The sequence below is a fragment of the Mesoplodon mirus genome (genome assembly GCF_964341445.2).
Source record: "Mesoplodon mirus genome assembly, contig: SUPER_3_unloc_15, whole genome shotgun sequence".
Classification (NCBI taxonomy): Eukaryota; Metazoa; Chordata; class Mammalia; order Artiodactyla; family Ziphiidae; genus Mesoplodon; species Mesoplodon mirus.
The window spans coordinates 502531-574619 of NW_028295592.1; the positions used below are offsets into that span (position 1 = coordinate 502531).

The window sequence follows — 72089 nt, forward strand, 5'->3', positions numbered from 1 at the left end:
CGTGCAGTCAGCCTGCTGGCTAGTTTAAGTGCACACCACATTGCAACACCCTCTTCTCAAGCCCAGCTTTGATTCACTTGGCTCCCCTAAGAGGCTGGTGAACAAAGAGAACAGACGTGTGACCTGGGAATGAATTGACACCTCCTCATGGTCTTCTCCCAGCAACATATCAATAGTTCTCTCAATTTTTCTTGTGTTTTCCAGGATCATGACTTGGGTACCAAGAAGAAAAGGAAGATTATAAAGGAATCAAACACAGGATGCACAAGAATACCTTCTGCGATCAAGATAATCTGTTGGCCATCCGCAGCGGTGGTTCAGACACATCAGAATCAGCATCTGGCCAAACAACAGGGTACAGACACAAATAGCACCCCCACTAACCACTCCACCGAAGGTACTGTGGAAATAATACCAGTAAGTAGATTCAGGAGTAATGGCTGTAGTTTGTACAGCAGAGCCTGGATCTGGCTGAGGGAGGATTGGGCAGGGAAGGTGCCCACTCAGAGCCCATGCAGCCACTGCCCGCTCTTAGCCAGGGCTTAGTCCAAGCTGCTCAGATGACTGGGCAGTTTCTAGTCAGTGAGACCCTGGGGGGCTGTAAACTTCATCTGTTAAGCCACCAAAACACCAGCCCAGTAGACCCTGTTCCCAGATAATGAATATTAACTGCTCATCATCCAGGTTTGGTCAGTTGAAGATGATGCTAGTTCTCTGTGCAACTGTCATGTGGGCAGTTGGTTTGGAATGTCCTGGGTTCTGAGTCGTTAGGGAGTCAAGTAGACTACTGGTTATTCAGGGTGGTCACCTGACCACCAGGAAGTCTCACTGCAAATCAGCTGCTAGAATCCAGTGCTGAGGGGGAAGGGAGGGGAGATGCACACATATTTGGATATCCCGCTCCATCAGGGGGTCTTCATTTGGGGGAAAGGCATTGTATTTGGGGTCAGGGATTGAAACGTAGAGCCAGGAGGTGGGTCCCGATTTGAGCCATTCTCTTGGGCCTGGTACCTCCTCCGAGTATCAGCTGTCTCCCTGCAGCATCCTTGGGGCAGGAGGATGTGGGAAAGGGAGTGAGGAGAGCTCTTGGTTTGTGTATCCAGGGCATGATCTCATGTCCACGTGTTCAGGAATCTCTATCCCCAGGGAATCAACTCCCTCCCCTGCCTCAGACCCATCACTCCTCAGTGTTGTGACTCTGGGCAAGTTACTCAATCTCTCTAAATTTCAGTGCCCTGAACCGTAAAATATGGGCCACAGCCCCTACTCTGTCCACCCCACAGTGCTGATGTGAGAATCCCAAGAAATAACAGATTCTCTCCACTACTGAAAGTTGAGTATTGACGTTTCTCACTATTATTGTTGAGGAGTCTGTTTCTCTTTTCAATTCTGTCACTTTGCTTCACGTATTTTGGAACTATCTTGTTAAGTGCAAAATGTTTATAATGTTTCCTCCTTGAGAAATGGACCCTTTTGTCACTCTAAAATGTCCTTACTTGTCTCTAGAAAAAAATTGCCATAATGTTTTTTTTGCCTTATATGATAAAGCCAGTCTAATTCTCTTTTGGTTAATATTTGCTTGATATACGTTTTCCCATCTTTTTTCTTTAGATCTCTTTGTATCTTGAATTTAAAGTGCAACTCTGTAGATGGCATATAGCTAGATCATAGCTTTTTATCCATTCTGCCAATGTCTGCCTATTGGAGTCTGTAAACTATGTATGAATACATTTAGTTTAATCACTAATCAGGTAGCATTGAAATCTGTCATTTTGCCATCTGTTTTCTGTATGAGTTATATCTTTTTGTTCTAATATTCCTCCATTGTTGCTTTCTTTTGTGCTGGTTATTTTCTAGTGTACCAATTTAATTCCCATGTTGTTTCTTTTACTATAGATTCTGGGTTATAGACTTAGTGGTTTCCCTGGGGACAATTAACATCTTAATTTATAGCATTCTAATTTGGATTAATACCAAATTAATTTCAGTGACTTAAAGAGACTTTACTCATCTGTGGATCTGTTCCATGTACCCTTCTGTATACTGTTATTGTCATATAAATTACATATTTTATACATTGTGTGTTCAGCAATGTAGATTATTATATTCTTGTAAGTGTCCTTTTTAAGCAGATAGAAGAAAATAGTACATTGTTTATATGTTTGTACTATATACATCTTATGTACTTATATTTACACTTTCTTTTATATTTACATATGTAACAATTTCTTCATGTAGATTTGCGTTACTCTGTTGTCTTTTCATTTCAGCCTAAAGGACTCCATATTCCTTATAGGCCTGATGATAGCAATGGATTCTCTCAGGTTTTATTTATCTGGGAATGTCTTAATGTCTTCTTCATTACTGAAGGGCATCTCTACTAGAGAATTCTTGGTTGACAGTCAATGTCTTTCAGCACTTCATTTTTTTTTTTTTTGGCCACGCTGCAGACAGCTTGTGGGATCTTAGTTCCCCAACCAGGGATTGAACCCGGCCCCTCTGCAATGAAAGCGTGGAGTCCTAACCACTGGACTGCCAGGAAATTCCCTGTTTTAGTACTTTTACTACGTCATCCCACTGCCTTCTGTTCTCCATGATTTTTAATGAAAGTCGACCCTTAAACTTAGTGGGGAGCCTTTGCCCGTGATTAGTCACTTCTTTCTTGTTGCTTTCATGATTCTCTCTTTGTCTTTGACCTTGAACCATTTTATTGTGATGTGGGCTTATTCAACTTGATGTCCATCGAACTTCTTGAATATTGATTGTGTTTTCCATCAAATTTGGTGAGATTTTGGCTAATACTTCACATGGCCTCCCTTTCTCTCTCTCATGTCTTTTTGGGACTCTTCTTTATGCATGTGTTGGTATGCTTGATAGTATTACCCAGGTCTCATAAGGCTCTGTTCATTTTTCTTCCCTATCCCCCCCTTTTTTTAACTTACTGTTCATCAGACTGGAACTCAGTTAACCTGTCTTCAAATTCACTGATTCTGTCTTCCTCCTGCTCTCATCTGTTCAGCCCTATTGTGGGTTTGTGTCCCCCCAGTTATATATTAAATCTCTAATACCCAGTACCTGTGACAGTGTCCTTATTTGGAAATAGGGTCTCAAGTTAAGATATGGTTATATGGGATTAATGTGGGCCCTAACCCAATGGCTGTTGTCTTTATAAGAGCAGGGAAGTTTGGATACACAGACACAGAGGAAAGAAGGCCCCGTGATAATGAAAGCAGAGATTGGAATGATACAGCTGCAAGACAAGGAAAACCAATGAGTTCCAGAAAATACCAAAAGCTAGAAAGAAGCAAGGAAGAATAATTTTCTAGATCTTTCATAGGGAGCATAGCCGGGCCTACAGCTTGACTCCAGACTTCCACCGTCCAGAAGTGTGAAACAGTAAATTTCTGTTGTTTTTAAGACATGTGGTTGGTAGTAATTTGTTACAGCAGCCCTGGGAAACTAATCTAAGCCCCTCCAGTGAAATTTTTAGTTATTACTGTCCTTTTCAACTACAGATATTCCACTTGGTTCTCTTTTATAATTTTATCTTCTTTATTGCCATTCTCTACTTCGAGGAATATAATTTTCATACTATTGTTTAGTTTTTAAAATATGATTTCTTTTAATTCTTTGAACATACTCAAAAAATGTTCCAGGGTTCATAGCAGCACTATTTACAATAGCCAAGACATGGAAGCAACCTATATCTTCATCAACAGATGACTGGATAAAGAAGATGTGGTGTATATGTGTGTATATATATATATATATATATATATATATATAATGGAATAATACTCAGCCATAGAAAAGAATGAAATAATGCCATTTGCAGCAACATGGATGGACCTAGAGATTATCATATTAAGTGAAGTCAGACAGAGAAAGACAAATATCATATGATATCACTTATATGTGGAATCTAAAAAAAATGATAGAAGTTAACTTATTTACAAAAATAGACTCACAGACATAGAAAACAAACTTATGGTTACCAAAGGGGATAGCAGGGGGAGGGAGTAGAGATAAATTAGGAGTTTGGGATTAACATATACACACTACTATGTATAAAGTAGATAAATAGGAAGGACCTACTGTATAGCACAGGGAATTATATTCAATATCTTATAATAACCTATAATGGAAAAGATTCTGAAAAAGAACACACATATATATATATATATAAACTGAATCTTGTTGCTGTATACCTGAAACTAACACAACATTGTAAATTAACTACACTTCAGTTTTAAAAAATGGTTTAAAAAATAGCTGATATAAAGTATTTGTCCATTGTCAGGAGTTTCATGAAGATACTGTCTACTAGGGCTTTTTTCCCCTTGTGTGTCAGCCTGTTTTGGGGGGTGGCGAGAACACCCCCAGGCTATGTGATTCTCTCGCCGCCCTCAGTATATTATCATACTAGCTGCTATGATTTATTACCATGACAGCACACGAAGCAAAATAAGCTAAGGGTAAAAGTGCATGAAGGAGGTCCAGAGGAAACCAGGCACAGGCTTTTAGGAATCCTGCTCCAGTGGAGTCACACAGGCACACTGAACTCCTCCAGCAAAACTTGTGACAGCACATGTGAAATGTTGTCTTCCAGGAAACCTCATTAGAGACTGTGTGCCCAGAGGTTGTTACTGGGGGCTGGTCATTTAGTCATCCTCTGCCTAGCACATACCTAAACTCAAGAATTTCAGCAGGAAAGAGATGTTCAACATAAAGCACAGTGTTTGCAACAACAGCTTGGGCACAGTGAGCCACTTTGACTGGAGAATGGTGGGGACTGTCTTGATTCCAAGTTCCCAGTCTCGAGCCAAGGGCCAACCTAGCAAGCAGGCCTTTCTAAGGAAAGCAGTCTCAGCCCTACTATGTCAACTCTTTTCTGGACCACGTAGGACACTTTTTTTACTTTCTTCTTTTTTTTGGTGGGGGGGCATAAACTGGACATTTAAATTAATATCACATGGAAACTCTGAGAATCAGATTCTCACCCTTCCCCAGGATTTGTTGTTATGCTGTTTTTTTGTACTTGTTTTTTTTTTTTTTTTTTTTTTTGCAGTACGTGGGCCTCTCACTGTTGTGGCCTCTCCCGTTGTGGAGCACAGGCTCCGGATGCGCAGGCTCAGCAGCCATGGCTCAAGGGCTCAGCCACTCCGCGGCATGTGGGATTTTCCTAGACCGGGGCACGAACCCGTGTCCCCTGCATCGGCAGGCGGACTCTCAAGCACTGCGCCACCAGGGAAGCCCTTGGTTTGTTTTTTGTTTTGGGTTTTTTTTTCTTTTGTTGTTTTTTTGCTATTGACTTTTCTGGGGGAATTCACTAAAGTGTATTCTGTGTCGTGTGTGACCACTGTCGTCCCTGTTTGGTTACTTGGTGGTCATTTGTTGACTGGATAGAGATTTCATTAACAGCCTGGAACCAAGAAGTCACCCAATCTTTACTGAGGGGCTCTGTGAGCATGGGGATTTTTGTCTTAACACTCAGCCAGGCAGTGGAAATCCCCACCTAAGCCTTCACTTCCTGCTTGTGCAGAATGGCAAGGTCAGCCAGAGGTGAGAGCTTAGAACCTTCCCAGGTCTTTCCTGAGCATGTGCACAGCCCTGAGTATGTGAGCCAATTCCTCATAATAAATCTCCTTCTATCTCTTTTTGTTTCTCTAGAGAACTCTGACTAGCTCAGGCTCCACATGACCTCTACAGCCAAATGCATACTTAGAATGTGTCAACTTTACAACATGGCTGCACCCTTCCTTCATCTCATCCAGACACATCTAGAGTCACTTCTCCTGACCCTGTCCCTACCGCCATCTGCCACACTTAGGCCCAGTGCAAATTCTATTATTTACTTGGATGAACAACCAAAAAATTTTTTTTCTGTTGTTGACATATGCTGTTACCAACACCTAGAGCATTTCCCCCCTCATTTCTCCTTCTAGCTCATTTCCATAAATCCTAAAGATATCACCCTCTGGGGTCAGGTTTCTGTGTCCTAAATGCTTCCCCCAAGCCCAAACCCTCACTGGGGATTTAACTCAATTTGTGCTCCCAAGGCACCCTTCTAATTCTCACACCGTTGTGTTCAGGGACTGGTAGAAAAAGGTGAAGGTGGGGCTTTGGAGGCACAGTTGAAGAGACTGACATCCAAAAACATAAGCTGTGTGAGAGCATTACTGTTCTAGCGTTAGGGACCCCAGGAAGTGGCCAATATATGCTGTAATGGTGGATAATCCACAGGACTGAAAAAGTAGATCATTGTATGGAATTGAAAGATTGTTAGGAAGAAGTTGGGTAAGTAAATGTCCCTTTAGCTATTCTTGGCATTAATTGTTTACAGTTCCTTTATGGAAAAAAAATCGGAGGTTAAATAAACATTTAACCTAGCTCCTCTTCATTAATAAATACATGTAATACACATCATCAAGTAGATCCCAGTAGGTTTAGAACTGTGCTGCATATAAATATTTTTGAATGAGTAATTCTAAACATCCTTAACTGGATTTATTGAGTTTTGTTGGCAGTCCCAACTTAAAAAAGCCCCTTCAAGTACCCAATATTGTCTACTCCATATCTCCTCAGGGATCCATTGCTCCCCGATGCTCTGGGCAGCGAGTAGGTAGCCTGAAGCCCAAAGGTCTTTCTCTCACTTCCCTGTGGACCTTGAGCACAATGCAAGCACCAAGCTGCTGTCCCATGCTGAGCACTAATAATTAGCCTCATCTCCAGGCTGGAGACCAGAGAGAGAGAAGCCAGTCTGCCTTGACCCAGAGCCCACGAATCTGTGATTCCTGAGAGTGGGTTAACATACTTGTGGGTCAGGAGTGTGAGGACACAGCCTGAGTGTTGCTGCAGCCAAGCTGCTCCCTGGTTGCCCACATTGTTGCTATTTCCAGTACAGGTGATGGTGGCCATCTGTCCTGGGCCCTTGGATGCTGAGGGTGGCTAAGTCAGCCCTGCCTGGGCCAAAGACCCTAGAGGGAGAGAGGGAAGAGTGAGCCAAGTGAATGAGGGTACAGGGCAGAACTGAGGGGTCCCCCACAAATATTCCACCCAGAACAGGTCAGCCCTCACCTATGCAGAGAGGGAGGAGAATGATGAGGAGAGGGGTGCAGGTCATGGGGCAGGTGCTCAAGAGCTGTGCTGCCTGAGACTCCAGTGGGTGCTCCCCTAAGTCTCTCTTATTCTGAGGCACCCATTGGAGGAAGGAGTTCCTACATTCACATGTGTCCCTGTTCCCCGACACGCTCAGCCCTGGACAATGTCTCTGTGGCAGGTTAATGGCCCCTCCAAAGATGTCTATGTTCTAATCCTTGGATTCTACCCAAATGTTGCCTTATATGGGGAAAGGGAATTAAGGTTGCAGATGGAGCTAGGCTGCCTATCAGCTAACATTAAAATAGGGAGAATATCCTGGATTATCCAAGCGGTCCCAACATCTTCACAAGGGCCATTAAAAGTGGAAGTGGGAGGCAGAAGAGTCAGTGTCAGTGGGATATGAGAATGACTCCGTTGGCCATTGCAGGCTTTGAAGATGGAAGGGGGGCCAGGAGGCAAGGAATGCAGACAACTTCTGGAAGCTAGAATGAAGGAAACAGACTCCTACAGCCTCCAGAAAGGAATGCAGCCCTGCTGATATTTATTTTAGCCCAGTAATGCCCACATCAGACCTCTAACTCAGAGTCAGGAAATTCATTATTCTTAGATTATATATTATATTGCTGCTTAGGCCAAATTCATTCCTAAGCTACTCAGTAACGTGAAACTTAGGTACTATGATACACTGGAGAAAGTTTATCTATAAGCCTTTGGAACAATAAAGCTTTCTCCTAGGAATATTTTTTGTTTGTTTTGTTTTTTTGCGGTATGCGGGCCTCTCACTGCTGTGGCCTCTCCCAATGTGGAACACAGGCTCCAGATGCACAGGCTCGTGGCCATGGCTCACGGGCCCAGCTGCTCTATGGCATGTGGGATCTTCCTGGACTGGGGCACGAACCCGTGTCCCCTGTATCGGCAGGTGGACTCTCAACCACTGCACCACCAGGGAAGCCCACTTTCCCCTAGAAATATTTGATACCCAGTTTCCTTCATCTAATTTATAAAGGACTAGTAGGCTAATAAAGTCAGATGGTGTCCTGGTCACAATATTTCTATTCATCTTACAAAAGCAACAATTTTTTCTAATCAGTAGATTAAGAAGCCCAAGACCATATTTTTAATAACAAGACTGAATTCAGTGATTTTAACATGAATACCTTTATTGAATCACATTTTAAATTTATAATTCTAGACATTATAGTTTTGTGAATAAATAATATTTGTATTGCATTTATAAGAAATGTTCAGAAAGTTCTCATTACTTTGAATTTGTTCCAAGTGATTTTTGTAGCTCTCTAGAAATGTACTACCATAAATGTATTATCATAAATCAAATTCTAGCTTTAGAAAAGAATGTGTTATCTTTAATCATGGAAACCATATCCTATATTATATTTATCATTATTAGCAATACAGCTAGGTAGGACGTTACCTGGATTACAGTATATATATTTTTTTTTTCTTTTTTTTTTTTTGCTGTATGCGGGCCTCTCACTGTTGTGGCCTCTCCCGTTGCGGAGCACAGGCTCCGGACGCGCAGGCCCAGCGGCCATGGCTCACGGGCCCAGCCGCTCCGCGGCATATGGGATCCTCCCAGACCGGGGCACGAACCCATATCCCCTGCATCGGCAGGCGGACTCTCAACCACTGCGCCACCAGGGAGGCCCGATTACAGTATATTTAAAAGACTTGTTTTAATTTTGTTTCTTATAAGATGGGTTCAAATTGCAAACCTAAATTGATTAACCTATAATCAAAGCAATTATATTGTTTTTAAACATATCCTTTTTGATGTATTTGAAGCCCCCTAACTACCCCACCTCAAAAAAAAAACACTCTAGGAGTATAAGAGAACAAAAGTTTCACATATTGTTTTTTAAATAAATAAATAAATAAATAAATTAATTAATTATTTTTGGCTCTGTTGGGTCTTTGTTGCTGTGTGCGGGCTTTCTCTAGTTGCGGTGAGCGGGGGTTACTCTTCATTGTGGTGCACAGGCTTCTCATTGCGGTGGCTTCTCGTTGTGGAGCATGGGCTCTAGGCGTGTGGGCTTCAGTAGTTGTGGTGTGTGGGCTTAGTAGCTGTGGCTCGCGGGCTCCAGAGTGCAGGCTCAGTAGTTGTCACGCCCAGGCTTAGCTGCTCCACGGCATGTGGGGTCTTCCCAGACCACGGCTTGAACCCGTCTCCCCTGCATTGGCAGGTGGATTCTTAACCACTGAGCCACCGGGAAGTCCCTCATATTGTTTCTTAAGTCTATTTAAAGATAGTTTTAAGTGGAGAGAGAAAAAAAATGTGTCTGCTTTCAGGAAAAACATGATAGCTTCATTTAAACAACTTATTCAAGACTTTCTTCTGATGATGATACAGCTAACACAATAATGTCACTCTTAGACATGCACAAGAGAATGAATTAAACAGAAATGCTAACAAAGCCCTTAATTTACCTTCTTTGTGGAAAAAGTGACAAAATATTACATTCCTGAGCCACCAACTTTTAAATCGCAAAGCTCTCCTTACTGCAGCTCCACCAGAAAAAATTCAGATTCCCATGCAGGTACAAAGAACAAACTATTTCATACATAGGTTGTTTCTTTCATACAAAGTATTACACACAAATAAATTCCCATTTAATTTTGCCACTTTTATGTCTTCGTTGTCCTTGAGAAAAAGGATGTTACAAAAATAAAGTAGGTATGATTTTCCAAGTAGAATTTACTTGTTCATAGATATATATATATTCTCCATGTGACTAATGACCAACCTTTTAAAAAAATTTATTTATTTATTTATTTATTTATTTTTGGCTGCGTTTGGTCTTCATTGGTGTGTGCAGTCTTTTCTCTAGTTGTGGTGAGTGGGGGCTACTCTTCATTGTGGTGCACGGGCTTCTCATTGCGGTGGCTTCTCTTGTTGCAGGGCATGGGCCCTAGAGTACGTGGGCTTCAGTAGTTGTGGCATGTGGGCTCAGTAGTTGTGGCACATGGGCTTAGTTGTGCCACGGCACGTGGGATCTTCCTGGACCAGGGCTCGAACCCGTGTCCCCTGCATTGGCAGGCAGATTCTTAACCACTGCACCACCAGGGAAGTCCCCCAACCTTTACAATTAGAGCAGCATTGCTTGGAGTACAGAATATTCAGGCATGTAACACATTCAGTCCTTGTAACACATTTGAGAGGTAAATTGTAAAACAAAACTCTCACTGTCAGTTCTCCCGCCTGGAGAAGAGAAGCCTCATGTTAAGTTAGTGGTAGTATTGAAAATAGCATAACACACTTGGAGTCTCATCCATGTCCAGTCAAGAATGGTTTTAAACTCTGATCGTGCATCTAGGAAAAAAATTTCAGATGTACAGATGCAGAATGAGAAAATAAATTTACAAATTGTGGTTTTCAACATCCCATCATGCTTTCTTCTCTATGTTAAAGGTAAAAGAGACTTTTGACAGAGATCCATGTGGTTCTTGGTGAAGACTCTGGCCCACCAGGTAAGCCAGCTTATGGGCATAATGGCAAGGAGCAGGAACTCGGATGATACCCTTTAGGAGAAAGATCAACTAAAAAATTTTTTTTTACCTTTATATCTACTTTCCCTAAGTTTAAATTTTTATGGATATCCAAGGTTCAAAAAGTAGATTCAATTTTGAACAGTTTCACAGATCTGAAGGAAAATCAGTATCAAAAAATACCATAGCCATTATGGAGAACAGTACGGAGCCTCCTTAAAACTAAAAACAGAGCTACCATATGACCCAGCAGTCCCACTCCTGGGCGTATATCCAGAAAAGATGAAAGCTCTAATTCAAAAATATGCATGTACCCCAATGTTCATAGCAGCACTATTTACAATAGCCAAGACACAAAAGCAACCTAAATGTCCATCAGCAGATGAATGGACAAAGATATGGTAGGTGTATACAATAGAATAATACTCATTCATAAAGAATGAAATAATGCCATTTGCAGTAACATGGATGGACCTAGATATTATCGTACTAAGTGAAGTAAATCAGAGACAAATATTATTTGATATCACTTACATGTAGAACCCAAAAAATAGCATACAAATGAACTTATTTTTATTTACAAAGCAGAAACAGACTCACAGCGACAGAAAACAAACCTATGGTTACCAAAGAAGAAAGTGCAGGGGGGAGCAATAAATTAGGAGTATAGGATTAACAGATGCACATTACCAAATTAAAGAAAAAGAATACTTACTAAAAAAGTGTAATACATGTGGCATAGTATGTAAGTTAGACTCTGTACTGCATCTGGGCTCAAGTAAAGCATGTCATGGATGACATTATAATGAGTGGGAGTGCCAGTGCCAGTGCCTTCTTTCACAGACTGACTCACAATAAAAAAGTCATACCTAGAATTATAGAACATAATTGGTATCAAGCTTATTTTAGAAGAAAAACAATGTAGCAAACCTAGTCTTTGAAGTAACAATTTACAGAAATCTATGATACAGAGTTTCCTTTATATTTAGAAGCCTGGCTAAATTTTGAGCAATGATTTGCTAAAGCAAATCCACAAAGGACAGTGAAATCATTGACAATAACACTCATGGGATTTAAACTCACAAGCATATGCACTGATGCCTAGAGGCAGCAAACATCAAATTATCATGTTAGACATGGTCATAGGTAATGTGATTCAGAGATTTAGGGAAAGATCGGAATATCCATCTCTGCAAATCACCAGAATATATTCAAACTAAGTTATATAAGTGGTAAGGTTAACCAATTTATTGTAAATATTGAATGTTTATGTCATTTTATGTTATACTTTATGTTAATTGTACTTTTCATTTGCTTTGTTTTCTTCAATCCTTTCATGCCTTCTACTAGAAAAATCAATGTTTCTGCCTTCAAATTTAATTCATTTCTCCCTATCAGTTGGTATGAATGTCCTGTTTTATTTCTTGCTGTGGTTTTGCATAACTTTCTTATTTGCATAATTCACTTAGAAGTCTAAAGTTAACCAGAAGTTCTAGCCTTCTTCCTAACAACTGAATCATAGAACGATCAATAAATATTTGTCTGTTTTTAAAATTCTCTGAAAAACAAAATGATTGAAGACAGAAAAAATTATCATCTAATATACCTATCATTTTTAACCTTCTTTAGGTCAATTCTTCCTTTCTCGTCCAAATCATGCAAACCTTAAAAAACTCTGTTACTATTTAAATAAAAAGGAATCTTTAAAATAAAGAAAGATGGCTTACCATTCCATCCTAGTCACCTCTAAATCAATAACTGTTCCTGGAGATGGATTGTCAAGTCTTCATCCTTTTCAATAAAAAATCTGATGTTTGTTTCTTCACCACGATGAAAGTTAGTCTGACACTTAAAAGATTAAGATCAATGTCACTCTGTTTGCTTTGCATTATCTCAGAAGCATTCAGAGTGTCGAAAACAGCCCACACATAGGAGCCATTAAAAGGAGTCTGCAGATGGTATCTCTCCACACACCCCAATTTTACTGTCTTAGCTCCAAGAGCCTGATTCAGGAAGTAAAGGAGGAGGTTTCTATTCATAGCCATTCAGATCCTAGGGGAAGGGTCCCTTCCTCCCAAAGTCAGGATTACTAGTACTGTCTGTGCTGGGCGCCAGGCTTCACTGACAAACAGGTGAAGCCAGAGAAGGGAACTGAGAGGAATCCCCAGTCCTGGGACGTACAGAACTCCAGGATAAAGGAGCTGCATAGTACAAACCATTGACAGGCTATGTTCATGGATTTTTAGGAATATCTGAGGTTAGCAAGCCCTCCTCCATCAAGGTTTGGAAGGAGATTAGAAAAAGAGAAGAATCATGCGGTTCCATATGGGGAAACAACCTGCTACTGCAAGGCTTCAGTTCTGCTTTCTCCTCTGACATGGGCATGGAACACAAAGTGGGAAGGGTCTGTTTTTTTCTCCCCACCCATCCACTGAAGCCCTCTGTATCCAGCTTTCCAATTCACACATCACAACTGTTGTAGATATTTCCCCCTGCCCCCGGAAACTAAAATGTAAAGCTTACAAAATCTGCACTTAATGAGTAATATACCCACTTGTGTCCTCTGTAAGCATTTTCTAAGTAGGACTCCATCTGTTTTAGTTCTTGGTCAATCAGTGCTTGAAACTGTCCATCTCCCACTCCAACTCGATGCACAATGGTAGAATGTGGCAGAGATGAATTTTGTTCATACCAGAGCTTCAAGGCAGCTGAAAGGAAGTCAGAAACACATATAAATAAACCATAACTTGGAACAAAGTGGCCACTGTTTTTGACAACTTCTATGTTCATTTGTCAACATGGTAGCTTTCAGGACACTGCTTAAATCTTCAGTCTAGTCCATACTTAACAACAGTATGAAAATTTTGAGCCAGATAATTCTTTGTGGTGGTCAGGGACAGGGAGTGTTGCTGTCCCATGCATGGTAAGACATTTAACAGCATCCCTAGCACTCTATCCCCATTGTGACAATGAAAAATGTTTTCACTCATTGCCAGATGTCCCAGGTGGGGGGGCAGTATCTCCACCAGTATAGACTCAAGCCCTCCAGCTTCCACCAGGCACTGACTATGCAAACAGGTCGTCAGCCCATTGACAAGCTCCTGCCCCGATTGCTGGATGATGCATTGAGAGAACCACCTGTATGGAGAAAAATAAGCCATTAGTTTGGAAAACAAGATTAATTCAGAATCAAAATGATGAAATTAATCCATGACCAAAAAAAATTCACTATCAGTGGTTGAGGACCCAATTAAAGATCCATTCTTCATCCTGCTGTAGAGATCCAAGTATTGGTCTCTTCACATATCTTAGGCATTTTGTAACATTTTGCATGCACACAAAGAGTAAGAATGGAAACATTTGTTAACATTAACTACAAATTATACATGCTTTGAATACATATGACTCATATTGTTTCAGCTCCTGGGGAATTCCACAAAGTGCAAACCCAGTGTTTTTCTGGAGACTCCTACTTCTAGTTCAATGTCTTAAACAATGGTTCATCCATATGAATCTGCTTTGGAGGGAGCAGTTTGCTTCAAAACAGTAATAGCTATTGTGACCACTGCTCAATGTATCAAGTAAAATCACCTGTTTGTCTAGAGTTTCTATCCCCTTATTGCGTTTTTGTTTACTTCAGAGTATTAGGATGACCTGATAGGGTATGATGTATGTTTGCCTCTTCATCTGAATCTGTACTCCGATGGATGGGATCAGGTATTTTGGCTTTACATTTTCACTGCTGCATTCTCAGTATTTACACATAGCAAGTGCTCAAAAATATCTATTGCATGAATGTAAGCTTAACTTTTTACCTATTATCACAACATTTTCTACTAAAAAAGGCAGAGTAAATCCATGTTACTGTATTTAGAGTATGACTGGAAAAAAAAGATCCTTAAAGGATACTGTGGAATTATACTTGGTGGGCCACAAACAACATTGAACATAGTGGTGGTTTGTGACTGTCCCACATACCATAATGCACAAGAGAAGAATATGCAAACCCATCTGCACTATGGGTTTTATTTTCTACTCTAAGCACAGAAAAAAGAAGGTCCCTGGAGAAAAGGAGAATCATAGGCTATAGAAGCACATCTCCTTATTCAGGTACATTATATACAAATGTATGAAGACAAGATCTTATGATACCTACAGGCCACTAGGTATGTTCCCATAGGTGTCTTCACCCACGTATATCCTAAGTGCTTCCTCATGTGTCCCTATGCAGAGGCTCACTGATCAAATCCTGCGGTTGGCAGAATTCTACCTGTCCTCATCCTTGGAACTTGTGAACATACTGAGATCTAGCCCCTGTGATGATGTTATATGGCACAGTTGACTTTAGGATAAGGAGAGTCTCCAGATGGATGATATCCGACCTCATGAGCTCCTTTAAAATCAGCAAGTTTTCTTTGGCTGATGACAGAAGAGGAAGATGGAGAGATTCAAAAGAGAACAAGAGCACAGTGTGAATTGGCGGGTTGGAAGTTGGAGGGGAGGCAAGGAGCACATCAGAAGGAATGTGGATGGAACTCTAGAAGCTGAGACTAGCTGTAGGTGACAGCCAGCAAGGAAGTGGGGTCCTCTGTCCCACAATCACAAGAAAATTGGCTCTGCCACATCGGCGTATGCTGGGAAGAGGATCCCAAGCCTCCAGGTGAGAATGTGGCTTCTGTGACACTTTTAACTTAGCCTTGGGACTTCCCTGGTTGTCCAGTGTTTAAGAATCTGCACTTCCTCCTCAGGGGGCATGGGTTCAATCCCTGGTCAGGGAACTAAGATCCCGCATGCTGCGCAGTGCAGCCAAAAAACAAAATCTTGGCCTTGTAAGGCCCTGAGAGCCACGCAGTGCCCAACATCTGACCCACAGGACTGTCCATGGTCATGTGAGTGTCGTCTTAAGCTGCCATATTTTGTCATAGTTGTTAGGCAGCAATAGAGAATGATCAGAGGCTTCCATACAGAATGTTCTGGGAGCCTGACTTTGCCAGAAGATCAGGAGAGCACATCTCTAAGAACAACTTGCCCATGGAGCTTGCCAACAATGTGTGTTAGGTCCGCCTCTCCTATCTGGCCTCCAGATAGCTCCCCACTAAACACTGTCTGCCAAAGCTTACCCACCGCATCAAGTCTGGATCGATGCTTGCCACAAATCCTGCGACTGACTTCCGTCGATGTACAATACCATGGAAACAATCGATAATGATGAACATTGCATTCTGCAACTTAAATTTTAAACCAGGTAGCAGCTTGAGTTAGAACACAAAGCAAATTTCCAATTAAATAGGACCTTAACAAATTCTACCAAAGACAGATGAAAGCAAGAGAAGGCAACAAAATCCCCACGTACTTCTATATCCACCTTCCAGAGGGCACCTCCTAGCTTGCAGTTCATCTGTAGGGCAATCTTTGTAGTGATGGTCTCTCTAAGGTCCGTTTCAACACACACTGGCTTGGAATCGGGTAACTGACACACAGATATCTTTTTATGCCTTCATAAATTTCTTTATTTTCAGTGGGCAGCAAGAAAAGGACCTTGAAAGAAAGCAAACATGACATTCCCCAAAATGCAAGAACACAGTGATGTGAGAAATGGATGCGTGTCGAGGAAGCTATATAGGTGGAGCACTGACAAAGTAGAGACTATTTATTAAATAGATATCTGAATCCATGAGGGTGAAGGGTCTAGAATCACACTGCATTCAACAAGTGTGAGTGTGAGTGTATGGAAGAGACAGGCTGCGAGACAGGCATTTGGCAATATGCATCGATCCTTTAAACTTGCAAAACCCTTTCATCCTAGTCATTCCATTCCCAGGAGTCATTCCATTTCCAGAAGTTTATCATGAAGTCAATATGGGTGGGTTAAAAACACAGACTGATCTATACCGTCCTCAGGACAGTCACCGTCGATGGGATGATGGCTCTGTGTGGGCACTTCCCAAGCATTCTACTTGATTCACTTAATTCTCTCACCAATCGACTGAGATAAATACTATTATCTGCCCCCACCAGCAAACAAGCTTGGGGGCTGTTATGGAAACTGCCTGATTTACAAGCAGCAGAGCAAGTTTCCAAACCCTCGCCAGGACCTTCAGTAGGACACTGAGCAGTTAGGAAGAGAGGCTACTGCTTGCCTTGTTTCTGACTAATGGGAAAAATCATCAGTATATTCTTTTGAACATAATGATGCTTATAGAAGTTTTTGGCAGACGTTCTTTATCAGATTAGGATAATTCTTTTCTCATTGTAGATTAAGTGAGTTTTTCTTTGGACACTGAGCAGTTAGGAAGAGAGGCTACTGCTTGCCTTGTTTCTGACTAATGGGAAAAATCATCAGTATATTCTTTTGAACATAATGATGCTTATAGAAGTTTTTGGCAGACGTTCTTTATCAGATTAGGATAATTCTTTTCTCATTGTAGATTAAGTGAGTTTTTCTTTTCACATGAAGAAGTATGAGATTTTATTAAATGCATTACCTGCATGGACTAAGAAATATTCACCACACTATAATTCACCACACTAACCAGTTTTTTTGAAAAATATAAACAACCTATTTCGAACTTAGTGGCCCACTCTAGCCCATGGTGTTCTCCTAATATTTCCTTAACCACCAGCAAATCTCTAATAATGAACTCTATTTATTCCTAGTGTTGTTGAGACTTACTCTTTTTCTTTATTCTTGACAGTATCTAATTTTAACTTTTCCAAAGCTTTAGATTTATTTGCAGATTGTTTTCTATTTAGTTTCTCTTTTTACTGTTGATTTCATTCATTCTATTTTACTTTGGTTGACTTGGTTCTTGGTGCATTAAAATCCAGACTTCATTCCCAGTGTATTCGTCAAGGGCTGTTGGTCTCATTTCTAGTTTGCTGTGTCACCCACGTTTTGATGCCTAGTACTTATTTATATAGTCCCTCGGTTGTAAGAGTTTAATAAATTTCCATTATTCTCTCTAATATCACTGTTACTTAAAAAAATAATGGTTTCTTCAGGTGTACGTGGTTTAATGATTTCTAATTGTAATGTACTGTGGTCAGTGTATGTGGTCGATAGGATCCTGGTCCTACATTATTTGGCTAGGTTTCTCCAAGCCCAGTGTGATCAGTTGAAGACAAAGACAAAATGAACTTATAGATGCACTTTTAAAGAGCACCTAATCTTTTGAGTCCATATTTTATACACACACACACACACACATGCATGCCCACGTGCACGCACACATCTCCCTGTCTCTCCTTCCTCTCTCTCTCTCTCTCTCTCTCTCTCTCTCTATATATATATATATATATATATATATATATATATATATATATATATATATATATATATATATGTGAGTAGGTTAATAGGTCAAGCTTTTAGGTACAAGTTTAAAATCTTCTAGATTCTGTTTTTTTTTTAAATCTGCTGATCTGAGTTTCCTGAGAGTGGTCAGCTAATATTGTCTCCTAAAATTTCAGCTTCTGGAATAGCATGGACCTGTCTCCTCTTAAGAGCTATTCAAGCTGATGAAGATATAGAAACATGCCTGTTTCAGGCTCAGCCAGTTTAACAAGGCAATAAAGAATGATAGGATTAAGATAGGAGAGAAGTAGGGACCCAGAGAGGTGATCCCAGCAACTGAGGCTGCATTCTCTCCTGAGGTATCTGCCCATCCCAGTAAACATGGCTGAGAGGTTGGGAGGCTCTGAAAAGACTAACAGCCTCTCCTCAAAGAGGGAGAAGGACAGAAATCAAAGACCAGGTCCTGCCAAGGAAAGGGTACTCGTGTTAAATCTTGAGCCTACCACTCTAAACAGATTCGATTTATAATACTATGCTTTAAAGACATGAAGCTATGAGAATGTTCCAGCTGATGGTGGGTGTGTACCACCTTGGTATAACCATTTAGAAATCTGATTAGCAGCATCTAGTGACAAGGAACATTCTTCTCCCAGGTACATCCCAGCAGAAATGCATACATATGAGCACTAAAGACAAGTACAAAAGTAGTCATGATAGTAGTCATGATTATTTGTAGTAATAGCAAAACTACAAATATCCCAAATGTTTGACAATAGGATGCATTAAGTTAAAAACAATGGGTTACTATCTAGAGCAAGAGAACAAAAAACTACAGCTACACCCAACAAAGATAAACCTCAATGCTGAGCCAAAGAAAAACCAACACAAGACTGAAGCCACATGGCTCTTTAGGTAAAGTTCAAGAACAGACAACATTAAGCTATGGTGATAAGAAGTCAGGGAAGTAGTTTCTTTCGTAGGATAGTGAGTGTGAAGGGGACAAAGTGAGCATCCAATGAGATTAAAAGATTATGATCCATTAAATAAGAATCCATGAGTCTGTGTTTACATAAGTAAGAATGAAGAGCTCTTCCTTATAATAAAATATCAACTAATAAATATAGAAGGGATATTGGAAACATAGACATCACTATTTGGTGAGACTATGTTAACTAACAACTGTTTCAGACAAGAATCCTCAATGGATGCTAAAATTAATGAGTGAAACTTCAATGAGAAACAGAACATTTGCATAGTCTCAAAGTGTCGCACCATAATAACTTTAATCAATTACAAAGGGATAAAACAGTAACTTTATAATGGTGAAACCTACCAGACCTCAACTTAATCAAATGAGCAAAATTACAATGACCAGTTAATACAGCAGAAACTAACACAACACTGTACATCAACTAAACTCTAATAATGATAAAAAATTATTACATGGAGAGCTGATGACTTAAACCATGAAAAGAAAAAAAAAAAGACCAGTTAAATCAACATCATGGTCTTCCAAATATGATGGATTTAGTAAACCATAGAATACTTCTGTGATATTCTGCAAGAATGCATTACCTGAATCTAGTCATAAGGAAATGGGCAAACCTATATTGAGGATTGTTCCATAAAATAACTGGCCAGTACACTTCTAAAATGTCAAGGCCATAAAACCCAAAGACAGATTGAAGATACTTCCCAGATTAAAAGAAGACTGAAAAAGCCTGTTGGTTAGATGCCTCAGGTGACCCTTGATGGACCAAAGAATTTATTTTGCTGTAAAAAGGAATGATTGGAAGAATTTGGATTAGGGGTATAGATCAGATAAATGGCTCAGGAAAAAACATATATATACACATGTAACTACTATGAATAATGACACGTGTATATATATATACATATATATGTATATATAGTGAGAAGGAAAGAATGATTATATGTAGGTAGATATAGAGAGGGAGAGAATGATTATAGGAATGTGCTAAAATTTACTGGTTGGGAAATCTGGATGATGGTTATAGAGAGATTTGTACTGTCTTTGCAACTCTTCCTGTAAGTCTGAAAATATAAAGTGAAAAGAAAAAAGTTTTAAAATATTCAGGAAAATAGATAGTGGAGGTTTTAGATTGGATTGGTGTGTACTCATTTTTAAACAGAAAATTTGTAAAAGATTCTCTATTTAAAATAACAGGGACTATGTTCACAGTTGCCATTTTTACTGCCAATATCTGATTTTGAGGAATAGGTTATTAATGTTATGTGTAAGAGGGCTATTTTTATTCTTTTAGCCTTAAATTATTAATACAGTACTAGATTGCTTTTCCTTCCTGGTTTTAAAATTGTCTATAGTTTACCTATGCTTTTATTTCCTCTATTTCTGCCTTACTCCACCAGCTCACACGTTTATAGGAATTAAATTCTTTACTATTCCCAAACTATGTGAGTACTTATGAACTCTTGGTAGTGTTACCACCAATTCATATTAATATTTGGGAAGTTAATGTTTAATTTGGGATATAATATAAATATTTGACTTGATGTCTTCCCATCACATTCAGTGGATTACCTTACACAGCCTGGTTCTGGCCCCCACCCAGCGCCACACAGCGTTTGAAATTTGTGAGCCACATGGCTTCACCCCTGCTTATATACGAGAATTCCCCTCTGTTCCTGGTCTAGGGAGACTTACATTTGTGCCAGAAGATGTTTTACACATAATTTCCAGTTCCTATTTTATTGGTCATTCCCAGTTGTTTGGAATGCATAAGATTGTAGGCATGCTCTCCCCACCATTTGAAAAGATACCTTAAAATATTTAAGGGACTGCCCTGAATAAAAGATATTGTTCCAAAAAGCAAAACTAGGATAAATTAGTAAAAGTGGGGCAAATTCCCATTCAAGTTTCAGATAAACTTTCTTAAGAGAAATTCCCACAATTAGAAAGGCAGTCTTTCACTTTCTAGGCAGATGCTAAATGAACAAAGAAAGTCATGTGATGAGTTGGGATGCAAACCACCACCAAGGCCTCTTGAACTCCATTCTAACACGTGATGCTTTGCTGAGTCCCACCAGAGGCTTCCTTGACCTAGCTGAGCATTTAAGGCTACAGCACCAGAGAAGCATGAAGCATGGCATTCAATCAAAGTAACAGGAAGCAAGACACAGATTTAAGAACAGGATTTCAAAAGTAAGACATTTCATTTGAGTATAATAATGGCTCACAGAAGGTATCCTTCAGAGTAGCCTACAAGGTTGCTTGGTAGAAGCTGAAAGGAGAGAAAAGTCTAGGCTCTATGGAAAAGACAATAGGAAGAATATCCTGGTTTCAGGATCAAGAAACAAAGATCCCTTTTAAGAGCATCCTGGGGACTTCCCTGGTGGTCCAGTGGGTAAGACTCCACGCTCCCAATGCAGGGGGCCCAGGTTCGATCCCTGGTTGGGGAACTGGATCCCGTATGCCACAACTAAGAGTCCACATGCTGCAACTAAAAGGCCCTGCATGCCACAACTAAGAAGCCCACATGCCGCAACTAAGACCTGGCACTGCCAAGATAGATAGATAGGTAGATAGATAGATAGATAGATAGATAGATAGATAAATATAAAGAGCATCCTGGATGATGAGGGAAGAATGGGAGATGAGTTTGGGAAAAGAATCCAAGGAAGAAAGGAAAAAGATGTTGCTTTAGTAATTCAGATACAACGTAGTGACAACAGATGGGAGAAAGGAAAAATCCCAAGAAAAATACCAGACAAAAGAAAGAACACTTACTGGAAGAGAACAGATCATAGACTTTGCAGGTTACAGCTGGAGAGAGAAATGATGAATGTGTGCCTACCATAATCCATATTACTTAATATTTGTATGGTGTTTTTTAATCTGAGACTTAAAAGATAATTCTAAGTCCTCAAGCCTAAAAGAATGAGCATAACATGGTGATATTAAGTAGTAGCTTAAACCCCAAAGTCTGTATTCAGCTACATTATAGGGGTAAATTTATATTTTCTGGCTGGTTTAGGAAACCAATGGCAACATCCAAATTCTAAAATACATACAAATGCAGCTCACTAAGGACGGGGCACACATCAAATAGACACTTACAATCTGTGTTTTTTGTGAAGCATGTTTTTCAAAGGTGCTTATATAAGAATGGACTGTATCATCTGCTTCAAGCCTAGAAAATAAGTATTTCATCTATACTTCAAAAGTAATGAACAGTGAAACATGTCACATTTTATACAGCCAATGAAACATGATATAAAACAAGGCAAGATAAACTGCCAAGGTAAGTATTTCAGTTGAAGGTTTTTAAGACAAAAACAAGTTCAATTTTTGGAAACAAGACTGGGAAGTAGTTTTTGCTATTCCCTCCTCCCCCGTCCACTCATATCAAGTTGCTAATTCTCATGTCTTCAAGATGTAGCCCAATAGCCAGAAATCCATAGATCACAAAAGCCTGATTTAATATGTGTGGGCTGGAGCAGACTTTACTTTTTTGCTTACACACTTTCAGAGTTTGGATAACGTGACAGATTCCTACAATTTAAGAAGTTTTTCCACTTTCAAATTGCCAGCAATCGATTTTGAAATTGTAGATAATTTCTGCTCTACTTACAGTTTTGCATTTCTGACAATTATGCCCATTTTGGGTGTGATTTTCTGTAGATTCTGCTGAAAGGTAAGGGCTGTTCCATAATTTCCCTTAGTGTAGAGTATTAGCCAATGATCCAGTGACATTGCTCTAAGTACAGGTACCCTTGTGTTTCTTGACCAATCTTCATTATGGTTGTCAAACTGGAAGAGAATTCCAAGACATGGTATAAAACTTCATTAAAAAAAAAGAAAACCAACATCATCTAATATGCAAAGGCAATTATCCATTTACAATCCTTTCCACTGTAAATCTGTGCTATCTCCCATTGGAACATTACCATTTTAAACTTCAGCCATGACAAGATTGTTTAAGTACTTTAAAAATAAGTTTATTATAACTAATGAATACAAAAGCTGACATGTTTTCAAACATGTTTGCAAAAAAAGTAAATCCCTCCCTTGTTACCCCTCCCCACAAGATACAGAGTAAGAACTTGGACAGAGTTTTACATGAAATCTAAACATGAAATTCTCATTTGTCAGTTGATCCTGAAAAGCTCCAACACATTATATTCTAGGTAAAGGTCCATTAAAATTAAGAAATCAACAAACCACTTGCTTTCTACTGTCATTATAATGCTCATTCAAAATGCTGAAGGACAAGAACAGGTAACATAAGATTGCACGTGACAGATATTCAAAGTTCACGGATCTATGAAATCACAAACAACTGAGATGAGAATCCTGGGGTTGGAATTAAACGCTGACTTAAAAAGGCAGTCCAGGTCTTCCCTGGTGGTGCAGTGGTTGAGAGTCCGCCTGTTGATGCAGGGGGCACGGGTTCGCACCCCAGTCTGGGAGGATCCCGCGTGCCGTGGAGTGGCTGGGCCCGTGAGCCATGTCTGCTGGCCCTGCGCGTCCAGAGACTGTGCTCCACAGCGGGAGAGGCCGCAGCGGTGAGAGGCCCACGTACCGCAAAAAAAAAAAAAAAAAAAAAGGCAGTCCAAGGAAATCTATGTACATTGTAGTCTTTCACATCTGGTCTAATGTCAGCTATTTTTCCTTAAGATATAGGTTAGTCACACTAGAATACCATGGGTTATTATGATTTTAGGTATTTGACTCTTAAGGATACATTTGGAAGATCATTTTACTATGAGAGAATGTGCACAATACTAATAAAGATATAATACAGAGACTACTATATGCCAAGCATGTTACCTGTATTCTTATTAAATGATGGCTTGTCCTCTCATATGGAAATGACAGGTAGTCTGAAAACAGCAGTCATAGTTATTGACATGACCGAGTTAGTTCCCCTTTGGGTTGTTACTAATTTGACCCAACTTTGACGTGACAATTCTGCAGCTGTCTTACAATTCTTCTTCCTTGATGAATTCTTACATCTTGCAAAATTCTTCCAGAAAAGAATAAAAACTCTGTCTCAAGTTCCAAATTCCAGTCTCGAAGCTCCTTTTGCACAGTATTATTTCTGAAAGAAAAAATATTTCCACATGCTCAAATCCAAGAAAATATGCAGAGGCAATTATCCATTTGCAAAACACAAGTCAGTGTTCCTCTCATCTAAAGTTCCTTATTGCTTGTGTTTTGTGTCAAGATGCTACAGGTAAACTCCCTAAGACTCAATCTTGTCTTTGTTCTCACATTTGTGCAGACACTTAGAATCTATTTCATTCTTAGCCCCTCTTGGCCTCCTCTGACACTGCAATGACAGAAAAAAATAGAGTTGCACCTCCCCACTCCCCAAATATCACTTTCTTCCCAATCGTCACTTTTTTTTTTTTTTTTTTTTTTTGCGGTACGCGGGCCTCACACTGCTGTGGCCTCTCCCGTTGCAGAGCACAGGCTCCGGACGTGCAGGCTCAGTGGCCATGGCTCACGGGCCCAGCCGCTCCCCGGCATGTGGGATCTTTCTGGACCGGGGCACGAACCGTGTCCCCCACATCGGCAGGCGGACTCTCAACCACTGTGCCACCAGGGAAGCCCCAATTGTCACTTTTTAATTGAAGAATCTGAGATGCCAAGTGATCCACACAGGTCTCCACTTCACACACACAGAAAAGTAGCACTTACCCTGTGCAGCTTGCAGGATCTTAGTTTCCTGACCAGGGATTGAGCCCAGGCCCTCAGCAGTGAAAGCATGGAGTCCTAACCACTGGACAGCCAGGGAATTGCCACGCACTTACTCCCTTAAAGCATCCATGAATGTTAGCAATTTATGCTGCCTTCTACCTGGATCCATCCTCATATAGGTGGACAACTCTCTCATCATTCTGTAGTCTTTATGCAGGTCATCCGTTAAGCCTTAAAAAAAAAATCCGAAAGATAACACTCCAAACTAGCAAGAATAGATTTCTATTAGAGAAAACTTAACTGTTGTATCCGGAAGAAGAAGAAAATCAGAGAGAGCAAGTCTGGGTCATGTGGAGTCTTGTGAAAATCCTGTAAAGTAATATTGGTGACTTTAAAGAAGGGCTCTCTTTTATGAAAATGGTATAAATCCACAGTACCTGTCAGGTGGCATAGCTCAGGAACCAGCATTATAGGTTGATGGAGTGTGTCCTGTCGGCTCATTTTCCATTTGCCCTTGGTGATCAAAAGTGGCTGATTTAAGGTAGTGACCACTGTACCACAGTGCTGTTCAACAGAAAAACGAACACTGGCATGCCTATTAGCAAAACCTTAGTAACATCAAATAAATAGGTACAAAAGTGCATTTTCGGATCACAAATGGAGGCCTAGAGGTGTGGTGATATTGTTTCCCCCAGTTTAAGAAAGCCTCCAAAACACTCTTAATATTCTCTTAATTTGATGTCCCAGGGATCACTTATAAACATAGATGGCCAAGGAGAGTAGAACACCCACAAAACATAATGGAATCATTGTGCTACCCTTTTTATTATAGATGTAGATGGGTGAGACTTGTGTAGTATGTTTTTCTCACCACAGTAATGCCTTGAAAGTTTCTAAAACATATTGAGAATTTTCAAGAGGATTCCTCTACTAATGGGGGACAAAAAAACCTGGCAACATTTTAGAGTGGCAATTCCAGATCTATTCCCAACATTCCTCTTACTTTATTTCCCCTAAACCCTTAGTCTCTGCTTCCAGTAGGGAAAGGCATCTTCTAAGACATCACATACAGAAGTTCCTATCCCTAAGGCAGCAAATTCTTGTACAACAGAGTGACTTTACTCCCCAACACAAAGTGGAGATTCTTTGTAGATCTTCCTAAGCTGCTTATTAGCAAGGTCCTCATCAATAAGTTAACCACATGAATTCTGGTATCATCTGTCATTTAAGCATCTGAGAGCTTCAAAAGGAGTTCCAACTTTGGGCAAGAAGACTTCAAATCGAGGTTTCATGGCTCTTTTCTTTTCAAGCTGGGTGGCTACTATTAATTCTCATGCTATTGTTACAGATTATATATTTTTTCCTTCAAGCACTGTAGTTATTTGAAGGCAGCTAAGATTCACCCCCTATTTCCTTGTCCTAGACCCTTCTTTAAGGAGGGCACTTGTGCAGGTATATACATGCATGTAGAATCATGGCATCATTTTAAGCTTCATCCACAGCTCCTATCACCCAGTTTATCAAAGCCTTTGGACATGCTCTTCCTCCTATAGAGAACTATAGAAATCACACTTCCCATTTCTTATAGCTTTTGTAAAAAATAAACAAACCTCTAGGGAGGGTGGGAGGGAGATGCAAAAGGGAGGGGATATGGGAACATATGTATATGTATAACTGATTAAATTTGTAAAAAAAAATAAAAAATAAATAAAAATAAAAATAAAAAAATAAACAAACCTCAATTAAATAGAGTCAGGAGACCAGAGGGGGAGCTCTCTCATACCCTGCCATGATAGCAGAGCCCAACAGGAAGAAGAAAGACTTCTCTTCTTCCCAGGCAAGACCTTGGCCAATGAAAAGCCATGGTCTCTTTGTTTACTAAAGCCCTTCCAACTTTCTTTTCTCTTCTATGAAAGGGTTCTCCTGTCCTCCTCAAGTGGGACTTGCACATGGCTCACCAGGGTTGCAGACCCCAAATTGCAATTCTCCACTGATCCCAAATAAACCCATCTTTGCTGAAGAAGAAACCTGCAGTCTATTGTTTTAGGTCCAAAAAACAAATCAGTCCTGTTGTCCCTATTTCCATTATTTGAAAGGTAGGATTGTGCCTACTTTCTAATGCCTCATCTATGAATTCAGCAGTTTTTCCCAGATCTCATTATGAGACTCTTATGAGACTCAGCTCCTACCAGGGCATCCTGAGACTACCCTAGTCATTCAAATATTTCAGCACATCCATTTCACTCAAGTAAATCTGCTGGAACCATTTTCTTATGTTTACATGTAAGACTCTATATATCAACACATGCTGAGAAGGTAGTTTGCCTTAATGTGACACACTCTCTCAAATTATTACTAATCCCACTACTCTCTGATTCTAACATGCATGAATTATCTATTACAACCTATGTGTATGAACTACTATGTGTCAGTCATGGTGTAAGGTATAAGAGATATGTATTGCAAAGAGCAGAATCATAGCTCTCCTAGTCCTATGAAACTCATAGTCTATTGGGGAGGGGAGAGATTTATAAAAATCACCCAAATATATAATTACAAATTGGGATAAGTGTTATGAAATACAAGTACATAACAGAAAAGGGTGACCTCACAGAGGCCTGATGTTGCAGGTCAGTGTATACATGGGAGGGAGGGGTACTGTTGGGATATCCAGAATGGCTCTTTTTTAAAAAAAATTATGAAGTATTGTTGATTTACAATACTGTGTTAATTTGTGCTATATAGCAAAGTGACTCAGTTATACATATGTATATTCTTTTTCATATTCTTTTCCATTATGGTTTATCACAGGATATTGAATATAGTTCCCTGTGCTATGCAGTAGGACTTTGTTGTTGTTCCATCCTATATATAATAGTTTGCATCTGCTAATCCTAAACTCCCAATCTTTCCCTCCCCGACTCCCTCCCACTTGGAAACCACAAGTCTATTCTCTGTACCTGTGAGTCTGTTTGTTTCATAGATATGTTCATTTGTGTCATATTTTAGATTGCACATATAAGTAAATCATATGTCCATCGACAGATGAATGGATAAAGAAGTTGTGGTGTATACACACACACACACACAAGTGAATATTACTCAGTCAGAAAAAAGAATGAAATAATGCCATTAGCAGCAACATGGATGGACCCAGAACGGCTCTTCTTAATCAAAGATCTTTGAGATAAAATTTGTAGGATGAACAAGCAAACATCAGCCTAGGTGGAGGTATCAGCACACATAAACTGAGAAGGAGAGAGGTCCTTAACTCTCTCACAGCCTCACCTCCCTTACTTCCCCAGCTTGCATTCCATAGCCTGTCACAATCACGTCCTCACAAATGCCATTCATTCCTTCACTATGCCTTGATCATGCTACGTTGGCAAGTCTCAAACCCTGGTAAAACCCAGCTGTCTGTTCTGCCCATGCAACCAACAACCAAACCCTGCTGACTGGTTCTAGAGTTAGTCTGCCACAATCTAAAAGGGGTGTTCTGTTCAGATTCCCTAGTTATGCTTCCTACCCGTTCAAAAAACCAGCATTTCACACTTTCTCATCTCTTCTCAAATCTGCTATACATCTCCCTCATCGCTGCCCATCAACTAACTCAGCCAATGGTCTTGCTTCATACTCACTGAGAAGTGAATGTCTGAGGATTCAGACAGGAATACACTTATATTCTGCCCAGTGTTTGCCTTCTCTCTACACATATGTATGTTCTTCTTGCCCTCTGATTACTATGGAGGATGTGTCCTGCTCCAGAAAAGGGTCTGTAATCTCTACTACAGCTATGGATTCTAACCTCTTCTTTCCTTCAGGGATTTTGTTCCTATCATTACCCCTCATTTATCTTGCCTTCCGTATTAACAATTTCTCCTTCTCTAGTTATACCAGGATAAACACACACTGTAGTATTCTCTGACTTAAAAAAATCCTTCATCTACATAGCATTTCTCTTCCCTTCTATGCAAACATTGCTAAATTTTTCCTTCAGTACCCTCCACCTGGACTTCAATGCCCACCATTACACAATTTGCTCTTGGCAGTGAACTCTATGCTATGAAACTCAATATACTCTTCACTGTGTATTTTTCCCCCAGCTCTATTGAGGTATAATTGGTATACAAAAATCTGCCCATAATGTGTACAGTTTGGTGAATTGGGGCATATGTATACGCTCTCATTTAACCTCATCTTAACATTCTACAGAGACGCATATCTTTCTTTCCTGAAATATTACATTCTCTTGGTCATCTATATATTCTGCCTAGGTGACTGCATATCAAAATCCAAGACTAGGTAAGAGCTAATAATTCCCAAAATGAAAACTCCAGGCTTTACACCGTGGGACTCCAGACTCATCAGCATGCCCAAAGAGCATACTTTTTTTACCCCCTTTGGCAGAGAGATGATACTGAACTCACCACATCTGTACACGAAAGAAAAGAGTGTCCACTTAGGTAGGTTCAGGCTATAGGACTGAATTTTAACAAAGAAATATGAGTGAAAGTAGTGCATTAGCCTATCACTTTCAGTCTAAGGGACCTAAGAGCCAGTATGCTGCTTCTACCTCTTTTCTTCTAACATGACAACCTTGGAGTCCTCTTGTTGAGATGGTAGAGCCACAAAATGGTAACAGATGAGATCACTGAGTCTCCCTGACTCTCATTAGACTTTATTCAAGCCAGAAATAAACCTTTTAAAATTAACTTACTGATATTTCAGGTTGCAATTCCATCTGTGCCTATCTCATCCCAGAACAATCTTATTACACTTATTACAACCAAGCCTTCACTATGTCCTCTCCATTTTCACCCACTTCTCCCATCCTGCTCCAGGCCACCATCATCACTTAAGTCAACTGATTTAATAACCTCCTCACTGGTTTTCCTGCCTCCATTTTTACCCCCGTACAGCCCATTCTCTGTATATTAGACAGAAATCTTACAAATATCTACATAATATGATTTTTTTTTCTGTACGCGGGCCTCTCACTGTTGTGGCCTCTCCCATTGCGGAGCACAGGCTCCGGATGCACAGGCTCAGTGTCCATGGCTCACGGGCCCAGCCGCTCCGTGACATGTGGGATCTTCCCCGGACCGGGGCACAAACCCGTGTCCCCTGCATCGGCAGGCAGACTCTCAACCATTGCACCACCAGGGAAGCCCTACATAATATGATTTGACAATAAAATCCAATTTACTTCTCTAGAGAACACTCCAGCCTAGTTTGGGCTCTGGGTACACCATGCCCACCCCAAAAATAGTGCCTTTGTTCTACCTCTTCTCCCTCATCCGTACCTAGCTCGCTCCTTGCTGCCATTTACATATCAGCTTCGCAGAGAAGATATCCATGACCTTGCAGACTAATAGCCACCAGATGTTCTCCATAGTACCACCCAATTTTAATTATCTCCATATCCCTTATAACTATTAGAATAGTTTTCTTCTCGTTTGTCATCTCTCTGTCTGCCATGAGAATGCAAGTGCCTTAAGAGCTGAGAACTAAATAGTCTTACTAATGTATACCCAAGATATACAATAGGCACTCACTAAATGCTTTTGGGATTGAATGAACAAGTAATAAGTGTGGAACACAAATGAGGATAATGTCATAATAACCCTCCCTTGAAGGGATGTCAGAGGGTTATGTACCTGCAATTGTTCCAAGTAGCTATGTTTTGACTCCCAGTATAATACAAGCTTTCTTAAAAAAAAGCATCCATCTATAAGTTCTTTCCATTTGCCACAAATATCTGCCATTCCTTCAATTACCTTTCTCTCATCTGCTAAAGCTAGAAAACCAACCTCACCAACTGGCCTGAGTTTATTTGTGAGCACTCAAATTAAAAATAGAGGAGGGAGGGCTTCCCTGGTGGTGCAGTGGTTGAGAGTCTGCCTGCCGATGCAGGGGACATGGGTTCATGACCTGGTGTGGGAAGATCCCACATGCTGCGGAGCGGCTAGGCCTGTGAGCCATGGCTGCTGAGCCTGCGTGTCCAGAGCCTGTGCTCTGCAATGGGAGAGGCCACAACAGTGAGAGGCCCGCGTACCGCAAAAAAAAAAAAATTAAAAAATTAAAAATTAAAAAAATAGAGGAGGGACTTCCCTGGTGGCACAGTGGTTAACAATCCGCCTGCCAATGCAGGGGACACGGGTTCGTTCGGTGGTCCGGGAAGACCCCACATGTCGCAGAGCAACTAAGCCACCACAATGAGAAGCCCGCGCACCACAATGAAGAGTAGTCCCTACTCGCCGAAACTAGAGAAAGCCCGCGCACAGCAACGGAGACCCAACACAGGCAAATATAAATAAATAAATAGAGGAATCCATGAATTATGAGATTTAGCACATAACAGACATCATCTCAGATTGTAACTGGTCATTTTTTCTTCTTTTTGAACCAAGTTCTGTAGGGCTGAAACTCCTACATAAAGTTCTCATTTCTGAAGTCTTACCATATTTTATTTCTACCTAACAATCCATCTACATGGTCAAAACATCCATAGCCACTTCTAAGCCTGACAGGGAGGGCCATCTTGGAGCCATTCTAATTATGTGACATTACCCTATACACAAAACACTGAATACATGGATAACAGATATAAGCCACGCTATAATACCCCAAAAGGAGAATATATACAAATACATATATATGTGTCTAACTAAGACTTGAGAAATATACTTAATTGTATAACATGAAAAATTTTAAGACAAATATGTTTGAAGAAATAAAATTTCATAACTCCCTGTAATAGTCTACAAAGGAGGTTTCACTACCATCCGATCTTGTAAATGTAGAGCTGGGAGACTTCTCCCAAGTAATACCATCCACCCTATAGGTTCTGTTGTCATACCTGTGGAATAAATGTAATATGTGGTATTATTCCTGACGTTATTGCATGAAACCATGTAAGAAAGAAGTGGTTTAAAATCCTACAGGTAATTGCAGGATATATATAGCTTTGTTAAGATTAATTCACATAACATGCAATTCACCCATTTAAGTGTGCAGTCCAATGGTTTTTAGTATACTTACCGAGTAATGCAATCATAACGCGATTTTAGAATATTTTCATCACCCAAAGAAGAAACACCTGAACCATGAGCAGTCACTCCTTGTTTCCACCCAATTCCCCCAGTCCTTAAACCACCACTAGTTTACTTAGTGTCCCTATGCATTTGCCTACTCATCACATTTCATATAAATTGAGTCAAATAATATGTGATCTTCCCTGACTGGCTTCTTTCACTTAGCATAATATTTTCAGGGTTCATTCATGCTGTAGCATGTATTGCTACTTCATTCCAGTTTATTGACAAATAATATATCATTGTATAGATATACCACATTTGTGTTTATCCGTTTACCAGTTAATGAACATTTGGGTTGTTTATGCTCAAGCTATTATGAATAGTGATGTTGTGGACATTCATATACCAATTGTGGTGGATATGTTTTCATTTCTCTTGGGTATATAAGCTGGAGTGGAATTGCTGGGTCGTATGGTAATCCTATATTTAGCACATTGAGGAAATGCCAGACTGTTTCCCAAAGAGGCCATACATATACCAGCAGTGTATAATGGTTGGTTTCAATTTTTACACATCCTTGCCAACAGTTGTTAACATCTTCCTTTTTAAATTTTAGCAATCCTAGTAGATAGGAAGTGGCATTTCATTGTGGCTTTAATTTGCATTTCCCTCATGGCTAATGATGTTGAGCATCTTCTCATGTGATTATTGGCCATTTGTATATTTTATTTGGAGAAATGTCTATTCAGATCCTTTGCCCATTTTTTAAAGTTGAGTTTCTTTTATTGAGTTGTAAATATTCCTTATGTATGTAGATACAAATTATTTACTACATGTGATTTGCAAGTATTTCCCCCTGTTCTGCCAGTTGTCTTTTCACTTTCTTGACAGTATACCTTAAAGAACAAACATTTTATTTGGTTAAGTCCAATTTATTTGTTTCTTTGGGCATTACTTGTGCTTTTGGTGTCTTATCTAATAAGGTTTTTGCCTAACTCAAAGTCAAAATTTACTCTTATGTTTTCTTCTAAGAATTTTATATTTTTACCTCTTTTAGTTAGGTCTATTTTGAGTTAATTTTTTAGTGAATTTGAGTTAATTTTGTGTATCCTGTGATGAAGGGGCAGGTGAATATCCAGCTATCCCAGCAATACTTGTTGTAAAGACTGTTCTTTCCCTGATTGAATTATCTCCATACCCTTGTTCAAGTCAACTGACTATAAAAGTGAGGGTTAATTCATGGATTCCCTATTCTGTTTCACTGAGTTTTAGGTCTATACTTACACCAGCGTCACACTGTCTCGGTTACTGTAGCTTCATAATAAGGTTTGAAATTAGGAAGTGCGAGTCTTCCAACTTTGCTCTTCTTAAAGATTGGATTTAAGGTTACTTAGCCAAAACATCCTCTTATCAATTTAAGATTTCTGGTGTAGAGGGAGATTAAAAATAAAAGCTTCCTTCGAATGGAAATTTTCTAGTAGATTGTAATTAAGCACCAATTTTTAAAAATAGCTAGACAGAGAAAGGAAAAGAGAAATTTGGAAGATGCGTACTCTCTTGAGTGCAAGTGAGCGTTCAGAGCCAACAACTGAGTTAACAGTAGGCCTCACAAGAGCCTCAGAGTTTACAACTGACACATGTTCCTCTCCCATGCTGTACAACCAGATGAGAAAAATTATCCAGTGATTCTTGCCATTTTCATGCTATTTCTACTTCTGAATGTCTACATTTAATCATTCAAAAACCCTAGGAACATCTCTAATGAAAAAAAGTCAAAGTGATTGGATAGGTTTCCAAAAAGCAGACATACTTTGTAAGAACAGATGACCCAACTAATTTTTTAAGAATTTCTCTTTTGCATCTTCTCCTCTGGCTTTTTCACGAGTGTGTGATATTAAATCATAAGCAGTTTCCATTCGGAGCAGTTTATGGCTCACATCAGCACAGAGGGTAAGACCAGTTTCATATGGAAGAATGGAAGTAATATAGCCAGGCCAGATTTCCGATCTGCAAATAAGTTAGATGTGGGTGTCAAGATCCCAGCTCTGGACGTAAATCCAGGTATTAGGGAACCTAAACTCACTGTCTAAAATTGAGGCTTTTAGAGTCAGTTTTAATCTCTTATTTTTAATAATCACTGGTCTTTTGAAGGACCTTCAAACAGAGATTTTTACCAGATACACTAGTTATAAGTAATACATCATCTTTGTTAAACCATTTTTATTATCACCTATGGGCTTAAACTATTATCTGTACTCAAATGTGAGGATATATATGGTACATACATATGTAAATTATATACACGTATACCAAGGAGTAATACATACACAGAGACACAAGTGTGATGACTGACAATATTTTCAGAGAAATTACCCAAGTAATCAACCAACATACCTGCTCAATTTGAAGACCCATAAAGGACTTTGGGGCATTAGTGTGAAGAGGGCTTCCTTTTGCGTTTTGTGTATGTGTGTTATTTGCTTTGACACTGTGGTTAGGCTAAAGTAGCACTATTCTGGGTTTTCATCTTTGGCAACTATTTTCTCACCAAGAAGCTTTTTTATTGGGTTGATGCCAAATGAGTATTTGCCTGATTCTTCCTGTCCTGATTCTTTAACTATTTTCCTAGTTTGGACAGCCACAATTTCGTTAGTATGTGTTAATTTCACCCTTCAACGTGGACACACTTTAAGCGAAGTGAACTCCCACCACACTGATGGTAGACTCCATCTGAGCATGCTCAAAAGAGCACAGAAGTTTGTCCATGGGGAGGGTACTATCAGACGCTGATTGACAGTATCTGTGTTGTAGACCAACTTAAGGGAAAACACATACGGTTCTTACCCTTTGCTGCTCCTGATAATAGGCAATGGCAGGCTCTGGATCACAATGTTTGAACCCAGCAGGAATAGTTTTGCACTCTATGTGGCATGACTAGGATAAGGGGTATATGTATCTTATCTAGCTTGTATCTTCTTTTCTATGCTACACAAATACAAGGCTGTCACTTTCTGAGACAATAAACTTTCTCTGGATGTGACAGATTCAAAGCAGATGCCAAATTAGAAACATTTCTGAATTAGGTGATTTGGGTGCCTTGACCAGGTTTAAGAAACAAAACTGTTTTTCTTCTTGGTTTCACATTTAAACAATATGTGTTAGTCTAAACTATATGACCAAAAAATAGAACTACTAAAATAACAGGCCCTGGGCTTCCCTGGTGGCTCAGTGGTTGAGAGTCTGCCTGCCGATGCAGGGGACACGGGTTCGTGTTCCGGTCCGGGAAGATCCCACATGCCACGGAGCAGCTGGGCCCGTGAGCCATGGCCGCTGCCCCTGCCGTCCGGAGCCTTTGCTCCGCAATGGGAGAGGCCACAACAGCTAGAGGCCTGTGTACCGCAAAAAACAAAACTAAATAAATAAATAAATAAAATTACAGGCCCTTATCATTATTATTTTGATATAATAAATAATAGAGGGATATTGTTTTACTACTAATTACCAGCATTTAGTAACGACAAGCTAAACATTAAGCCTTTAGGAAATTTGTGAACTCCTTCATTTCTTCCAATAAGTCTGTCAGATTGGTACCAGTATTTATCACCATTGATGAAGAAACTCAGTTTCAGAGGAAGACACTGAGGCACAGAGAGGTTGAAAGGAACTTGTCCATAATTGCCCTAGCTGCTATGCTAGTCTGCTTCATCAACCACTATCACCACTATCACATTTACTTAATTGGGCTCTAGATTCAGATAAACAACTTTTCCTGGTTGCAAGGAAATCATTTAACAAGCCCAGATTGCAATGCTTGAAATGCAAGTCTGAGCCCAAATCTTAGAACCCAAAACCATGTGATCACTAAAAATACTGAGTATCTATTCTGCGCTGTATAATAGGAGTTTGCTTTTAAAATAACAGGTCCTATTAGGAATAAGTGTACAAATGACATTCTAGGAGGGAATATATCCAACAGGTGTTTTCAATTCCTTTAGTGGCAATGAAAAAGTATGAAGGCATTTCCTGCAATACTAAATGAGCTGATTTGCTTTTGGTGGGTGAACACTGAACTTTGCTTACAAAACTTAACCTGAAAGCATTTTCTAAGTATACTGCTATTACTCTACTAAAAGTTAGCCTTGTTATCTCCTTTAACAAACAAGAATGGTAAGACACAGTCTCAGTTAGTATAGTATGGATAAATCATTTTTGGTGTTGGGTAAACTTGTACCTTAATGAGTGTCTTCAATTTTGGGAAGACATGAATTCAGAATTGCCATTCTCTATGCACATTATTGCCATCTAAACTAATTCCAGCAAGACATAGCTATAGTTAGGTAGATCCTTTCATAAAATGATGCAGTCACTCAGGAATACTTTATAACGTAAAATGACTGGACAGTCAGTAACCAATGAATTATCCTAATGCTGATTCATCTGAGAGGTCCTTTATTCCAATGACTGCTGTTGCTATCCTTCTCTTTTCCTTTTGGAATTAAGAACTATGCACAAAGTCTTACTTACTCTAAGGTTCACCTTGTACCTCTCCTGTCACACAACTCATCATTTTCCCCATCATATGCCACCAAATGCCAAAAAAAATCTGAGCACTCTGCGGTCATGGCACAGGTATTTCTAAAGAGATGAACACTTGTTCAAAAATCATTAATCTGAGAATAAATATATGGGGAAATGATTGGAATCAACTGAAACTATGAGAGGCCAGCAGGGCAGATATGTGTGTGTCTGTATGTGTCTTAAAGAATAATGTTCTCTATGAGAAAAAATGCTTTAGTGCCCCAAAACTTAATCCAATTAATATCCTGGAATATATTTCAAGACCACTTGTATATATGTGCATGTACATAATTTCAGCATTGTATATTGTTTGTGTTATGTTCTCCCTTCTATTCATGGGAATATGTTGCCTTTAAAGCTTAACTTTTCTTGTCGATTTTGTACATGGATGAAGGTTCACACAATAAGATAACTTCAAGGATTTCTTTCTCCAATACCATTGATATGAATTCCTATTACTTAATTTCTTTTTCATTGATTTGCAGATGACAGTCCAAGATAGTTCTGCCAATGGAAATCACAGGACTACCAAGTATGGCAAAGACTTTGGAACAATTAGAGTGTGTTTTCATGGTCTGCATCAGAATTCTACAGATGGCTTTTGGCTGAATTGGCAGTGAAATGAGAATGGAAAGTTAGTGTATCAGTTACTTTTCAGTTTGGTATTTTTTCTTTTCTAGTATTCTACTATGTATTAGAAATTACATAAAAATCAGGAGAAGAAAAATGGTTAAGAAAAATATAACCTGTCATGTTAACGACATTCAGCACTTACCTAGACTCACAGGTACCACGAGAGAACATGAGAGCTGGCTTGTGAGAGCTCACTTTGTTCTAATTCCCTCATTATATTCATGAAAAGCTTTGAGGCTCAAAGAAGGAAGTGACCCTGCCAGAAGCATACCATGAATCAGTGATGAAAGGGAGACTCCTTGGCTTCTGTAGAGCCATGTCTCTGTGCACAAGGTGTTAAAGAAGCATTAGTTAAGTGCCCCTTTACCTAACAACGTGGAGCTTAATCATTGGGTTTGGGCTTCTTGTCTCTTCTTTTCTTTTGCTTTCTCTTTTACATCCTTGGGGGCCTTAGGTTTTAGTTGCTCTCTTGAACTGGATTTAGAAGACATTTATTTTCACTAGCCCTTATTTTTTTGGGATTGTTGGCTGAATTTTTAAGAAGTTGGGGAAGGATACTGAACTGCCAAAAGTTAACAGATTATTGGCAAAGAAATAACAATAATTATAATGCCAATTTCTCTGGGTATTCCCTGTGTACTTTAGGGGTAGAAATAGTATTTGAAAAGTGATTTCAAAACGTGCAAATATTACCTGTGGGACATAACCTACTGGTTAAGACCACTAACTCTGAAATTAATTTGCCTGGATCTTTTTCCCCCAGCTTTACCACTTATTAGTGGTGGGACTTCAGGAGTGTTTCTTTGTTTCACTTCCTTTTTAAAAAACAAGGGGTTAATAACCTCACCCATTCTACAAAGATGTGGCATGGAGTTAATACATGTAGAGTGGTTAGGAATCTATGCCACTCTTAAGTCTTTTAAAATCAACCTTACTATTGTTGTTACTATTATTATTATTTCGTTAGCTGTCCTTGAAACAGTTTGCCAGCAGTACTCACTTGTTTTTCTTTTTGTTGTATATTCTCTAAGCATTCTACCAAACCCTAAGTGGCTGGTTTCAGATATTTTACACCTCTTTACCTGTTTGTCACAGCAAAAGTAAAAGGACTTTGGCTCACCTTGATCAAATGAACCAGAACTTTGGTTTTCTCCCATTCATACACACTGGTAAACAGATGTGAAAAAGCGACTCCATGGGGCTTTCAGTCTGGAGCCAAACATCCAGGCTCTGTGTAACTCAACACTATTATGAACACATGTGGGTCCCTTAGGTCCCAAAAGAATCTCAACTAAGCCCATCATTATTTCAGGAATATGAAGAATGCTTTTTGTGAAGTGGTTGAACATAACAGAAATACAAGAAAAGGCAGAGATGTTTCGTATCACAGCTTTTTGAGAAATGCTCAGAGCTCTAAGATGTAGCTGACAATTTCCGCATCAGGTAAAGCTTTCAAAGTTACCAAAAATTTCACCATAAATATGTTTTTTCATCAATGGCAATAATGTGGTGACTCTATTGCTCAATTCCACACAGCATCAGCATTAAATACATGAAAAGGGTAAGTTAAAATATCTGTATGATTGCTTCTGACATAACACTGAGAGCTCTTTTATTTAGGTACTCCATCAGTTATAATGTGGAACATTAAGACAAATTATTTCTAAACACTAACAAGCAATGTAGCAATAAGTGGCAGACAATCAAGGAGAATTTTGCCATAGCATGGTGTTTATTTTGGTACAAGCAAGAATGCAAATCCAAAGGATGTAATTTAGAGGAAACTCTTCCTGTCTATTCTCTAGGAACTAGAACAGGGAGAATGAGAAGATGATTGTGGGTAAGTCAAACCGTTTTCTCCTAATTACAGCTGAATAACTGGGAGCAAACTCCCATGGAAAGTTGTGATCTGCTTGAAGAGAACTAGGAGGGTGCCCTGGTTAGGGTCTTCCATATACAGTTATTCAAGCTCAGACTTGATCGTCTGTCAGGGATGTTACAGTAGGGAGAGTTTTGCTGTAGCTGTGAGACCAGCAAGATCACTTCCAACTCTAAAACCTACAATTTGAATCACCAACACCAGCCGTCATTAAGCGCGACCTCAAATAACTCCAAATCTGTTCATCTACTCACATCTTCTTTACCCAGTCAACAGACCTCAAGTGATTACTACATGCCAGACACAGTTCTAAGACACAGAATAAGGGATAAGAAAAGTAACAACCTCTGTCACTGCGGGGCTTGAGTTCTTTGGGAAGAAGTTCATCTAAATACAAAGAGACACCAAAGATAATATTTGTTTTTATTATTATTCTGTGAAAGAAGTAAGGTAATCTGATAAATTGGGACTGAGTTAGGCTCGTAGGACAATCAAGGAAAAAAAATATCTTTAAGAGATGAGTGCCAAATAGAAAGGAATCATTTATGGACAATTTTTCTGTAAATATTATTTCCAAGACATGGGAACAGCAAATACAAAGGCCTTGAGGGAAGATGAAGCTTAACTACAATCAAGGAACAAAAGGAAGCTACAAGGTAAGGTCAGGAGATAACCACACAAATTTATACCAGCTGGTCCCTAACTTCAAGTCTACGTGTATATATTCTTGAGGTGAGTTAAGACATATATATCATCCAAAAAACAAAAACAAGTTGACTCCAAAATTACCCTGGAAATTCTGAGTGAGAGTCTTTACAAAGGCACAACCATATTAAAGATCACAGCCATCATTCTCCAAACTCCACTCTGGCCGTCACTTGCAGGCATTTAACAGGGGTGGTTTAATTTCCTCTCTAAAATATTGTGCAGGAAGAACAAACATCCTGGCATGTCTGCACCGTGCACCTAGTGTCTCACAATTGAAAAGTAGCTGGAGCTCACCCTGCTGATGGCTTTGCCGGTTTTTGTTTTGTTTTGTTTTGTTTTTACCTTTTATTAAGAGTCCCATCTCTTTTAAGAACTGGGATATATTTTTTGAGGGAAATAAAGTATAGGAAAATTCAATGGACAGAGATCATACTGTACTTGACTTTTCTGTTCTTTGCTACATTTGTCGAGACAAACGTCTGTTCTTAGCCTTTTTTAATGGCTCTGTTAAATATAACGGACACACGGTACACTGCACATACTTAAAGAACACAATTTAAGTTCTGAACTATGCATATACCCATGGAACTGCCAACACAATCAAGAAAACGAACATATCCATCACTTGCAAGTGTTTTTATGCCTCATTCATAAAGCCCCTTTTCCCCCCTCACATTCCACCCCTCCACATCCCCAAATGGCCACTGATATGCTTTCTATCGTTATAGATGTGTTTGCATTTTTCTAGAAATTTATATAAAGGGATTCACACAGTGAGGACTCTTTTATCTGGCTTCTTTTACTCAATGTAATCATTTTGAGAGTAATTCATATTTTTGTGGCTATCAATAGTTTATCACTTTGTTTTGCTGAGTAGTATTTCACTGTATGAGGATACCACAGTACGTTTATTCATTCGCCTGTTGATGCGTGCTTGAGGTTGTTACAATTCTGTCTATTAAAAATAAAGATGCTATGATGATCCATGTACAAGTCTTTGTATGAACATATACTTTCATTTTTCTTGCATAAATATCTAGGTGCAGAAAGGCTGGATCATACGGTAGGTGTATGTTCAACTTATAAAGAAACAGCCAAACTGTTGACTGAAGTGACTATGACACCTTCCTTCCCACTGGCAGTGTAAAAGACTTCCAGTTCCTACACTGCCTCACCAATAAGTGGTGTGGTTGGACTTTTCTAATTTTAGACATTCAATAGGAATGTAGTGGTATCTCCTGGGGCTTTCACTTTCATTTAGCTAATAATTGATTACAGTGAGCAACTTCCTGTGCTTATTTGCATCCGTACACCTCCTTGGCAGGATCTCTTTTAAAATATTTTTACCCATACTGTTAATTTTTAAAATTTTTTCTAATTACTGAGTTTTGAGAGTTCTATATGTGTTAGAGATACAAGTCTTTTCATGTATATAATTTGTAAATATTTTTTTCCAACCTGTGGCTTTTATTAATAATGGCTTCCAAAGATGAAACCCAATTTATCACTTTTTTTCCTTTATGGATCTTGTTTCTGGTATCATCTGTAGGAAATCTTCACTTAACTCAAGGTCAAAAAGATTCTGTCCATGTTTTAGAGATTCATGTTTTCATCTACATTTAGTTAATTCTTTATATGGTGTGAAGTAGGGATCAGAGGTCATAATTTTGCATATGGCTATCTATGCACAATATCCGTGTACTACATGCTTCCAGCATCATTTGTCAAAAAGACTATCCTTTCTCCTCTAAATTGGCTTTGAACCTCTGTTGAAAATTCAATTGTCCTTATATGTGTGGATATGCTTCTGGGATCTACATTCTATTTGATTGACCTATTATATCTGACTCTTGGTTATAATATATTCTTCCACTGATTTCTTTTCACTTGCTCATGTAAATAGTCTCCCAGTAATATAGCCTTTCCATTTGACTGGACATATCTAGGTATACCTGAAATGCATTTGATAAATCGATGGAATTTGCACTCAAACTAGGGTTACTTTCCAAAAACACTTAAAATGTTGAGGTGTATAAACGATGTATTCTACAGCCTTCCTGCCTCAACCAAGTGTATGTTAACACATCCCCACAAGCTATTTTGCATGTGTATGGGGCTGTAGAGTCTGGGGAGTATGAGAGCGGTATGTGCTGTCTATCCCAAAAGATCATCATAGGAGGCAAAGGAAACATTAAGGAAATAGATAGGAATAGTCAAATGCCAAATGTCAAAATATTTCTCATGTGTTTTTAATGTTTACATTGAGATAAATAAGCAAATTATAAAATACAAAACTTCACAGAATATTTCAAAATGCTCTTTTTTGCCAGATGCAACAAGATACTAGGAATAAATAGAGGAATTTTCTGGAAACAGCTTGTCTTTCCTTTTTTTATCACCATCGAGTGATGGGGTTGTATTTTATTCAGTGTCTTGTACATGTGGGTGCGAATAAAAAGGAACTTCTCTCAAAAAGAGAAATGAGCAAAGAATATGTGTTGTCAACTTGTCTAAAGCATTTTTTCATGTTCTGACTCATTTTTCTTTGTATTGGCATTTCAAGGGATTTTGGTTTTTAATTTGACTATTCAAAAACCTTGATAACTTCAGTGAAACTCCATGAAGATAATATAAACAACTGTAATGGAAAATGAAAAGATGATAATAGCAACCAGCACTGTGATATTTCTTGTCAGTGTTCTTTACTATTTAAATAGTAACAAATCCCATATTAATTTGTCTTTTCGAACTTTGGCCTTTACTTTGGTGGAATAAGTTCCTTTTGCTTTATTATCTGTTTGCAATTAAAAACAATTAATGACCATACTTTGATATGATCATCTTAGAGTTGTATAGAGGGAGGATAGTTATGCAACTACTTATATATCTATGGGTTCAAAGAAGTTTAAAGGCTTGATATTTGAATCCTGTGGAATGCAGCCTCCTTTCCCAGAGGGAAATGAACATATACATGTACTTAATGTAGTTTAAAATAAAGCAACACCTGTTCGTAGAGGCACCTCCTATTTCAGGCATGTTTAGGCATAGGGAAGGGGAACAACAGCTATAAAATATAATTCGTGTCTATAAGGAGTTTACAGTTTAGGGGGGTTGAGGGCTCTCAGTGACTCAATGAGGATGAGCCTGATGCACGTGGCTACAAGGTCACTCTTGAATAAAGTCTGCTTTAGGAAAGACCAGCCTACTCTTATTCTGTTAACCTCTTTAATGTGGTGTCCAATAAACCTGAATATCAAGCTCAAATGCCACTTTAGAAATGTTTCCAGGGGTGCTAACAGCCAAGAAGTCAATATGATTCCTATACACTTGACACAACTCACCAGAGGTCTTGAATTCGGTGAGCATATTGACCTCTTTTAAGAAGGATCACCACTTAAACTTCGAATGCTAAACTTCTAAGAGAATGAAGTAAGTAATAAGTGATATTCAGGTTCAGAGGTGGAAGAGAAAAGAGGTCTCACCTTGAGTAGAACATTTTGTTGGATTCTCCAAAGTGGCAAACAATAAGGAGAACATTAACCAACTAAGACTCTGAATAAGTTGATAATTAAGATGAAAGCCTCAGATGGAGGTCATAATGTCCCCTAGATTTAAGGATACACTTAGGCTGAAAGGGAAACTATTGAAAAAGATATAGAAAATGCTAAATATTTCACAAAAAATTTATTAGAATAAAACAACTTAGCAAAGTTTGCAGAGTAAGAAATCAACATATACACATCACTTGCATTTCTGTACATTAACAATGAACAATCTGAAAAAGAAATTAGGAGAACAGTTCCATTTACAATACCATCAAAAAGAAGAAAATAATTAGGAATAAGCTTAACGAAAGACATGAAAGACTTGTACACTGAAATCTACAGCATTGGGCTTCCCTGGTGGCGCAGTGGTTGAGAGTCCACCTGCCGATGCAGGGGACACGGGTTTGTGCCCCGGTCCGGGAAGATCCCACATGCCACGGAGCGGCTGGGCCCGTGAGCCATGGCCGCTGAGCCTGCGCGTCCGGAGCCTGTGCTCCACAACAGGAGAGGCCACAACAGTGAGAGGCCCACGTACCGCAAAAAAAAAAAAAAAAAAAAAAAACTACAGCATTATTGAAAGAAATTAAGGAAGACATAAATAAATGGAAAGATACCCCATGTTCATGAACTATTGTTAAAATGTCCATATTATACAAAGCTATCTACAGATTTAATACAATGCCTATCAAAATCCCCTATTTTTGCAGAAATAGAAGAAACGACCCCAAAATTGATATGTAACCACAAAGGACCCTCAATAACCAAAGCAAACTTGAAGACCTCACACTTTCTTTTGAAATGAAGTTTTCTTGTTATTGTGGGTTAAAAATCCAAAGTCCTAAATGTCCATAAATTATCCTCCCAAATTTATATTTTGGTTCATTCTCAGTGACAGGGCTTTCGGTACCTGAGCGGCATTGAGGGTTCCTTCAATATCTGTAGCTTGGACTTCTGTCACTGACATGGTGTGGGTATCTCAGAGCCTTGGTTGTTTTATCAGTTTATCACGTCCCTCATGAACAATGCTCAGGAAGGCCCCACGCTTGCTTGGTTTCATGCTCTGCTACTGCTGTCTTGAAATTCTTAATAATTTTATCTTTGAACTTACGTTTTGTAAGGAACGTTTATGGGATGATAAAATGTACGCATGAGCAGAGGAGACACGTGCAATATGTGTGCCTGCCACCATTCCTGCTGCCCCTGCACATCTAGTTTTTACCCTGCTTATGGTGTGCTTTCCATGACATGCTGACTTGCTACCATTTGGAGTCTTACTGAGTTCCACCAGAGTTCTGTGCTACTGGTCACATCCAAGACTAAGTGAACATGTTAACAGCTTCGGGAAGCCATGCTTTCCATCTGAATATGAAATTACTTCTAACAGAGAAAGGAAGCAGTTCTTTTTTAAGAAACAAGAATGTCTAAGGAATCTTATCATATCCTTTCTTACTCGTGTTACCTCCCAATATTAGCCAAACACATCTGCTGAAAAAGATGACATATATGAAAAAGAGAAGAGAGAAAAATATGCTAACGGATTCCTAATTACCCAAATGCCCCATATCTGTTTCAGTAAGTATCATTATATATTATGGAAATTTTTCTCAGTGACAGAGAAAGACATCCTGGCTGAACATCCCTCTGCCCATGACACAGAGATGATGGTCTACAGCTACCTTGAAGGCGTTGGAGCCCACTTTACCCGTCACTAATATTAATGGAGGACAAAACTTCATATTCCGTTTGCTCTGTATTTGTTACAGCACTTCTTCCCTTCATTAAAATGGATGGCCCATAATTCAGTCTGTAGTGTGTGTATCATTGGAAATTGAACAAATTTTTGTTGGTTTTATTAATGCCATAGGTTTCTAGGGAGGGTCTACTCAATAACTAAGTCTAGTTTCACAGTTACAAATAAATTATGATGTAACTTTGCATAAATTAAGTTCATCATAAAGGAAGGATACTGAGAGCTGCTACTACCCCTTCACTGAGGGGCTCTTGTAAAGCGCTAAATAAAGCAACAGAGGTGTATATGAGTGCATATATTTTCTATATTTGTACACACTTAAAAAGAACTCTTACAAAATGCATTATAAAAACCTTGATGCTGTGTGTCCCTAGTTCCCAGCTCTCTCATTAAAACTATTGAAATGAACAAAATGTTATCTATTAGGATAGCTATCAGAGTACTCCAAATACTACTTCTGCCCTGAGCAGGTAGTCAACGTTAGGAATCTGGTACCATCCAGTCACCTCCCACTTCCTTCCCCAAAGGAGAGGGAGGTGAAGGTCCCATCCCATGCCATGGTGTTCTCTGCCCCAACCGCATGCTGCTCCCTGCTGCTGGAGAGGCCAACAAAAGAAGTGCTGGGTGAAGACCACCAGCCCAAATCACCAGGCTCACTGATGGCTGGGAAGGAGCTGCAGCGTGAAAAGTCTTCACGCATCCCATCAAAAAGCTCCTCTTCCCTGGTATCTACCAGCAGTAGGCCCTGCAAGGGGGATTCCCCTGCCGCTTTTTCTGCCGCTGCCAGGGCTGAGGTCACTCCCATCAGGGATCGAGGCACTGACGTGGGATCAAGGTGAGCTGTCCCCTCCTAAGCTTCTGCGCTTAGCTGCTGCCAAAAACCCAGGCACCTTGGAGAAGAACACTGACTGTCAGTGGAACAAGATCCTGAATCATATTAAGGACGGTCAAGGAAGAATGCAGTGCCCCTCAGCCTGCCCCTTCTCTCTCCCCACCTGCCTCACACACTGCAGACTCCCTGCCCACGGCCACTCACACTTTGCAGGTCCCTGCTGCTACCACCGCCTTGGCCGACCTATATTCCACGTCCCTCATCCTGTCTGCCCCTCCACCTTCCCCAACACCTAATATTGATCAGGAAACAAGATACACAGTCCCTAAGCTGCCAGTCCTGCTGATTCTCTTCCTCCTTCAGCTTCTGATCCCATTTTGGGAATTCCACTAAAGAAGAATGAAGGACCTTTTCATTCAGTCACAGCCACACACCTCTTATTTCTGAACTCCCCACACCTCCTAGCATCCAGGCTTTCTCCTTCCAGCCACCATTCCATGAAAAGGAACCCCCAACACCTGTTTGTGTAGATTCTAGCCCCCCTTTATACTTACTTACCCCTCTTCCAGTCCCTACCATCAATCCCCCTATTTTAACCGGGCGGCCAATAAGTTCTATGGGAATCCCTTCCACCAGCATGGCCACGGCATCGGGAAGTTTCACCTTCCAGTCTACTGCACACTCTGATTTATACATGGACACGACAGCCTCTTCACAAGCTGTAATTTTTAGGTCTCTCCCAGGTTTCAGGGTGGAGCAGAGGCACCCTGCAGGGGTAAGAGTGTCCATCACCGCACATCTGCCGATGGTGCCCTAGGCCACCCCAATTTTAACCATACTTTTGGCCCCCAAACCAAACCACAGCCCATATTTGGGACCACTCATGGGCAGCAGAGGGCCTCTCCCCCTGGTGTTCCTGTTTTCCCAGCCACCCCATTTACGGCTTCAGCAGAAAAAGCTCTGACAAAGAACCTATGGACAACATACCTCCTTCCCAGGTTGTCACTTTTCATTCGACTCCTGTTTTCTCAGTCCCACATTTATGCCTTCAGCCAACAGAAGCTTTGACACTGAACCTAGGGACACCACACCTCCTGCCCAGGATGTCATTTTCATTCAGCTCCTGTTTTCCCCAGTCCCCCATTTATGGCTCAGAGGGCAGTAGCTGTGACACTGAACCTATGGACACCACACCTCCTTCCAGGCTGTCATTTTCCAGTCGGCTCCTGTTTTCCCCAGCCCCCCATTTACCGCTTCAGCAGGCAGAAGTTCTGACAGTGAACCTATGGAAAACACACCTCCTTCCCAGGCTGTCTTCTTACATTGGGCCCGTGTTTTCCACAGCCCCCAATTTAGGGCTACAGCAGGCAGAAGCTCTGACACTGAACCTATGGACAACACACTGCCTTCCCAGGCTGTCATTTTCATTGGGCTCCTGTTTTCCCCAGCCCCCCATTTCCAACTTCAGGAGGCAGAAACTCTGACACTGAACTTAGGCACACCACACCGCCTTGCCAGGCTGTCATTTTCGACTCGGCTCCTGCTTCCCCCAGCCCTCTATTTACGGCTTCAGCAGGCAGAAGTTCTGACGCTGAACCTAGAGACACTACACATCCTTCTCAGGCTGTCATTTTCCATTTGGCTCTGGTTTTCCCAGTCCCCCATTTAAGGCTTAAGCAGGCAGAAGCTTTGACACTGAACCTATAGATAACACACCTCCTTCCCAGGCTGTCATTTTCCATTCGGCTCTTGTTTTCCCAATGCCCCATTTACAGCTGCAAAAGGCAGAAGCTCTGACACTGAAACTGTGAACACCACACCTCCTTCACAGGCTGTCATTTTCTCTTTGGCCCCTGTTTTCCCCTGGCCCCCATTTAGGCTTCAGCAGGCAGAAGTTCTGACATTAAACCTATGGAAAACACACCTCCTTAGGAGGCTGTCATTTTCCATTGGGGTCCTGTTTTCCCCAGCCACCCATTTCCAGCTTCAGGAGGCAGAAGCTCTGACACTGAAATTATGGACACCACACCCCCTTCTCAGGATGTCATTTTCTATTTGGCTCCTATTATCCCCAGCCCTTTATTTACAGCTTCAGCAGGCAGAAGCTCTGACACTGAATCTATGGACAACACACCTCCTTCACAGGCTATCATTTTCCACTCGGCTCCTGTTTTCACCAGCCCTGCCTTTACGGATTCAGCAGGCAGAAGCTCTGACACTGAAACTATGGACAACAAACCTCCTTCCCAGGCTGTCATTTTCCATTCGGCTCCTGTTTTCCCAGCCCCCCATTTACGGCTTCAGCAGGAAAAGTTCTGACAAAGAACCTATGGACAACATACCTCCTTCCCAGGTTGTCATTTGTCATTCGACTCCTGTTTTCTCAGTCCCGCATTTATGCCTTCAGCCAACAGAAGCTATGACAATGAACCTAGGGACACCACACCTCCTTCCCAGGATGTCATTTTCATTCAGCTCCTGTTGTCCCCAGTCCCCCGTTTATGGCTCCGAGGGCAGTAGCTGTGACACTGAACCTATGGACACCACACCTTCTTCCAGGCTGTCATTTTCCAGTTGGCTCCTGTTTTCCCCAGCCCCCCATTTACCACTTCAGCAGGCAGAAGTTCTGACACTGAACCTATGGAAAACACACCTCATTCCCAAGCTGTCATTTTCCATTAGGGTCCAGTTTTCCCCAGCCGCCCATTTAAGGCTTCGGCAGGCAGAAGCTCTGACACTGAAACTGTGGATAACACACCTCCTTCCCAGGCTATCATTTACCACTCGGTTTCTGTTTTCCCCAGCGCAGATTTACGGCTTCAGCAGGCAGAAGCTCCCACACTGAACCTAAGGACAACACACCTCATTCCCAAGCTGTCATTTTCCATTAGGGTCCAGTTTTCCCCAACCCCCATTTACGGCTTCAGCAGGCATAAGGTCTGATACTGAACCTATGGACAACACACCTCCTTCTCAGGCTGTCATTTTCATTGGGCTCCTGTTTTCCCAACCCCCTATTTACGGCTTCAGCAGGCAGAAGCTCTGACCATGAACCTGTGGACACCAAACCTCCTTCACAGGATCTCATTTTCCATTCGTCTCTTGTTTTCCACAGACCCCCATTTATGTCTTCAGCAGGAAAAGCTCTCACAAAGAACCTATGGACAACATACCTCCTTCCCAGGTTGTCACTTTTCATTCGACTCCTGTTTTCTCAGTCCCGCATTTATGCCTTCAGCCAACAGAAGCTGTGACACTGAACCTATGGACACCACATCTCCTTCCAGGCTGTCATTTTCCAGTTCGCTCCTGTTTTCCCCAGCCCTCCATTTACCACTTCAGCAGGCAGAAGTTCTGACACTGAACCTATGGAAAACACACCTCCTAGCTAGGCTATCATTTTCCAATCGTCTCCTGTTTTCACCAGACCCACCTTTAAGGATTCAGTAGGCAGAAGCTCTGACACTGAACTTACGGAAAACACACCTCCTTCCCAGGCTGTCATTTTCCATCTAGCTCCTTTTTTCCCCAGTCACCCATTTAGGGCTTCAGCAGGCAGAAACTCTGACACTGAACCTATGGGGAACACACCTCATTCCCAAGCTGTCAGTTTCCATTAGGGTCCAGTTTTCCCCAGCCGCCCATTTAAGGATTCAGCAGTCAGAAGCTCTGACACTGAAACTGTGGTTAACACACCTCCTTCCCAGGCTATCATTTACCACTCGGTTTCTGTTTTCCCCAACGCCGATTTACAGCTTCAGCAGGCAGAAGCTCCCACACTGAACCTAAGGACAACACACCTCATTCCCAAGCTCTTATTTTCCATTAGGTTACTGTTTACCCCAGCCCCCCATTTACGGATTCAGCAGGCATAAGGTCTGATACTGAACCTATGGACAACACACCTCCTTCCCAGGCTGTCTTCTTACATTGGGTTCCTGTTTTCCACAGCCCCCCATTTAGGGCTACGGCAGGAAGAAGTTCTGACACTGAACCTATGGACAACACACTGCCTTCCCAGGCTGTCATTTTCATTGGGCTCCTGTTTTCCCCAGCCCCCCATTTCCAACTTCAGGAGGCAGAAACTCTGACACTGAACTTAGGCACACCACACCGCCTTCCCAGGCTGTCATTTTCGATGCGGCTCCTGCTTCCCCCAGCCCTCTATTTACGGCTTCAGCAGGCAGAAGTTCTGACGCTGAACCTAGAGACACCACACATCCTTCCCTGGCTGTCATTTTCCATTCGGCTCCCGTTTTCCACAGCCCGCCATTTACAGCTTCAGCAGGAAGAAGCTCAGATACTGAACCTATGGAGAACACACCTCTTCCCAGGCTGTCACTTTCCATTCGGCTACTGTTTTCCCAACTCCCCATTTACGGCTTCAGCAGGCAGAAGCTCTGACCATGAACCTATGGACCACACACCTGCTTCCAGGCTGTCATTTTCCATTCGGCTCGTTTTCCCAGTCCCCCATTTAAGGCTTAAGCAGGCAGAAGCTTTCATACTGAACCTATAGATACCACACCTCCTTCCCAGGCTGTCATTTTCCATTCGGCTCTTGTTTTCCCAATGCCCCATTTACAGCTGCAAAAGGCAGAAGCTCTGACACTGAACATATGAACACCACACCTCCTTCACAGGCTGTCATTTTCTCTTAGGCCCCTGTTTTACCCTAGCCCCCATTTAGGCTTCAGCAGGCAGACGTTCTGACATTAAACCTATGGAAAACACACCTCCTTCGGAGGCTGTCATTTTCCATTGGGCTCCTGTTTTCCCCAGCCCCCCATTTCCAGGTCCAGGAGGCAGAAACTCTGACACTGAACTTATGGACACCACACCCCCTTCCCACGCTGTCATTTTCTATTTGGCTCCTATTTTCCCCAGTCCTCTATTTACAGCTTCAGCAGGCAGAAGCTCTGACACTGAAACGATGGACAACACACATCCTTCCCAGGTGGTCATTTTCCATTTGGCTCCTGATCATCCCTGCCCCCCCATTTACGGCTTCAGCAGGCCGAAGCTCTGACACTGAACCTATGGACAACACACTTCCTTCTCAGGCTGTCTTCTTACATTGGTCTCCTATTTCCACCAGGCTCCCATTTCCGGCTTCAGCAGGCAGAAGCTGTGACACTGAACCTACGGAAAACACACCTCCTTCCCAGGCTGTCATTTTCCATCTAACTCCTCTTTTCCCCAGCCACCCATTTAGGGCTTCAGCAGGCAGAAGCTCTGACACTGAACTTATGGACAACACACCTCATCCCCAAGCCGTCATTTTCCATTAGGATCCTGTTTTCCCCAGTTGCCCATTTATGGCTTCAGGAGGCAGAAACTCTGACACTGAACTTATGGACACCACACCCCCTTCCCAGGCTGTCATTTTCCATCCAGCTCCTCTTTTCCCCAGCCACCCATTTAGGGCTTCAGAATGCAGAAGCACTGACACTGATCCTATGGACAACACACCTCATTCCCAAGCTGTCATTTTCCATTAGGGTCCAGTTTTCCCCAGCCGCCCATTTACGGCTTTGGCAGGCAGAAGCTCTGACACTGAAACTGTGGATAATGCACCTCCTTCACAGGCTATCATTTACCACTCGGTTTTGTTTTCCCCAAAACCGATTTATGGCTTCAGCAGGCACAAGCTCTCACACTGAAGCTATGGACCACACACCTCATTCCCAAGCTGTAATTTTCCATTAGGTCATAGTTTTCCCTAGCACCCCATTTACGGCTTCAGCAGGCATAAGCTCTGATACTGAACCTATGGACAACACACCTCCTTCCCAAGCTGTCTTTTTATATTGGGCTCCTGTTTTCCACAGTCCCCCTCTTAGGGCTTCAGCAGGAAGAAGCTCTGACACTGAACCTATGTACAACACACCATCTTCCCAGGGTGTCATTTTCCACCCAGTTCCTGTTTATCCCAGCACCCCATTTAGGGCTTCAGCAGGCAGAAGCTCTCACACTGATTCTATGGACAACACACCGCCTTCCCAGGCTGTCATTTTCCATTTGGCTCCTGTTCTCCCCAGCCCCCCATTTATGGGTTTCATCGGGCAGAAGTTCTGACGCTGAAACTATAGACACCACACATCCTTCCCAGGCTGTCATTTTCCATTCGGGACCTGTTTTCCCATTGTCCCATTTATAGCTGCAAAAGGCAGAAGCTCTGACACTGAACCTATGAACACCACACCTCCTTCGCAGGCTGTCATTTTCTCTTCGGCCCCTGTTTTCCCCTGGCCCCCATTTAGCCTTCAGCAGGCAGAAGCTCTGACATTAAACCTATGGAAAACACACCTCCTTCGGAGGCTGTCATTATCCATTGGGCTCCTGTTTTCCCCAGCCCCCCATTTCCAGCTTCAGGAGCCAGAAAGTCTGACACTGAACTTATGGAAACCACACCCCCTTCCCAGGCTGTCATTTTCTATTTGGCTCCTATTTTCCCCAGCCCTCTATTTACAGCTTCAGCAGGCAGAAGCTCTGACACTGAAACTATGGACAACAAACCTGCTTCCCAGACTGTCATTTTCCATTCGGCTCCCGTTTTCCGCAGCCCCCCATTTATAGCTTCAGCACGCCGAAGCTCAGATACTGAACCTATGGAGAACACCCCTCTTGCAGGCTGTCATTTTCCATTCGGCTCCCGTTTTCCACAGCCCCCCATTTACAGCTTCAGCAGGAAGAAGCTCAGATACTGAACCTATGGAGAACACACCTGCTTCCAGGCTGTCATTTTCCATTTGGCTACTGTTTTCCCAGCCCCCCATTTACGGCTTCAGCAGGCAGAAGTTCTGACCATGAACCTATGGACAACACACCTGCTTCCAGGCTCTCATTTTCCATTCGGCTCGTTTTCACAGTCCCCCATTTAAGGCTTAAGCAGGCAGAAGCTTTGACACTGAACCTATTGATAACACACCTCATTCCCAAGCTGTCATTTTCCATTAGGATCCTGTTTTCCCCAGTTGCCCATTTAGGGCTTCAGGAGGCAGAAACTCTGACACTGAACTTATGGACACCACACCGCCTTCCCAGGCTGTCATTTTCTATTCGGCTCCTATTTTCCCCAGCCCTCTATTTATAGCTTCAGCAGGCCGAAGCTTTGACACTGAAGCTATAGACAACACACTTCCTTCCAAGGCGGGCCTTTTCCATTTGGCTCCTGATCACCCCTGCCCCCCATTTACGGCTTCAGCAGGCAAAAGCTCTGACACTGAACCTATGGACGACACACCTCTTTCTCAGGCTGTCTTCTTACATTGGTCTCCTGTTTCCGCCAGCCCCCCTTTTCCGGGTTCAGCAGGCAGAAGCTCTGACAATGAACCTGTGGACACCAAACCTCCTTCACAGGATCTCATTTTCCATTTGTCTCTTGTTTTCCACAGACCCCCATTTACGGCTTCAGCAGGCAGAAGCTCTGAAAGGAACCAATGGACAACACACCTCCTTCCCAAGCAGGCATTTGCCATTAGGTTCCTGTTTTCTCAAGCCCCCATTTATGCCTTCAGCAGGCAGAAGCTCTGACACTGAACCTACGGAAAACACACCTCTTACCCAGGCTTTCAATTTCCATTTGGCTCCTGTTTTCCCCAACCCCCCATTTGTGGCTTCAGCAGGCAGAAGCTCAGGCAGTGAACCTATGGACAACACACTTCCTTCCAGGCTCTCATTTTCCACTTGGCTCCTGTTTCCACAAGCCCCCCATTTCTGGGTTCAGCAAGCAGAAGCTCAGACACTGAAACTATGGACAACAAATCTCCTTCCCAGGCTGTCATTTTCCATTCGGCTCCTGTTTTCCCATTCCCCCATTTACAGCTTCAGCAGGAAAAGCTCTCACAAAAAACCTATGGGCAACATACCTCCTTCCCAGGTTGTCATTTGTCATTCGACTCCTGTTTTCTCAGTCCCGCATTTATGCCTTCAGCCAACAGAAGCTATGACAATGAACCTAGGGACACCACACCTCCTTCCCAGGATGTCATTTTCATTCAGCTCCTGTTGTCCCCAGTCCCCCATTTATGGCTCAGAGGGCAGTAGCTGTGACACTGAACCTATGGACAACACACCTCCTTCCCAGGCTGTCATTTTCCATCGGGCCCCTCTTTTCCCCAGCCACCCATTTAGGGCTTCAGCCAGCAGAAGCGCTGACACTGAACCTATGGACAACACACCTCATTCCCAAGCTGTCAATTTCCATTAGCTTCCTGTTTTCCCTAGCCGCCCATTTACGGCTTCAGCAGGCATAAGCTCTGATACTGAAACTGTGGACAACAAACCTCCTTCCCAGGCTATCATTTACCATGCGCTGTTTTCCCCAACGCCGATTTACGGCTTCAGCAGGCAGAAGCTCCCACACTGAACCTATGGACAACACACCTTCTTCCCAGGGTGTCATTTTCCACCCAGCTCCTGTTTTCCCCAGCGCCCCATTTAGGGCTTCAGCAGGCAGTAGCTCGCACACTGATCCTATGGACAACACACCGCCTTCCCAGGCTGTCATTTTCCATTTGGCTCCTGTTCTCCCCAGCCCCCCATTTACGGGTTTCATCAGGCAGAAGTTCTGACGCTGAAACTATAGACACAACACATCCTTCCCAGGCTGTCATTTTCCATTCGGCTCCCGTTTTCCACAACCCCCCATTTCCAGCTTCAGCAGGCAGATGCTCAGACACTGAACCTATGGACAACACACCTCTTCCCAGGCTGTCATTTTCCATTCAGCTCTAATTTTCCCAGCCCCCAATTTAAGGCTTAAAGCAGGCAGAAGCTCTGACACTGAACCTATGGATAACACACCTCCTTCCCAGGCTGTCATGTTCCATTCCGGTCCTGTTTTTCCAATGCCCCCTTTACAGCTGCAAAGGGCAGAAGCTCTGACACTGAACCTATGAACACCACACCTCCTTCACAGGCTGTCATTTTCTGTTCGGCCCCTGTTTTCCCGTGGCCCCCATTTAGGCATCAGCAGGCAGAAGTTCTGATATTAAACCTATGAAAAACACACCTCCTTCAGAGGCTGTCAATTTCCATTGGGCTCCTGTTTTCCCCAGCCCCCCATTTCCAGCTTCAGGAGGCAGAAAGTCTGACACTGCAGTTATGGACACCACAGCCCTTTCCAACGCTGTCATTTTCTATTTGGCTCCTATTTTCCACAGCCCTCTATTTACAGCTTCAGCAGGCAGAAGCGCTGACACTGAAGCTATGGACAACGCACTGCCATCCCAGGCTGTCATTTTCCATGACTCCTGATCACCCCTGCCCCCCATTTACGGCTTCAGCAGGCAGAAGCTCTGACACTGAACCTATGGACAACACACCTCCTTCTCAGGCTGTCTTCTTACATTGGTCTCCTGTTTCTGCCAGTCCCCCATTTACGGCTTCAGCAGGCAGAAACTCTGACACTGAACCTATGGACACCACACCTCCTTCCAGGCATTCATTTTTCCACTCGGCTCCTGTTTTCACCAGCCCCACCTTTACAGATTCAGCAGGCAGAAGCTCTGACACTGAACCTATAGACAACAAAACTCCTTCCCAGGCTGTCATTTTCCATTCAGCTCCTGTTTTCCTAGCCCCCCATTTATGGCTTCAGCAGGAAAAGCTCTCACGAAGAACCTATAGACAACATACCTCCTTCCCAGGTTGTCATTTTTCATTCGACTCCTGTTTTCTCAGTCCCCCATTTATGCCTTCAGCCAACAGAAGCTTTGACACTGAACCTAGGGACAACACACCTCCTTCCCAGGATGTCATTTTCATTCAGCTCCTGTTGTCCCCAGTCCCCCATTTATGGCTCCGAGGGCAGGAGCTGTGACACTGAACCTATGGACACCACACCTCCTTCCAGGCTGTCATTTTCCATTCAGCTCCTGTTTTCCCCAGCCCCCCATTTACCGCTTCAGCAGGCAGAAGTTCTGAAACTGAACCTATGGACAACACATCTCACCTCCTAGCCAGGCTATCATTTTCCAATCGTCTCCTGTTTTCACCAGACCCACCTTTAAGGATTCAGTAGGCAGAAGCTCTGACACTGAACCTACGGACAACACACCTCCTCCCAGCCTGTCATTTTCCATTTGGCTCCTGTTTTCCCCAGCCCCCCATTTACCGCTTCAGCAGGCAGAAGTTCTGAAACTGAACCTATGGACAACATACCTCCTAGCCAGGCTATCATTTTCCACTCGTCTCCTGTTTTCACCAGACCCACATTTAAGGATTCAGTACGCAGAAGCTCTCACACTGAACCTATGACAACACACCTCTTTCCCAGGCTTTCAATTTCCCTTTGGCTCCTGATCACCCCTGCCCCCCATTTACGACTTCAGCAGGCAGAAGCTGTGACACTGAACCTATAGACACCAAACCTCCTTCCCATGCTGTCATTTTCCATTAAGGCCCTGCTTTCCCCAGCCCCCCAATTTACGGCTTCAGCAGGCAAAAGCTCTGACACTGAACCCATGGACAATACACCTCATTCTCAGGTTGTCTTCTTCCATTTGTCTCCTGTTTCCTCCAGCCCCCCATTTCCGGCTTCAGCAGACAGAAGTTCTGACACTGAACCTACGGACAACACACCTACATCCTAGGCTGTCATTTTGCATTCAGCACCTGCTTTCCCAGCCCCCCATTTACGGCTTCAGCAGGCAGAAGCTCTGACACTGAACCTATGGACACCACACCTCCTTCACAGGATGTAATTTTCTATTCATCTCTTGTTTTCCCCAGACTCCCATTTACGGCTCCAGCAGGCAGAAGCTCTGAAACGGAACCTATGGACAACACACCTCCTTCCCTAGCAGTCATTTGCTATTAGGTTCCTGTTTTCTCTAGCCCCCATTTACGGCTTCAGCAGGCAGAAGCTCTGACACTGAACCTATGGACAACACACCTCTTTCCCAGGCTTTCAATTTCCATTTGGCTCCTGTTTTCCCCAGCCCCCCATTTATGGCTTCAGCAGTCAGATCCTCGACACGGAACCTATGCACAACACACCTCCTTCCTAGAGTGTCATGTTCCACTAGGCTCTTGTTTTCACCAGTCCCGCATTTACGGCTTCAGGAGGCAGAAGCTCTGACAGTGAATCTATGGACAACACACCTCCTTCAAAGGCTGTCATTGTCCATTTGGCTCCTGTTTTCCCCAGTCTCCCATTTATGGTGTCAGCAGGCATGAGCTCTGAAACTGAACCTATGAACACAACTCCTCCACAGGCTGTCATCTTCCAGTCGGCTCCTGTTTTTCCCAGCGCCCCATTTATGTCTTCAACAGGCAGAAGCTCTGACACTGAAACTACGGACAACACACCTCCTTCCCAGGCTGTCATTTAACCTTCGGCTCCTGTTTTCCTAAGCCCCCCCATTTACAGCTTCAGCAGGCTGAAGCTCTGTCTGACACTGAACCTACGGACAACACACCTGCTTCCACGCTGTCATTTTTCATTCGGCTCCTGTTTTCCCCAGACCAACATTTCCGGCTTTAGCAGGTAATGCTCTGACACTGAACCTATGGACAACACACCTCCCTCCCAGGATGTCATTTTCCTTTCGGCTCCTGTTTTCCCACTCCCCACATTTATGGCTTCAGCAGGCAGAGACTCCGACACTGAATCTATGACTATCAGCCCTCCCTCATGGCTGTCATTTTCCCTTAGGCTCCTGATTTCCCCAGGCCCCCATTTATGGCTTTAGCGGGCAGAACCTCTGACACTGAACCTATGAACAACACACCTCCTTCCCAGGCTGTCATGTTCCACTCAGCTCCTGTTCTCACCAGCCCCACATTTAAGGCTTCAGGAGGCAGAAGCTCTGACACTAACCCTATGGACAACATACCTCCTTCCCAGGTTGTCATTTGTCATTCGACTCCTGTTTTCTTAGTCCCGCATTTATGCCTTCAGCCAACAGAAGCTTTGACACTGAACCTATGGACACCACACCTCCTTCCCAGGATGTCATTTTCATTCAGCTCCTGTTTTCCCCAGTCCCCCATTTATGGCTCAGAGGGCAGTAGCTGTGACACTGAACCTATGGACACCACACCTCCTTCCAGGCTGTCATTTCCCAGTCGGCTCCTGTTTTCCCCAGCCCCCCATTTACCGCTTCAGCAGGCAGAAGTTCTGACACTGAACCTATGGAAAACACACCTCCTAGCCAGGCTGTCATTTTCCAATCGTCTCCTGTTTTCACCAGACCCACCTTTAAGGATTCAGTAGGCAGAAGCTCTGATGCTGAACCTACGGAAGACACACCTCCTTCCCAGGCTGTCATTTTCCATCTAGCTCCTCTTTTCCCCAGCCACCTATTCAGGGCTTCAGCAGGCAGAAGCTCTGACACTGAACCTATGGACAACACACCTCATTCCCAAGCTGTCATTTTCCATTACGGTCCAGTTTTCCCCAGCCGCCCATTTACGGCTTCGGCAGGCAGAAGCTCTGACACTGAAACTGTGGATAACACACCTCCTTCCCAGGCTATCATTTACCACTCGGTTTCTGTTTTCCCCAACGCCAACTTACGGATTCAGCAGGCAGAATCTCCCACACTGAACCTATGGACAACACACCTCATTCCCAAGCTGTTATTTTCCATTCGGTTACTGTTTACCCCAGCCCCCCATTTACGGCTTCAGCAGGCATAAGGTCTGATACTGAACCTATGGACAACACACCTCCTTCCCAGGCTGTCTTCTTACATTGGGCTCCTGTTTTCCACAGCCCCCCATTTATGGCTTCAGCATACAGAAACTTTGACACGGAACCTATGGACACCACACCTCCTTCCCAGGATGTCATTTTCATTCAGCTCCTGTTTTCGCCAGCCCCCCAATCATAGCTCAGAGGGCAGTAGCTGTGACACTGAATCTATGGACACCACACCTCCTTCCAGTCTGTCATTTTCCACTCGGCTCCTATTTTCATCAGCCCCTCACTTACGGATTCAGTATGCAGAAGCTCTGACACTGAACCTATGAAAAACAGACCTCCTTCTCAGGCTGTCATTTTCCATTTGGCTTCTGTATTCCCCAGCCCCCCATTTACGGCTTCAACAAGCAGAAGCTCTGACACTGAACCTATGGACACCACACCTCCTTCCTAGGCTGTCATTTTCCATTTGACGTTTGTTTTCCCCAGCCCCCCATTTACGGCTTCAGCAGGCAGAAGCTGTGACAGTGAACCTATGGACAGCACACCTCATTTCCAAGTTGTCATTTTCCATTAGGTTCCTGTTTTCCCAGACCCCTATTTATGGCTTCAGCAGGCAGAAGCTCTGACAAAGAGCCTATGGACAACTCAGCTCCTTCCCAAGCTGTGATTTTGCATTAGGTTCCTGTTTTCTCTAGCCCCCCCCCCCCCGTTTACTGCTTCAGCAGGCAGAAGCTCTGACACTGAACCTATGGACAATACACCTGTTTCACAGGCTTTCAATTTCCATTTGGCTCTTGTTTTCCTCAGCCCCCCATTTCCTGCTTCAGCAGGCAGGAGCTCGTACACTGAACCTATGGACAACACACCTCCTTCTAAGGCTGTCATTTTCCATTGGGGTCCTGTTTTCCCCAGCCCCCCATTTTAGCTTCAGGAGGCAGAAACTCTGACACTGAGCCTATGGACAATGCACCCCCTTCCCAGGCTGTCATTTTCTATTCGGATCCTGTTTTCCCCAGCCCTCTATTTACAGCTTCAGCAGGCAGAAGCTCTGACACTAAACCTATGGATCACACACCTCCTTCCCAGGTTGTCATTTTCCACTGTGCTCCTCTTTTCCCCAGCCCCCCATTTCGGCTTGAACAGGCAGAACCTCTGACACTGAACCTATGGACAACACACCTCCTTCCCAGGCTGTCATTTTCCATTCGGCTCCTGTTTTCCCAGCCCCCCACTTACGGCTTCAGGAGGCAGAAGCTCTGCCAGTGAACCTATGGACACCACACCTCCTTCCCAAGCTGTCATTTTCCAATCTGCCCCTGTCTCCTGGCAGAACTAATAGCCATTTCACTGGGCTGTTCCTAGTCTGGGAACACACCACCCATTGGTAGCCTCAGTCTATGCCTCGACACATTTACCTGCAATGCGACCAACAGATAGCCCAACACTTCAAGCTTCCTCGCACCCAGGCCTCCCGTCTCAGGCCAAACTGGGGCACAATGATGGGCAGAGGCCTAACCAGTATTTTGTATTGGAAAACCCAGCAGCCTCAGCACAAGATGAAGTCCTAGCCGCTCCTGCAGCCTAGCCACCGCGAGTCAGCCTCCTGCAGTCAGCTTTGCCCTCTTCCCTATTCGCCACCACCAGCAACATGCAGCGGGCCTTTGACGACAACCCAGGCATTCTCCCCAGGGCTGTGTCCATTGCTACTGGCTTTGGAGTTGGAACCAGGATGCCCAGTACAGGGACGGTAGCTCGCTCTTTGCCTACACCACACCGGGCCCACTGTTCATGTGACCTGCAACCCCTACGGCCGGTGGGAGCCTTGGAGTTGGTGTGTCAGCCCCAGGCCTCACTCATTCAGAGGCATCCAGACCACTTAACTTTCGGGCAGGACTAAGTGGGGCACCCAGCACCGCTTCTCTTCCTACTTTGGGCCAGACAACGTGCCATCTACCTACCACAGCAAGGCTGCTGCAGTAGGAGGGGCAGGCACCATCCCAGCATTTGGGAACATGCTGGAAAAGGGCATCGAGTGGGCCGCACGTATCTCAGAAGAATGTTTTTCTCAGACTGATGAAGAGAAGCGACAGGACTTGCCTGTGGTGATGCCAGTTTTTGACAGAAATACCTGCAGCATCCCCAAATCCCAAGTCTCTTTCATTGACTATTTCATCACAGACATGTTTGTTGCTTGGGACACCTTTGTAGACCTGCCTGAGTTAATGCAGCATCTTGACAACAATTTTAAATACTGGAAGGGACTGGACGAACTGAAGCTGCGGAGCCTCCACCCACCTCCTGAATAGTGGGCGACACTGCCTGGGGCCCTGACGCTGTGTCCCTCCAGTCACTTGGGATTCCTGAGGGCACAGTTCCTTGGTCCTTTCGTCCCCAGGTCTGCAGAGCCTGTAAGAGCACAAAGGGACGTTGGCAACCTTCTGTAGCCACCATCTGATGCCACTGCCGTAAAGTGAGACTTAGTCCACTCAAGGTACCTGGGCCTGATGCAGGGGCTCTTCAGAAAGTCATGTGAGAACCACGGTTTGCATTTGCGTCCATTAAAACACGAGCTCGGGACTGCCCCCGCAAAGGACGGAGATCGATTTCCTGCCAGTGACAGAGAGTGTCTTGTTAAAATTTCTCTCAGTTATGTTCAGCACTTAAGAACAGCTAATGGCAATCGGATCTCTTTTCATATCATAGAAGGTGTGATCACTCACTTTGGAACACTACTGAAAGCGACTTCTCTTTTAAAATTGAACAGAAAATGCAGACAAAGAAATTTAATTTTGAAGTTGATTATTAATATCAATTATTAAAATGTTTTATTTATTTTATTAGAAGTTCAATATTTTCTATGAATTTAAAAATAATTCAAAGCCAAGGCCAACTTTAAATGCCATGACCAAATTTACATGATTCATATTCATTCAATACGCATTACTTCGTGTACAGACTTATTTTCATAATGCAAATTTAAAATATAAAATGACACATTTTTACTGCAAAAAAAAAAAAAAACCCACACTGGAGGCTAGATAATCCCTGATGTGTGATAAGGAACCACACTTTATGATTGTACTCTTCGATAATGCTGAAATGTCTTTTGGGGCATCTTTTTATTCAATTGAGACTTAGGCCAGTCATCTTCATACATTCCCACTACACCCAGAGAGGATGGATTTGGCATCCAGGTTCATGTGTCTGGAGAAACAAAGGAAGAGTTCGTACCTGCTCTGTAATTATGGAAAATTTAAGTTGACCTCAAATGTACCAAGCTGCTTAAAATAGCAGAAAAGATCCTCTTTAATAACTGGCTTGGCTCTGAGCTAATCCACTAAAATATCATATCACAAGAGTTATAATTGTGCCCAGTTCTGGCTGACCCTAGAGTTCTGCTGGGCCTCCACTAGGTTTCATAATGGCAAAATTCCTGAGTCTGTGGAGGGGAGAACAGAAACCCATGTGCTTTATCTGGTAGGTCCGCCAGTAATAAATGCTATGGAGATTAAGCAGTATATGGTGAGATGAGATTGTGGGCAGAGTGAAGCAAGGCTTTCAACTCAAACGGTAGACAGGATAAGTCTTACTGGGAAGGTGGAATCTGAACAGTCTAGAGAGAGGCAGATGAGTCAGACATCTGAGGGAAAAGCATTCCAGATCATGGGAATAACCTCTGCAAGGCCCAGAGGAAGGATGCCAGTGTCCTCAGGGAAGAGTTAGTAAATAATGTGTCTGGAATAGAGTCAGCAAGTAGGAGGGAGGGAAGGAGGAAAGGAGGACAGAGAAGATGTGTGTGGAATTCCATGCACACCATTTACTGATTGAGTGATCACAAACAGTTAATTCAACCTTCAAGTGTTTAAGTGGACTCAGTGCTTTTCCTGTGGCCTATTGACCTCTCAAGAGTTTTGGAAGGATAAAATAATGTAGGGAAGTGACATATAAGGCATTGTTACTGTTCTTTACATAAGGATAGATGGATAGACAGGTAGATATAGATAGATACAAAGATAGATACATAGATAGAGAGATGGTAGAGAGATAGAGAGAGAGAGAAGTACAAAGATAGATAGATACATAGATACATAGATAGAGAGCTGGTAGAGAGATAGCAAGAGCGAGAGTGAGAGCGAGCGAGAGTGAGAGTGAGAGCGAGCGAGAGAGAGAGAGAGAGAGAGATACAAAGATAGATACATAGATAGATAGATAGATTCCCAGATAGATACACAGATAGATAAACAGAGTTAAGGACTGAATTTCTGTGCCCACCCACCCACCAAATTCATATGTTGAAACCCTATCCCCTTATGTATGATGGAATTAGGAGGTGGGGCCTTTAGGAGGTAATTAGGTTTAGAAGAGGTCATGAGGATGAAGCTGCCATGATGTGATTAGCTCTTATAAGAAGAGGAAGACACACCAGAGTTTTCCCTCTCCACCATGTGAAGAGACAGCAAGAATGTGGCCCTCTACAAGCCAATAAAGGAGGATTCACCAGGAACTGGATTTGCCTTGATCTTGGACTTCCAAGACTCTAGAACTGTGTGAAACTTCTGTTGTTTAAACCACTCAGTCTATGATATTTTGTTATAGCAGCCTAAGCAGACTGATACAGATAGGTAAACAGGGAGATAATGATTGATAGATGATAGATAGATAAACAGATAGATAGATAGATATACATACATACATTCATACTCACTTCAATGACAGATGGAGATACTGCACATATCTGTATGCTTAATGAATTCCTTAGAAAGCTTTCACTTGGCAATTCAGCTGGGAGATCCCCTTTTTAAAGGGAGCATAAAAGCGCTTACTTTTATGAAGTACACACGTGGAAAAATATAACTCAGCCTAAAAATGCACAGCACTGAGCCTAGTGCAACATTTATGAGATTAGACCTGTAAAAACAAAGAACACCATCACAGAGAGGCTTCCAGACTCCTCCAGGCACTCAGGCACCTGATTCATTTACTCCGAGTTGTTTGTTACAGTTCCAGAGGATCAAAACTCCTGCTCCCGAACCTTTTTTGTTTGTTTTCTTTTTTGAGATTCCATATATACCTGTTAGCATACGGTATTTGTTTTTCTCTTTCTGACTTACTTCACTCTATATGACAGACTCTAGGTCCATCCACCTCACTACAAATAACTCAATTACATTTCTTTTTAAGGTTCAGCAATATTCCATTGTATATATGTGCCACATCTTCCTTATCCATTCATCTGTTGATGGACACTTAGGTTGCTTCCATGTCCCGGCTATTGTAAATAGAGCAGCAATGAACATATTGGTACATGACTCTTTTTGAATTATGGTTCTCTTAGGGCATATGCCCAGTAGTGGGATTGCTGGGGCAGGACAGGAATAAAGATGCAGACGTCTCTACGGGGAGGGGGAAGGGGAAGCTGGGACAAAGTGAGAGAGTGGCATGGACATATATACACTACCAAATGTAAAATAGATAGCTAGTGGGAAGCAGCCACATAGTACAGGGAGATCAGCTCAGGGTTTTCTGACCACCTAGAGGGGTGGGATAGGGAGGGTGGGAGGGAGACGCAAGAGGGAGGGGATATGGGGATATATGTATATGTATAGCTGATTCACTTTGTTATAAAACAGAAACTAACACACCATTGTAAAGCAACTATACTCCAATAAAGATGTTAAAACAAAAAACAAAAAAACTCCTGCTACCTGGCTTCAGAGAATCTCCTGCCCTTGTAGTCAGAACTGCCTCCCAGAAGCAGGGTTGATATCCAGGTTGCTTCTAATAGTTCCACACCTTCTGTCTGTGGTGCCTGGCCATATTACCAGGGAAGTTATTTCTAAATAAATAATAAAAGTATTTTTTATGAAAATAATACATGAACATGATAGCAACTCAAATAATAGTGAAATTCAACCCGTCTAACCCCAGTTCCCCTCTCCAGAGACAGGTTTTCACTACTTCAATGTCACCCCCATAATTCTAAACATTATGTTTATCCTGCTATATCCATTTTAGATCCATTTTAACACCCTAACGTGAAGGAGGAAGATAAACTCCTACCCCCATTACTACTCATCACTCTTCTTTTCCAATACATCATATTCATGTCATTACTCATACTACTTCTCTTTTGTAACTTCATGTAGTTTTCCTAGCTTTATTGATGGGAGAAGTGGTAGCATAGTAGCTAAAAGCACTGGATCTGGACATGGACCACCTGGCTTGGAAGCTTTCTTCCTCAGTTAATTAGCTCTGCAATCCTGAGTAATTTATATAACCTTTCTGGGCCTCTGTTTCCTCACCAGTAAACCGAGGAAATAGATGATACCCATCACACGGAGTTGCTCATGACGATGCAAATAATAATAAGGCATTTGCAGTCTTTAGTATCCAACATGCAGAAGCTCTCCAGAAATATTAGCTATACTATCAACTTTCTTATGGTATCAACTTTCCCCCTAATCTCATCATTTTCTTTCTGCATGACACTATTTGCGCACCCACAGCTCTCTGTCTTTCCTCTACGGTTGTACAACTCACCTTCTGTCAATACCATGTTTGTTTCATTTGTCTGTACGGATCACATTCACATTTTCTTATGAAATCACAGCAAAGATTCCTGTGTTTTATCTACAGGTTGACAACAAGGGTTGAAAACCAATAAGTTATATTAACTATTTAAGTTCTGCTCAGTCCTGGGGACAAGAGAATGGTAGGACTGTATTTTCTTCTCTCTAGGTATGACACCCCTACTTCTGTCATTATCAATTATTTAAACTCATGCTATATTTTAGTTTGCTTTTTACTTCAACTACTATCTTCTCACAAGATTTCATTACTTCTCCTAAAATTTAACCCACCTTCGTTTTTTCTCCCTGCGCTATTTGCCCATAATAAATTATTTTTTTAATTTTCAAATTCAGTATCATTTCCTTGGCTGGGTCCCATCCTTTGCCAGAATGCTTCTCCCTCTCCTCTCAGTTTGGAAGCTGTAAGACCAAAGTAAGGATAAGATCTTAAAAGAAAGGGGACCAACTTGCTTTTAGGCTAGGCCAGAAATAATGACTAATTACTAATTATGGAAAATGCATAATTCTGGCCTCATCATCCTAATTTCCTTGCTTTGTGGGAGAGCTAACCATCTGGATTTCAACTGGCACTCCAGGTTATTATGAGGCAGGTAGTCCTTATTCCATATTGAGCCAAATACTGCTCTAGGCCATCAGTGAGATTTCACCAAGGGGGCCTCATGTATCTTGGAAGATTAAAAATTTTTAAGGCACTTCAGGCTATAAAACTCTGATTAGTAATAAGCAGGTATTTTCCCTGCATATGTCTCTCAAGAATTAGAAGGTGGCTTGGGGAAGATTTGAGAATTTCAGACTCACGGATGCATGTCTTTCTTGTCCTAAATATTTTCCTTTTAGAGATCCAGAAACAGCCCTTGACTGTTATGAGACTGCCCAGGCCCTCCCTGAGCCAATCACTGCCGTGAACCCAGGTTGATGTGATGTAGTGAGGCTGCCTGACCAGCAGTTCACACTTTACCTGAGACAGACCTGGGCGTGGTCCTCTCAGCAGGCCCAGGACAGGAACTTTCTCTAATTCTTGAGAGACACATACAGGGAAAATACCCTGCTTATTACTGACCAGAGTTTTAGCCTGAAGTAGTGCCATACAAAATTTTCAATCTTACAAGATATACGAGACCCTTGGTGAGATCTCACTGATGGCCTAAACCAGTATTTGGCTCAATATGGAATAAGGACTACCTGCCTCAGAATTACCTGGAGTACTGGTTGAAATCCAGATGGTTTTCAGATGCCCTTCCCAGCTAGGAAAACCGAGGCTCGGAGAATCCCACAGGTGCTAAGTGGTAGAGCCATAATACGCACCTCCTGGATTTGTCCAGTGTTGAGGAGCTGGGAGAGACAGAAAAACCGAACCAAACAAAACCACTCTTGAAAAGTTGTCTCTCTGAGGTAAATAGTACTTTTGTCTTAAATTCACGCTAAGTTGGAGGATCAGAGACTTTCTTAGAAGTAGGTTTTCACAAGACAGAGGACAAATGAAAGTTTATGTCTAAAGATATGGGGATTGGTTGGGGTTGGGGGGGACATTGAGATAAAGGGTTCAAAACACGAGCTCCATCAATTTCAAGTTTGCTACAGGGCTCGCCCAGGCTGTTGTATAGACACTTGGAAACACTGACTGTGGTGAAATATCTAAGCTAGCCACGTGGACAATCGCTCAAAAATACTTTTCTGTTTCCCTTGAAACACGATCTTATTGATTACACCAAATAAATATCTCAAAGTTATGACAGAAAGTTGAGTAAGTTATACTCTTGGAATTGCATTTATTATTAATAAGCACAACTGTAGTGCTTGGACTATAACAAGTACTATTCTAAGTTCTTACCAAATATTAACCCACATATTCCTCATAATGGCAACCCTATAGGTAGGTATTATTCGTAATATTCACCTTTTTTGGAGGAAACTGAGGCCCAGAGAGGTTGAAAAGCTTGTCTAATGCCACACAATAAGTAGGTGGCAAAAACCCAGGATTAAAACCAGACCGTCTAAACTTTCATCACTTTGCTGTGTCACCTTATTATAAGTTGTGTTTAGGGAAGGGACTAAATTGACAAGACTGAACTAAAAGGAGAAGGGAGAAGCGAGAAAATGAGTGATCCTAGAAACTAAAGAGGATTTAGGCTCAGAAATTTCTAGTGATGTGAACCGGAAGAACAAGAACTTGGTTGGTATATTAACTTGGGGTAGTATCTGAATCCACTGAGAAATGGTTTTGTTTCCTTTAAAATTTAGACAGGCCACTTGGATGAAGATTAATGAAAAAAAAAGTAGAAAGGAAAAGAAGAAGGTGCCTTAAGTGAGACATAACTTCTTCCCTCTAAGTAACAGGGGTGGGGTTCCTGTGGGAAAGGATGAAGCTCTCTCTAAAGGTTTGTCACCAGGATGAACAAGGAGAAACATGGCAACCATTGTACTGGTTTTGATGATCCCTCAAAACCACGGCTCCAGTTTCCAAGAACAACCTACGGTAGCATAACTACTGTGTGTCAGACATGCCACTAAGTGTGTTTCCAGCCACACATTTTAATTGGAGAAATAGTTCCTAGAGGTACGCATTAGTTCCCTATGGCTGCTGTAACAAATTACTACAAATGAGCTTGCGTAAAACAAAACACACTTATTTTCTTATGGTTCTGGAAGACAGAGGGCCAAAACCAGTTTCCCTGGGCTGAAACTAGGAGTTGACAGGCCCATCCATCCTCCTTCCAGAGGCTCTAGGGAGAATCTGTTTCCTTGCCAGCATTCCTTGACTTCTGGCCACATCAATCCAACCCCCACTTCATCATCACATTCTCTTTGGAGTAAACATTCCCTCTGCCTCTCTCTCACGAGAACACCAGTGGTTACATTTCAGCCCATCCAGGTAGTCCAGGAAAATCTCCCCATCCCAAGACCCTTACTTTCATCCCATTGGCAAAATCCCTTCTGCCATTAAAGGTGACATTCACAGGTTCTGGGGATTAGAATGTGGACATTTGGGGGCAATGGTATTATTCAGTCAAGGTAGATACTATTATCTTTCTCAGATGCAGGAAATGAAGTTTAGGGAAGCAATCTGTCTCGGGTCTACAACTTCCAGCGTAGAGATATAAATTCTACCAGTGAGACTTTAGGACACACTCTAAACAACTTTCATCTGTGTCCTTAACTACTGCATAATCCTTGGTTAAGAGTCACACTTAGGTATCAAGAGCCAATTGAATAAAACACTATGTACTGTCTCATCTTTCACTTTATTTACCTGGTGTATTTGTGACTCTTACCCAGAGCAGAAGAGTTCAGAAAATTGTTATGCAGGTTTACTAAGAGAAAGCATTTACTGTTTGATGTGCACGGAGTAATGGAAGGTTTTTTAAAATAAAATATGCCACCAAATAGTGTTAGCACCATTTTAGGTATTTAAACCACCAGACAACAAGATCGAAAAGCTACAGACGCAAATGTGTCAGGGACATGTCTAAAGGCAACCTGCCAAAAAAAAGGGCTGGTACCAGATGCCAGATGCCCAGGCCTGAATGCATCCTATCCAGTCCTGATTATGCACCTGTTCAGAGGGCTTGTGGCTCATCACCCAACACCTGAGTCTTTATATCCCAGCTTCAAGATGGAAATTAGCCCAGGGATCACAGATACTGTACTAATCACTAATTCGTAATCTGCTATCCCCATCTTTGGTGGGACACAACTGGGCACGTCTAAAATCCTTTTCTGCTTGAGAAAGAGCGGAGCAGCCTTTGCTCTCCTGGCTGTGACCTACTGTGCTTTGCAAAGGTGATTTGGCAAGTGCAGCTGCAAACCCAAATCCAGTATCACACATCTATGGAAAATTCCAGTCAAGTTTTAGACACAGTCACAGTGCATTTTTCTGAGGATCAGTAATGCTTTGCTGAGAAGCAGTAATGCTCTCCGTATGCTATCTGACAAGGGCATGACCTCTGAGCTTACTCTACTCCCTTTGTCACCTCCGCTCTGACACAGTCGTCCGCGGGATTCCTTAGGAGTATTGGACGTATTTAGGCAGGAGCTGCTCTTGTCTGTATCCTCTCATTTCCTAATCAGCATTTCCCAGTTGAGACTATAAATAATTCACCTTGGGTGGGTTATCAGAGGCATTCTTCCCTACTCTACTCCATTGGAATCTCTGTGCTCTTTAAGTTTCACATACGTGGCATCACATATTTCCCATCACCACTATTTTCAACAGTCAGGGCTACAAAGGTAATTGGCACATTCATTAGCCTTTCCATGTCTTTCCCCCTTGATTGTTTAAGAGTGATTTGCTAAAGACTGTGCGTTTCCATGTTTTGAAAAGCTCAGTGCTACAGAGACAATATTGGATTTCTGCCCTGGAGAAACAGACATTCTGTTCATTGTTCTCCTCCTCTTTTAGAACAGAAAAGAGATTCATCTATCATCTAGTTACTCGAGGTTTCTCTACTTGCATTGCCAAGGATCTGGATAAGACTGGTAATACTCCATTTTCTGTTGGCAGGTACTCTGCATTCCATAAAATTAAATCCACACCATATGAGGACTTTAGTCTAACCTCTCCTCTATTGATTCATGAGGTTTGCCTCACTGAGAGTTCCCCTCCTCATACCATTGTGAAGAAAAGGAAATGTTGGCCAATTCCATGGTCAAATATTTATATTATGTTTCCTTGTTTGTCAGTTATCTTTATGTTTGGGTTGCCTTTTGCTGTGCAGAATTCTTTAATTTTTATGAAGTCAAATCAACTCTCCTTCTTCTTTATGATATCTCAGTTTCATGTTCTGCTTAGGGACAGACTTCCTCATAACAAGAATTTGATTTCTCATCCTATTTTACATTCTTGTAGGTATTTGTTTCTTGCAATGGAACATTACCAAATGTATGCTGCACATGCAGCCCTCGCTCTGAACGGTTCGCCCATGCATGAATTTCAGTTACCATGATTTAGTTAAATAATCCCAGGACCCCAACAAAACCATCAAATTTCAGTTACTGCCATATTAACTGTGAGGAAGGGCATAAAGTACAAACTTCACAGCTAGTTCTTAACTCCACAAATCACCAGGGATATAACAGATGTGTATCATGATCAGTGAACAATCAGGTCACTTCTTTCAAAGTCTGTAGGTGCTTGGCCATTGTGCATGTTATTCAGTTCTCATACAGACAGCAGGATCCATGTATTGTTTCGAAATGAACCATTTAATCTTCAAGTATTTTGGAATTTTCCAGCTTTGTTTTTGTTACTGATTTCCATTTTCACCTCACTGCAGTCTGAGAACAGACCTTATATGATTTCTGATGTTTCAAATTTATTAGAGTGTGTTTTATGGCCCAGAATGTGGTCTGTCTTGGTGTATACTTCATGTGAGCTTGAGACAATGTGTATTCTGCTGTTGTTGGATGAAGTAGTCTGTACATGTTTATCATACCCATTTGGTCGATGGTGTTGTTAAATTCAGCTCTGTCTGTACTGACCTTCTGCCTGATAGATTTGTCCATTTATGATAGAGGGGTATAAAAACCTCCAACTATGATAGTGGATTTATCTCTTTCTCCTTGCAGTTCTATCCGTTGTTGTATCACGAATTTTGATGCTTTGGTGACAGGCACATAAACATGAAGAACTGTGATGTCTCTTGGAGAACCGACCCCTTTACCACTATGGAATGATAATGCCCTCTTTGTGCCTGATGATTTCCTTTGCTCTTAACTCTACTTTGTCTGAAATTGAGACAGCTTCTCAAACTTTCTTTTAATTAGTGTTAGCATGATGCAGCTTTCCCCAACCCTTTACTTTTAAGCTATACATTCCTTCATATTTAAAGTAGATTTCTTATATTTGGATCTTGTTTATCGATGCTGACAATCTCTGTCTTTTAACTGGTGTATTTACACCATTGGTATTTAGAATGATTCTTGATGTCACTGACTTAACATCCACCATATTTGTTACTGTTTCATATTTATTGCCATTGTTCTCTGTTCCTTTTTTACATTCCACTCTTTTTCTGCCACTTCTGGTTTTAATCAAGCATTTTATATGACTCGCTTTTCTCTTCCTTGAAAATCCAGACACAATGTACTGGTGAAATTCACTGCAGTCCATAGTCCTTTAGAGATGTGGTGTTATAGAAGCATACCTAGTCTTATGATTAGGTCTCAGTCTTGTAATGAGCATGTGCTCCTTAGCTATGAATGTCACAAGTGCCTCTCAGTATTTTCGCTCACCTTAGGTGAAACACAAAGGCCGGCAGGGGTCAGGGTAGGATATTTCCCTTCCCCCAGGTCAGTTAGGCTCTGATAAATCCCCATAGGTTAGGCCTCTGGTAAAACAGTTTCTCCTGAGGGCAGGCCTTATGAAGAAGAGCAGAATGCTCTGGTGTATTTCAAAATTGCTCCTTTCACCTTCCCCCTGCCAGAATTCCAAGGGGATTTTCCTTTCACCTTCACCTGGTGGTCACAACCTGGTAGAGCTCAAGAGACAAAACTCACAAAAGGATAGGGGCTTCCCTGGAGTTTTTACCTCACAGACTTCTCCACACAAGCCTCCAGCAATCTGTCAAATACAGTTCAGGTTTTCCTACCTCACTACTGCTTTCCACAGAGATTTCTGCTCTTGGGTTTCTGTTCCAGTAAGTTGTTATTCTCTGTAACTGCTATGTGCCTCTCCAATTTGAGTCATGGTGATTTTTCCTGTGACCTCACTTCTCTAATGAATCTAAGAAGAATCATTGATTTTTCAGTGTGTTCAGATATTTTCTGTTAGGACAGAGTGGCAACTTCCAAGCTCCTTCCATGCTGGACTCAAAACTAGAAGTCTCATAAGGTTTTTTGATTTTTTTTTTACTTTTCTTTTTTGGCGGTACGCGGGCGTCTCACTGTTGTGGCCTCTCCCGTTGCAGAGCACAGGCTCCGGACGCGCAGGCTCAGTGGCCATGGTTCATGGGCCCAGCTGCTCCGCGGCATGTGGGATCTTCCTGGACCGGGGCACGAACCCGTGTCCCCTGCATCAGCAGGCGGACTCTCAACCACTGTGCCACCAGGGAAGCCCTCTCATAAGCTTTTTACAATGGAATAAAACATGTTAATTCTCAATATTTCTAATGTTTTTTATGGCACTGTATTAAATAGAAGAGTTACTAATTTTTTAAGTCTATCTGTAATTTTACAACCAACAAGAAAGTTTCTAGTGTTTTTGTCAGAAAGATTTTAAGGTCATAGAACAATAATATTTTCCCCATTGATCATCATTAAGATCAACTTTGCACAGTTCAGCTTGGATGATCATTTTTGTA

At 41.9% G+C, this 72089-nt stretch overlaps 1 pseudogene across 1 annotated transcript; it reads right to left on the reverse strand.

Moving 5' to 3' along the window:
• Positions 1–10503: 10503 nt before the first annotated feature.
• LOC309801634 (piwi-like protein 3) lies at positions 10504–46335 on the reverse strand (annotated as a pseudogene). The gene is made up of 16 exons: positions 46101–46335; positions 45751–45838; positions 33432–33628; positions 31332–31443; positions 25022–25148; positions 24698–24815; positions 23868–23982; positions 22513–22691; positions 21999–22071; positions 15959–16143; positions 15730–15833; positions 13673–13743; positions 13160–13313; positions 12333–12453; positions 11321–11474; positions 10504–10638 (listed from the first exon to the last, which is right to left on the reverse strand). The product of its transcript is annotated as a piwi-like protein 3 (transcript).
• Positions 46336–72089: the final 25754 nt, after the last annotated feature.